We start from the raw sequence: 55,482 nt of genomic DNA, 5'->3' as shown, positions 1-55,482 counted from the left end.
CAGTAGATATCTAAAGATGTAAAGTGCTGGAGTAACTCGTCGGGTCAGACAGCATCAGTGGAGATCATGGAAGGTGATGTTTCAGGACGGAACCTTCTTCAGACACTGCAGTTCTCACTTTTCCCTGCAGTCGCTCAAACAAAGCAGACTCTGAAGACCAAAACGTCATTATATCCAGTAGAAGGCAGAAAGAAAAAACTGCAGATGTTGGTTTATACACAAGAAGATGCAAAGTGCAGCAGTAACTCAATAGGTCAGGCAGCTTCTCTGGAGGAGTTGGATAGGTGATGTTTTGGTCGAGACATTTTTTCAGACAGATTGTATTGGGGGAGAGAAGAGAGCTGAAAGGGGTGTGTGTGTGTGTGGGGGGGGGGGGGGGGGGGGGGGGGGGGGGGTGGTATGGGGTTGATCAGAGGTTAACTAAAATTGGAGAATTCAATATTCATACCATTTGATTGTAAACTACACCTATCCATGTTTGCCAGAGATGCTGCCTGATCCATTGAGATACTCCAGCACTTTGTGTCTATTTTAATAAAAAAAACAACATCTGGATATGGGCCAAATAAAGGCAAATGGGTTTAGTCCATTTGGCATGGACAAGGTGGACTGAAGGGCCTGTTTCTGTGCTGTCTCTATGAGATGCATAGTATATAGAGCACAGGAACAGGCTATTTGCCCCCAACTGTCCATGTTGATGTTAACACTCCTCAATCCTCCTCATATCTTTCTTCAGCTCATTTTGCCAACATAAACCTCTATTCTATTCTCTGTCACATGCTTTGACCAAGCTTCTGGTCTTCCATCAGATCAAAGCACATAAATGCTCATTAATCCTCTTTTACCTATACATGACGTTAGCAAGTCTGCACAATGTGGTGGAGGCAGGTACGATGGTGTCATTTCAGAGGCTTTTGGACTGTCTAGAGAAACATCAATGAACCAAATGGGTTTTACATCAAAGTGCTGGAGTAACTCAGTGTGTCAGGCAGCATCTCTGGAAAACAGGGATAGCAGATGTTTCAGATCGAAATGCTTCTTCAGACTGGGTTTTTCATCAATCTAGTTGATACATGATCACAAAGACTGAGACAAGCTTTTCAATTCCAGATTTGTTAATTCAATGAAAATTAAATTCTCTAGCTGCTGAGATGGGATTTGAACCGGTTCAGTAACATAACCCCCTTTCCTCGCTGAGTTTAATGTGTCATTAATATGCAAACTCAGCCACTTCAGTGCAATCACAGGGTGATTCGCGATGAGATGGTGCTCGGATTAAGCCAAAGCTGCAACATTGCGAACCTTCCAGGTGACTCCTGGAGTAACTCTTGTTCACTCCAAGTTACAGGAAGATTTGCAGGTTACGTGTGGGATGTCCTCGTGATTGAAGCACATTCAAAGACATAGAATATCAATAAGCTTTTTTTTTAAGTTGTTTGGAAATCCCTTGCATCCCCACACACAAAATAGTAAGTGCTGGAGGAACTCAGCGGGTCTATCTTACAGATTTCAGCCTTTGCAGTTCCTTGTATCTTCCCAATGTACAATGTTGCTTTGATATCTCATGACAGTTGTTGCATTAATTAAACATTAAACAAATCTTCTTGTAAAATATTCTTCCCCGCTGTTATCAGCTTCTTGAATGGACCTCTCATATGCTGGGGATGAATTCCCGATCTTCCAATGTTGATATCGTGTCTGCCTCAACTACCTGCTCTGATAGCTTGTTCCATATACCCTCAACCCTCTGTGTGAAAAAGTTGCCCCTCTGGTTGCTATTAAATCTCTCCCCTCTCACCTTAAAATGTATTCTCTGGTTCTCAATTGCTCTACTCTGGGTAAAATACTTAGTATATTTACATTATCTATTCCACTCATGATCATACACCCCTCATCCTCCTGCGCTCCAAGGAATATAATTCTAGCCTACCCCAACCTCTCCCTATAGATCAGCTCCTCAAGTCCTGGCAACATCCTTGTAAATCTTCTTTGCACTCGTTCCAGCTTAACAACATCTTTCCTATACCAGGGTGACCAAAATTGAACACAATACTCCAAATGTGGCCTCACTAACTTCTGTACTCAATAGCCTGACTGATCAAGGCCAATGTACCAACAGCCTTCTTGACTAGCTATGTACCTGCTCTCCTAGATCCCTCTGCTCTACAACAGTCCCCAGGGCCCTGCCATTCACTGTGAAGGCCCTGCCCTGGTTTGACTTCCTAAAATGCAACACCTTCCATTTATCTGCTTAAAACTCCATTAACCATTCATCAGCCCACATGCCCAACTGATCACGATCCTTCTGTAATTTTTGATGGCCACCTTCACTACTGGTTTTTAATCCGCTCTTTGTAGCTATGACATTGTATTCTGCACACTGTTTATTTTTGCATTTGCGCTATCTGTTGTACTCATGTATGGTATGACTGCAATCCTGGTATGGTATGATTTGCCGGGATAGGATTAGGTTGAGATTTATCATTGCCACGTGTATCAAGGTAGAGTTAAAAGCTTTGTTTTACAGCCTATCCAATTAAATCAGATAATACTGCATATAAATCCAATCAAGCCAAACGCAAGTACACAAAACAAAGCTTTTCACTCTATCTCGGTACAAGTGACAATATAAACCAATACCGTATCCAATTAGGGTACATAAGGAACTGCAGAAGCTGGAATCTTGAGCAAAACACAAAGTGTTGGAGGAACTCGGCAGGTCAGGCAGCATCTATGGAGAGAATAACAGACGCCGTTTCGGGTCTGGAACTTTCTTTAGCATGATGAAGGGCACTGACCACATCGGAAACTTTGCCTGCCCATTCCCTCCACAGACGCTACCTAATCTGCTGATTTCCTCCAGCACTTTGTATTTTGACCAATTCCAATTAGGCAGATTTTTACTGCTGCTTTCAAAACTACTTTGGTTTAATTTTTAACCAAAATTATTTCTGCTATGCTTCTAACCTTTTGAGTAAATGCCAGTGATTAGAAGCTGTGTTCTGTGACATCGCTGTAACTGATGGTACCCACGCAAGAATCAGCACTTACGTTTTGCACACAGGAGACCGCACTTCTCTGGAACCTTACTGCCCCACTTCACCATCTTGCCAATTAAAATCCTGTACATTTTTGATATGCTGCAATTATGACAAAATTCTCTTCACTCAATGCAGTAATAATTAGCATCCACAGTGCATCAGTTCACATTCAAAAACTTTTGGATGAGATTTTAAATGCCTGCTCTGTTCTCCCAGGTATTTATATGTAAAACGTCTCCTAGTCATTCTTATGTAGTCGTAGACCTATACAGCACAGAAACAGACCCTTCGGCCCAACTTGTCAATGCCAACCAAGTTGGCTAGTCCCATTTGTTTGCATTTGGCCAATATTCAAAAATGGGCCAGTGGCACAGCGGTAGAGTTGCTGCCTTACAGCGCCAGAGACCCGGGTTCGAGCGTGACAACAGGTGCTGTCTGTACAGAGTTTGTACGTTCTCCATGTGACTGCATGGGTTTTCTCTGGGTGCTCCGGTTTCCTCCCACACTCCAAAGATGCACAAGATTGCAGGTTGATTAGTTTTGGTAAAATTGCAAATTGTCCCTCGTGTGTAGGATAGAGCAGGTGTATGGGGTGATCGCTAGTCAGCACAGACTCGGCGGGCCTAAGGGCCAGATTCTGTTCTCTATCTCAAAAGTCAAAAGTCTAAATATCCCTCTAAACCCTTCCCATCCATATAGGTATCTTTTAAAAGTTGTAATTGTATCCAGTTCTATAGCTTTATCTGGCAGCTCATTCCATATACAGTGAATACATATGAGTGAAAAAGTTGCCCCTGAGCCCCTCCTCAATCTCTAAGCCTATGCCCTCTGGCTTTCGAATCTACCATGGAAACTACCCATCCTCTTGGCACCCACTGAAGAAGAGCTGTGTAGTTCTCCACCCAGTTTAGCTGATTATTATTCCCCAACCAACATTGCAAGGGAGCTGGAGGCACAAGAACCTGCAGATGCTGGAAACGTCAGCAAAAAAAGAAAATGCTGAAGGAACTCGATGGGACAGGCAGCATCTGTGGCAGAAATGAACTACAGATGCTGCCTGACCCATTTAGGTTTAGGTTTATTATTGTCATGTGTACCAAGGTACAGTGAAAAGCTTTGCTCTGCATGGTATTCAATCAAATCAGATAATACTATTCATAAATACAAGTCTGTCAAACTCAAGAATGATAGAACATAGTGGAAGGAGTGCAGAATACCATTCTCAGCATTGTAGACAGTATAGTTCCATAGACAAAGTTCAAAGTCCCCAATGGGGTGGCGGTGAGTTAGTTAGGACCCTTATTTAGTTTAGTTTGAAGATAGACATAAAGTGCTGGAGTGCGGGTCAGGCAGTATATCTGGAGAAAAAGGAGGACAAAGGACAAAGGACATTTATTGTCACATACACCAATTGGTGTAGTGAAATTTGAGTTGCCATTTGCAGCACACCAATAAAAATAAGACACAACATTAAAGAAGAATTTAACATTTAAACATAAAAACATCCCCAACAATGGTTCTCACTGTGAGGGAAGGCAGCAAAGTCCAGTCCTCTTCCTCTTGTTCACCCCGTGGTTGGGGCCTATTTGAGGCCTCCGTAGTCGCCGCAACGGCGGCCCGATGTTTCAAGCACTCTGTCGAGACCCTTCTTCAGACCCAACCTGAAATGTCACCCATCCTTTTTCCCCGGAGATGCTGCCTGACCGTCTGAGTTACTCCAGCACTTTGTTTCTATCTCTGGTGTAAACCAGCAGCTGCAGTTCCTTTCTACACCCTTCTTTACTTTAGTTTAATTTTGTTTATTGTCATGTGTACCGCGATACAATGAAAAGTTTTCTTGTTGCGTGCTAAACAGGCAGCAGAAACACTATATGCGATTCCAATCGAGTCATCCACCGTGTACAGATACAGGAGAGAAGGGAATAATGTATAGTGCAAGATAAAGTTCAGTAAAGTCCAATTAAAGGTAGTCTAAGGGTCTCCAATGAGGTAAATGGTAACTCAGGATCATTCTCTATTTGTTGATAGCATGGTTCAGTTGCCTGATGAAAATTGGGAAGAAACTTTAGACTCTTCTGTGGGATGCTGGATCCCGATGTGAAGCATCTTCTATGCATCTCCATCAACATATGCTGCCTGACCTGCTGAATTCCTCCAGTAGTTTGTTTTTTTAATTTGGCATTGTGTTGTCCAGTTTTATTTGAGAATAAGCATTCTTGTCTGTCTCCTAGGTAAAGACCGACTGTCCGAGTGCCTCCATGTGTCAACAAGCCAAGCCGGTCAGTTTATTGAAAGCTTCCTCCAGAAGTACAAGGAAGTGCGCACATTCACTCAGAGAACCATACAGCAGTGTCACCAACGAGGTGGGTTTTGATGAGTGGGGGGGGGGAATTTAGTGTAATATCTGCACCTTGATTCTGACTTTACTTGGGGCTCAGATAGGAACATAAACAAAATAAAACATCTCGTAGATCAGCGGTGAGTTTCTCAAATAAGTCGGTTTATTAAAGACCTTAACAGTGCACACTGGACAAAAAAACACTGAGAGAACCCAAAGTGCTTCAAAGATTCACAGTGTCTACAGCATTTTTACATTCTCACAACACAATAGTTACTTGTGGATTCTACATTTTTTAAATGTCATCATTGCTCAATGTCTCTGTAACCTTACATCTTTGTCTATCCCCAGAGGTATCTTTAACCTTATGCTACATGTTACTTAAAAAAAAACCTCTCACCCCATTTGTATAATAAGTGGCCCCATAAATGTCAGTACCCCTGATAAGGTTTATTACCCTCAGCTTAGCTTACAACTTCCAATGTTTATTTTAACTAAACTATCTGTGCTGTGGAACCTAAACACCATGATGAATCTATTTATAGTCTAACTAATATCCTTAGGTTCCCTATGTTGTCCATTTTTCCCATCATACTTCCCAAGTATGGGTTACACACATTATAAACTACTAATTTTCCTTGCAATTTGACAACAATAAACTTCTTGACACCAGATACAATAGTAATATTTACATGGGCATCACAGTGGCAGAGTTGCAGCCTTACAGCAGCAGAGACCAGGGTTCGATCCGGAATATGGGTGCTGTCTCTACAAAGTTTGTACGTTCTCCCTGTGACTGCAGGGGTTTTCTTCGGGTGGTCCAGTTTCCTCCCACACTCTAAAGACATGCAGGTTTGTAGGTTAATGGTTTCTGTAAAATTATAAATCATCCCCAGTGTGTAGGATAGCGCTAGTGTACAGGGTGATCGTTGGTCATTGCGGACTCGGTAGGCCAAAGGGCCTTTCTCCACACTGTATCTCTAAACTAAATTAAAAACTAAAAAAGGCTTTTAAATAGGCACAGGGATATGCAGGATATGGAGAGATATGGATCATGTTTAGACAGAGGAGATTAATTTAACTTAGCATCATGTTGGGCGTGGACATTGTGGGCTAAGTGGCCTGTTTCAGTGCTATACTGTTCTGTGTTCTATGTACTGCATTGAAGGTCAGTCATTTTGCTGTAGCGCTGGAGTCACAAAGGGACCAGAGCAGCTGAGATCTTTAGTCCTCCGCTCCCCTCTGGACATTGGTGAACCAAATGTTTTCAACAGTCTGGTACATTCACAGTCACATTTACCCACACAATTATTTTATGCTCAGGTTACTAGACCTTTCAGGATCTCATAATTTGTGCACAATTAAATCATTCAGTTGAACTGTAGTTGAACCATGTACATACTTCCAACAGCCATATACTGCAGCATCTCTGAGCTATCCTACACTTCTGGGCAATAGAATTCACACCTGCCTTACCAAGGCAACGTATATATATTTTTGTGCCAATATATTTTCTCCAACGTAGGATTTATTTGGATTTTAAAATTCATATATCACAAACATACTGCAATTCATTGTTTTGGCATTGATGTCTCCCATTAATATTGACTTTGGCTAAGTTTGATCCCTACTTATTTACAGCAATGTTTTAAAGATTCATTGAGTCATTGCACAGTTGTAGACCCTTCGGCCTGCTGAGTCTTCACCAACCATCAACCACCCTTTTACACTAATTCTACATTCATCCCATTTTTTTTTTGCCTTCTCACGACCCCATCAGCTCCCTCCAGATTGTACTATTCACATACACGCTAATGGCAATTCACAGCCGCCAATTCACTTACCAGCCTGCACGTCTTTGGGATGTGGGGGGAAACTAGGCACCCTGAGGAAACCCAAGCGGTCACAGGAAAAACATGCAAACTCCACACAGACAGTACCTGGGGTCAGGATTGGTTTCGGTGTAGGTTTATCTTGTCACGTGTACCGAGATACAGTGAAAAACCTGTTTGCGTGCTATCCAGTCTAATCATAGTACCCCTGAGTGTAATCAAGCCATGCACAAGTATAAGAGGTAGTGCAAAGAGAAAAATACCAGAGTGCAGAATATAGTGTTACTGTTACAGAGAAAGTGCAAAGTCTACAGTCAGGTAGATGGGGAGATCAGAACCACATCCTAGTTTACGGGAGGACTGTTCAGTAGTCTGATTACAACGGCAAAGAAGCTGATCAGGAATCTGGTGGTACGTGCTTTCAAGTTTTTGGATCTTCTGCCCAACAGGAGAGGGGAGAAGTGTTTCTGTCACTTTGCCAGGCACATGGATGGGAAAGGTTTAGAGGGACATGGATCAAAACGGAAACATTTTACTAGCTTAGAGGTGCATCTCGGTCAGCATGGAGAAGTTGGGCCAAAGGGCCTGTTTCCGTGCTGTATGAATCTATGAATATGACTGATCGGGTTGAAATTGATCCTTGATTATGTTGGTTGCAATTCCGAGGGGGTGTGAAATTGAATTGAACCCAAGTCTCTGGCACACTGAGACAGTAGCTCTGCACATTACACCACTCTGCTGCTAGATCTAAGAACCTTTTAGCCATGCATGGTTTTCCAAATCTGAAGTCTGAAGAAGGGTTCAGACTAAAAACGTCACCTATCCGTGTTCTCCAGGGATGCTGCCAAACCCACTGAGTTACTCCAACACTTGGAGTAACATTTTTTCAACAATATTTAATTTGGGACTAACACAATCTATAAAGCTGTAAATCTGATGGAAGGTGACCACATAGTTCTTTATTTTTAAACATTATCAGGCTACAAGGCAGAGCAAGTATTTATTACCAATCATTCATTGTATTTGAGAAAGGAGAGATGACATAAACTTCGGGCTACAGACAGACAGTGGCTTACTGGTCTAATGTAAAGTGAAGTCAAGAGTCATTGGTGTGGGTCTGATCCATGTAGGTCAGGCCGAGTGAGACAACAAGAATCCCTCCCTCGTAAGGTGGCTGCTTACAGCGCCAGAGATCTGAGTTCAATACTGACTGCGGGTGCTGTCTATACGGAGCTTTTACGTTCTCCCTGTGACCACGTGGCTTTTCTCCAGACGCTCCGGTTTCCTCCCAATTCGAAAGACGTTTGGGTTTGCAGGTTAATTGCCTTCTGTAAATTGTCCCTAGTGTGTAGGATAGAACTAGTACACGCGTGATCACTGGTCAGTGTGGACACGATGGGCTGAAGGGCCTGTTTCCATGCTGTATCTCTGAAACTAAAATGACACTAGTAAACCAATTGGATTTTCACAACAATCCGGCAGCTTCATTCTGATTTTGTAAAATCTATTTTTTTGTAGTTCATCTTATTTTCAATCTGAATTTCAATTGCCCAACTGCTGTGCCGGGCTTTGAATTGATTATCGCTTGGATTAGAGAGCTCACTGGTGTATCTCGAGCCTTTTGGTTGAAATCCCTGCAGTGGGATCTATTTCTGGATAATCCTCAGATCTCGCTTTCAGCTCCTGAGACTCTTAATGTCCCCCATAACATTATCAAAATTAAAGCTTTTTACATCTTGCAGCTTTCTGGTTGTCTGTCCAACTCGGGTGAATGAATGGTGTGATATCCTTACTCAATGTACCACACACCATAAGACACAAAGTGCTGGAGTAACTCAGCGGGTCAAGCGGCATCTCTGGAGAACAATGACTAGTGGCATTTCGGGTCGAGACCCTTCTTCATACTGATTACTTACCAACTCAGACAGATAAAATTATGATCGGGTAGACAGGGTATCCCAGGGTGGAAATGTCAAATACTAGAGGGCACAATTTTAAGGTGAGAGAGGGAATGTTTGAAGGGGATGTGTGGGGCGAGTTTTTTACACAGTTGGTGGTGGTTCATTTATTGTACTGATTATAGAGCCATTCAATACAGAAACAGGCCCTTCACACACATTGTCCATGCTAACCATCAAGTATACTAAGCAAAAAGCAAACTAAAGTTTAGAGGATTGGCGGGTAGCAAACGTAACCCCACTTTTTAAGAAGGGAGGGAGAGAGAAAACGGGGAATTACAGACCAGTTAGTCTAACATCGGTAGCGGGGAAACTGCTAGAGTCAGTTATTAAAGATGGGATAGCAGCACATTTGGAAAGTGGTGAAATCATTGGACAAAGTCAGCATGGATTTACGAAAGGTAAATCATGTCTGACGAACCTTATAGAATTTTTCGAGGATGTAACTAGTAGCGTGGATAGGGGAGAACCAGTGGATGTGGTGTATCTGGACTTCCAGAAGGCTTTCGACAAGGTCCCACATAAGAGATTAGTATACAAACTTAAAGCAAATGGCATTGGGGGTTCAGTATTGATGTGGATAGAGAACTGGCTGGCAAACAGGAAGCAAAGAGTAGGAGTAAACGGGTCCTTTTCACAATGGCAGGCAGTGACTAGTGGGGTACCGCAAGGCTCAGTACTGGGACCCCAGCTATTTACAATTTATATTAATGATCTGGATGAGGGAATTGAAGGCAATATCTCCAAGTTTGCGGATGACACTAAGCTGGGGGGGCAGTGTTAGCTGTGAGGAGGATGCTAGGAGACTGCAAGGTGACTTGGATAGGCTGGGTGAGTGGGCAAATGTTTGGCAGATGCAGTATAATGTGGATAAATGTGAGGTTATCCATTTTGGTGGCAAAAACGGGAAAGCAGATTATTATCTAAATGGTGGCCGATTGGGAAAGAGGGAGATGCAGCGAGACCTGGGTGTCATGGTACACCAGTCATTGAAGGTAGGCATGCAGGTGCAGCAGGCAGTAAAGAAAGCGAATGGTATGTTGGCTTTCATAGCAAGAGGATTTGAGTATAGGAGCAGGGAGGTTCTACTGCAGTTGTACAGGGTCTTGGTGAGACCACACCTGGAGTATTGCGTGCAGTTTTGGTCTCCAAATCTGAGGAAGAACATTATTGCCATAGAGGGAGTGCAGAGAAGGTTCACCAGACTGATTCATGGGATGTCAGGACTGTCTTATGAAGAAAAGACTGGATAGACTTGGTTTATACTCTCTAGAATTTAGGAGATTGAGAGGGGATATTTATAGAAACTTACAAAATTCTTAAGGGGTTGGACAGGCTAGATGCAGGAAGATTGTTCCCGATGTTGTGGAAGTCCAGGACAAGGGGTCACAGCTTAAGGATAAGGGGGAAATCCTTTAAAACCGAGATGAGGAGAACTTTTTTCACACAGAGAGTGGTGAATCTCTGGAACTCTCTGCCACAGAGGGTAGTTGAGGCCAGTTCATTGGCTATATTTAAGAGGGAGTTAGATGTGGCCCTTGTGGCCAAGGGGATCAGAGGGTATGGAGAGAAGGCAGGTACGGGATACTGAGTTGGATGATCAGCCATGATCATATTGAATGGCGGTGCAGGCTCAAAGGGCCGAATGGCCTACTCCTGCACCTAATTTCTATGTTTCTGTTTCTAAAGGCTGAAGTAACGCAGCGGCTCAGGCAGCATCTGTGGATAGGCGACATTTCGTGTTGGGACTCTTCTTCAGTCTGAGTCTCAAGAAAGGTCCTGACCTGAAATGTCATGAAGGATGAGGGGGGATCTTATAGAAACATAAACATTCTTAAGGAATTGGACAGGCTAGGTGCAGCAAAAATGTTCCAGATGTTGGGGGAGTCCAGAACCAGGGATCGCAGTTTAAAAATAAGGGGTAGGCCATTTAGGACTGAGACGAGGAAAAACCTTTTCACCTAGAGAGATGTGAATCTGTGGGAATCTCTGTCACAGAAGGCAGAGGAGGCCAATTCACTGGATGTCTTCAAGAGAGAGTTAGATATATCTCTTAGAACTAACAGAATCGAGGGATATGGAGAAAATGCAGGAACGGGGTACTGATTTTGGATGATCAGCCATGATCATATTGAATGGCGGTGCTGGCTCGAAGCGCTGAATGGCCTACTCCTGCACCTATTTTCTATGTTTCTATGTCATCTGTCCATTCCCTTCACAGATGCTGCCTGACCTGCTGTGTCCCTCCAGCATTTTGTGTTTTGCAGGAAATAATGTAGATGTTTGAACTGCGGTGGGGGCCATTGGTGTTGAATGTTAATGCGTTCTCTGCGTGTGTCGACGAGCCGTCCACTCAGCCATGGGATGCTGTGCCCTTTGCCTAATGTCACACTTCCCTGCAGCCAGTCTGAATAAACAGCAGATGATGGGAAGACTCTGACCTTCTGTAAGAGTATAATTAACTGCACAGTTCTCTCCATCCTTGAAAAACTGCTTCACTAGTGACCTTCCCCTGCTGAGAATATTCATTTCACCAAAGCAACTCCCTCCCCCCCCAGTGACTTTTATTTCTTCTGTGTAATTTCCTTAGAGCTTTCAGTCTCACTAATGCATTGGGTCGGATAGCTACTATGGAAAGTCCTCCATTAGTATCTGTTCCTTACCCTGTGAAGCACAGTTTTCTTTCCTCTCACTGAAACAGTTGCTGGTATTCGCAATCTCTCAAAGGTGTCGGCCTGATTTTACCCCCTGAACTCCTGGCCGGTTGTTGTGGACATTGTAACCCTCTGGAGGACAGAGGGTTGATAATTTTTTGCTTAATTCCAGGCCATTTTGATATCGTAAGATTGAAAGACCATAAGGCATAGGAGCAGAATTAGGCTATTCGGCCTATCAAGTCTACCCCACCATTTGATCATATCTGATCTATATTTCCCTCTCAGCCTCATTCTCCTGCCTTCTCTTCAAATCTGGAGACACCCTCAAAAAGGCTAGCAGTATCATCAAGGATCCACACCATCCTGGTCACACACTCATCTTCCTGCTACCTTCAGATAGAAGACACAGGAGCTTGAAGACGGCAACAACCAGGTTCAGGAATAGCTACTTCCCCGCAGCCATCAGGCTATTAAACTTGGCTCGGACAAAACTCTGAACATTAATAGCCCATTATCTATTATCTGTTATTTGCACTTTATCAGTTTATTTATTCATGGGTGTATATATTTATATAATGATAAATGGACACACTGATCTGTTTTGTAGTCAATGCCTACTATGTTCTGTTGTGCTGAAGCAAAGCAAGAATTTCATTGTCCTATCAGGGACACATGACAACAAACTCTCTTGAATCTTGAATCTCTTAATAAACTAGAACCTATCAATCTCTGCTTTAAAATATTGATGTAAATTGGACCTACCCTGCTTTCTTCCTGTCTTCCTGTCACCCTCTCTCTCTCTCTCTCTCTCTCTCTCTCTTCATTTCTGTTCTATTTCTACTTTCCTCTCTACTTGTTCAGAAATCAGAGTGTTTTACAGCAACAGGCCCTTTGGCCCATCGGGTCCGCACTGACCATCAAGCATCCCAGTTTACGCCAACCCTCCTCTAATCCCATTTTATTCTGCCCTGATTCTCCCTCTTATCTACACACGCAGGGTAATTTACAGAGGGCAATCAACTTACTACTGCAAAAAATCTTTGGGGTGTGGGAGGAAAGCTTAGTACCGGGGAAAACCCAAATGATCACAATGGGAACGTGCAAACACCACAGAGACAGTATCTGGGTACAAGATTGAATCCATGTTGCTGGACTTGAAGCCGCTCCACTTGCTGCATCACCGTGCAACCTGAAAACTTCTTCTGCATTCGTCAGTGTAAACCTAGATCTCCTCAATGATAGATGAGCATTGTACCAATGACAAACAGTGGCCCTGTTGAAACACGTTTTTTAAAGATGGTCCAGGGATTCCTAGGCTGAAGCACAGGAGGTGTAGTACGATACAACACAGAAACAGGGCCTTCAGCCCAGCCCAACCCATCCAATGCTGACCAAAGTGTCTACCTGAGATAGATACAAAATGCTGGAGTAACTCAGAGGGTGAGACAGCATCTCTGGTGAAAAAGGATGGGTGACATTTCGGAATGGAACGGAAAGGTCCCGACCCAAAATGTCACCCAGCCTTCTTCTCCAGAGATGCTGCCTGACCCTCTGATTTACTTCAGCACTTTATGTCTATCTTTGTTATAAATTAGCATCTGCATTTCTTTGGTTCTACATTTTGTCTACCTGAGCTAGTCCCATTTGTCTGTGTTTGGTCCATATCCCTCTAAACCTTTTCCTATCCTCATATCTGTCCATATGTTTATTAAATGTTGTAATTGTACCCATCCCTACTTATTTGTCATAGTGGTGCAGCGGTAGAGTTGCTGCCTCACATCGCCAGAGACCCGGGTTTGATCCTGACCTCGGATGTAGTCTGTACGGAGTTTGCACGTTCTCCCTGTGATCACATGGGTTTTCTCCAGGTGCTCTGGTTTCCTCCCACACTCCAAATACATACAGGTTTGTAGGTTAATTGGCTTTGGTAAAATTGTAATTTGTCCCTAGTGTGTAGGATAGTGCCAGCGTATTGGGATCGCCTGGTTCCATGTTGTATCTCTAAAGCCTTACAACACAAGCCTTCCTGACCTGACAATATCCTTGTGAATCTTCTCTGCATGTTTTCCAGCTTACTGACATCCTTCCTACAGCTGGACAACCAGAAATCCCAACAAGAATCCGAGTGCAGTCTTGCCAAACAGCCTGCCCAGTTGTAACATGATGCACCAACTCTTGTACATGAAGAAAAGCATACCAAATGCCTTCCTAACCAACCTGTCTCCCTGTGTTGCCACCTTCTGGAACTATGTACTCGTACCACTTGTTTTCTTTGTTCTACAACACTCTCTAGGACTCTGCCATTTACTGTGTATGTCCTGCCCTGGTTTAACTTCGCAAAATACACTTTGCATTGCTCTGAGTTAAATGCCATAACTTAACACATAGAAACATAGAAAATAGGTGCAGGAGTAGGCCATTCGGCCCTTCGAGCCTGCACCACCATTCAATATGATCATGCCTGATCATATTGAATGGCGTTATTGAATGGCATATTGAAACACATTTTATCAGTTGTTCAAGATCCTTTTGTAATCTTAGATAACCTTGTTTGCCAACCCCGACACTACCAATTTTGGTGTTGTCTGCAAACGTACTAACTTTGCCACCTCCATACTCATCAAAATTGTTGAATTGATGACAAACAAAGAGGACCCAGCACAAATTGCTGTGACACATCACCAGTCATATGCCTCCAATCTGTAAAACAACCCTCCATTACCAGCCTCTGACTCCTGACATCAAGTCAATTTTGTGTCCAATTGGCTAGCTGACCCCAGATTCCCATGTGATCTAACCTTCCAGCCCAGTTGACCACAAGAAGCCCTGTCAAAGTCCTTACTAAAGCCAACATAGACAACATATACCACCTTGCCCTCATCAAGCCTCTTGATCACCTCTTCAAACCACTCATCAATTTCATGATACCGGATTTCCCACACACAAAGCCATGCTGAGCGACTATCCTTGATCAGTCCGTGCCTTTCCAAATGCAGGTAGAACCTGTCTTGCAGAGTTGTAGCAGATTTTTTGAATATTTTTCAGTGAGTAGGGAGGAACCTTTGGTATTACTAGATTACTACCCTCCTCCTGATTGGATCTCCTTTAAAATTCATATTCGCTATGAGAGAGATCTTCACCTCTGTCTTTGCTTAAAATTCATTCAATCTTGGGAGCAGAACTAGAACTGTTGACCCATTATAGCAATGGACAGATACTCTCTTTCCTCATTATTCCAGCATCTGCAGTTCCTTGTGTCTCACAATTCCAACATCTGCAGTTTCTTGTCTCAAAATTCCAACATCTGTAATTCCTTGTGTCTTAAGATTCCAGCATCACCAGTTTCTTGTGTTCCAGGATACCAGCATCTGCAGTTTATTGCGTCTGTTCTCTCTTCTCCCCTGGTACCAGGACTGCATTGTGTAAACGGCAAACAAAAAAATCAAACAGGAAAGTTGGCAGCATCGTGTATCCAGGAGTATTTTGGCAAGAAAACTGTTGACCTTAGTTGCAACAGCACAATCAGGCTTGTGTTTCATGATGATTGTTATTCGAAACACATTCCAATTAAAGAACTTGTTCGGCAGCTCACAGGGCAAATGTTCTCAAATAGCTGCTGAGATACCTGCCTGCCTGAGAAAGAAGCAACTGAAGAGAATCATTGTTGGTCATGCAATAAAGGCCACTGGGTGCTCCAGAGGAGCTCAGTAACTTTAGATGTGCCTTTGAGCAAGTATGAATGAAAGACAGTTTGGAATGCTTGCAAGATCTGCCTGTCTTTGATGTAACCCGGTCATTCCATTACAAAACGGCTTAACTGCTGAGAACTCCAAGTTTCCAAAAGGTTACGTCTTTTGTAAAACAAAAGAGTTCATTCAACAAAAAAATTCAATTATGACCCGAGTCCTTCCTTAACAATTAAAGGAAAATGTCTTTTGGTGTTTGCCAAGCTTTTGGTAGTGAAGCTTTTTCCCACAGTAGATATCTAGAATTAGTGTCAATCATTGATGGTCACTGCTTAAAGGAAGTAGTTTTTCATAGAACCAGTTCCAACAAAACCCAGGGGTAACTGGCAGTACCAATATTCTGCTCCTAAGCAAACTACCATGGAATTTTTACTGACCATTCAAGAGAAGCTGGACAGTGTGAGTCTGTTCTTTGGAGTTTAGAAGAATGAGGAGTGTCCTTATCTAAACATGTAGATCCTAAGGGATAACCAAAGAACTGCAGATGATGGAATCTTGCGTGGACCATAAAGTGCTGAAGTAACTCATTGGGTCAGGCAGCATCTCTGGAGCACATGGATAGGCGACGTTCTGGGTTGGGATCATTTAAACTTTAGACTTTAAAGATACAGCGCGGAAACAGGCCCTTTGGCCCACTGAGTCCGAGCCGACCAGCGATCAACTCGTACACTAGCACTATCCTACATGCTAGGGACAATTTACAATTTTCCCCAAAGCCAATTAACCTACAAACCTGCACGTCTTTGGTGTGTGGGAGGAACCCGGAGGAAATTCACGAGTTCACAGCGAGAATATACAAACTCCGTACAGACAGCACCTGTAGTCAGGATCGACCCTGGGTCTCCAGTGCTGTAAGGCTGCAACTCTACTGCTGCGCCACTGTGTCGCCCTTTCTTCTGACCTCAGGTCCTAAGGGGCTTGACAGGGTAAACTGAAATGATTTCAATTGTGGGAGAGTCACAAACAAAGGGTCATAGCTACAAGCTGAGGGGTTGGTCAATTAAAACCTGTTGCGCAGAAATGTCTTCTGTCACAGGGTAGTAACTCTCTGGAATCCTCTGCCCCTGGGGGTCATGGAGTTCAGATCATTAGACTCTATACATTTATATATATGGATAGGAAGGGTTTTGAGGGATTTGGGCCAAATGGCTACAATGCCAAGTTCTTTGGCATGGACAAGGTGGGCCAAAGTGCCTGTTTCAATGGCTGTAAGATGTGTTTAGTTTTTGGTTTAGTTTTAGAGATACAGCATGGGAACAGGCCCTTCAGCCCTCCAAGTTCACACTGACCATCGATTACCCTTTCACACTGGTTCTCTGGTATCCCGGCTTGCATCCACTCCCTGCACAATTTATAGAGGCCATTTAACCTACCACCACCCACATCTTTGGCTTTAGGGCCCTGAACCTGCTCCAATTCTCTTGTGTTCTTGTGATTTCTAAACTCAGTTTATGGTTGTGGGTAACCCTCTCACTCTGATGAAGGATCTACTGGTATTATCTTCCTGAGACCTGAGTTCAAACAGTGGCTGGGTGAAAGTTTAGGTATTGCTTATTTATTGTCACGTGTACTGGGAGACAGTGAAACATTTTGTTCTGCCTGTCATCAGGAAGAAGGTATAGGAGTCTGAAAACTGTAATGTGTCCAGAACAGCTTCTTCCCAACATCTATCAGGCTTTTCAACACTTCGAACTGCAACAAAAGTTCATGTTATAGTAGTCCATCAAGTCTACTCCGCCATTCAATCATGGCTGATTATCTTTCCCACTCAACTCTATTCTCCTGCCTTCTCCCCATAACCGTTGACACACTTATTAATCAAGAATCTGTCAATCTCTGCCTTAAAAATATGCAATGACTTGGCCTCCACAGGATGTAGTGCAATGAATTCCACAGATTCACCACCCCCTGACTGAAGAAATTACTCCTCATCTCCTTTCTAAAGGCATGTCCTTTTATTACGAAGCTATGGCCTTTGGTCCTAGACTTTCCCCCTAGTGGAAACATCCTCTCCACATCTACTTTATCCAGGTCTTTCACCTAAACTCAGAAATACGCACTGCCTGGGTATACTGGGGAATTTGTTTTTTTGTTTTTGCACTATATTGGGTTTTTTATTTATCGTGCCGTACATGAGTGCAACAGATAATGGGTGGTGTGCATATGGAACGAGCTGCTGGAGGAGGTAGTTGAGGCAGATACTATAACAGTATTTAAAAGACACTTGGACAGGTACAAGGATAGGAAAGGTTTAGAGGGATATGGGCTAAATGCAGCCAAATGAAACTAGCTTAGATGGGGAATCTTGCTTGGCATGGACGAGTTGGGCTGAAGGGCCTGTTTCCGTGGTCTATGACTATAGCAATGATGAGTGCCTGGACCGCACTTCCAAGGGGGTGGCGGAAACAGGTATGGCAGTGACTTTTATGAGGTTTTTAGATAGGCACGTGGATATGCAGGGAACAGAGGGATATGGATCACGTGCAGGCAGACGGGATTAGTTTAACTTGGAATCATGTTCGGCATGGACATCGTGGCCCTTGATAAGTTTCAACACTGGACTCTGTCTAACGGAAGGGAGAGTGACTTGGATCACAGGCAGCAGGGGAGGAATTGGGGACCTGGTGGGAGAATGTGAGAATCATGCGAAGCTGAATAAAACGGTGTATTTGGTCATTTGAGTAACTCGATTCCAAGTGTTGTCAAAAATTCACATCATATCGGTATACATTCCCAAATTAAAAAAAACTTGCAGATCCATAAATCATAAGCTAGAAACTAGCAAACACAAGGTGAGATGATGGAATGGCAGGGTGTGAGAGGTTGACACAAGTAACTGCAGATGCTAGAATCTTCAGCAGAACACAAAGTGCAGGACTAACTCAGTGAGTCAAGGCAGCATCTGTGGAGGGAATGGATAGATGACATATTGTGTTGGGGCCCTTCTTCAGACCCAGATTTGGCTGCAAATTATGATCCTAATGCAAGCTTTGATATCAATGACAATGATCCAGATCCTCAACCAAGATACAACCATAATGACAATAATCGAAGAATCATTGAATCATTCTGAAGAAAGCCTCCAATCCGAAGAGCAGTTTGTCCATTCTCTCCACAGATGCTGCCTGACCTGCTGAGTTACTCCAGCACTTTGTGTTGTACTCCTTGATTATGTTGGCTGCTTTCTCGAGGCTGTGTGGTCTCCATTTAACTCCCTCTGCGGCCCCAGATTGTTTTTTTAGTTCTCAACTTCAGAGAGAAGTTGCTACTGTAAATTTATATTACAAATTCTCTCTGAAGTGAGCTAAATGATGTGAAAAGCATATTTCCTCCTCAGAGATCTGAGATGAATATTTCCCAAATTGTCAATAATTTGGTTCTTACTGGGAAATGCAAAGATAATCTTTTGTGAAGCTGGTCTCCAGTCTGTGAGAAAGCCTTTTTGTCGACTCGTTGCTAAGGAGCCAGTTCATCTGTAGCCTGCAGTTCAAGTGTTTCAACATTTTATATTGGAAGCATAGAAGAAGTACACCCAGAGGAGGTCAAACAACCTATTATGCCTATTGAAAAAGAGCTACCCAGTTTTAACTCCATCATCCCAGTCCAAACCGTGCCGTACTTCCTTAAGACATACAAGGATGCCTTTTCGGTGTGTCAAGTCTATGCTGGTCAAAAGGGCAATCCCATTTCCCACAAATTTTCCCTGTAATCTATTCTCCCCACATTCCCATGAACTTTCAGGGCATCAATATAGCTTCCTTCCTTGGAGACACAAGGAACTTGAATTTTGCATAGAACACAAAGCGTTGGAGTAGCTCAGGGGATCAGGTAACATCTCTTGAAGGGTCCTGACTCGAAAAGTCATGTATCTATGTCCCCTAAAGATGCTGCTCTCCTGACCCTCTGAATTACTCCAGCACTTTGTGTTCTACTGCTTCCTTCCTTTTCTTGCTATAATTCTCTTTCTCTCTCCTTTTCTCTCTCTCTCTGTTTCTCTCTCTCCCTCCTCATTTCTGTTCTCTTCCTACCTTGCTCTCTTCCTCTTTTCTTGTTCTGAGTCAGAGTGTCAGACACCACAGAAGCCGGCCCTTCGGCCCATCATCCAGCCATCCATTTTTACGCTCTAATCTCATTTTATTCTCCTCACATTCCCCTCAATACCCCCAGGATTCTCCCACTCACCCTCTTACAAGGGGTCAATTACAGCGGCCTATTAACCTACCAACTCTTACATCTTTGGGATATGGAAGAACACCGGAGCAGGTGGGAGAACGTGCAAACTCCATACAGTCAGCGGCAGAGGTCGGGATTGAACCCGGGTCTCAGGAGGCCGTGATGCAGCAGCTCCACTCGCTGTGCCACTCTGTCACCTATAGACCACAGCTCTTTGAGTAAGAATTTCATTGTTCCTTTTTGGGATATACGACAATAAAACACTCTGGACTCTGGAAATGCACCTGCAGGTACAGTTTCAGTGTAATGATGTCTGCTGCCTCTTAAGGCCCTCTGGCATTTGTTATCCTTAGAAACGTTCACAGAACTATTTAGATGTACATTAGAACACCAGGCCCATCATATCCCGGTGAGATTTCTTAAGGGCCAGCTGATTATCATAGACAGGGTCCGTGGAGAATTATTCATTTTAAAGATCTGCAGTGTAATGGAGATGACATGTGTCCTCCTGTTCTATTAGGTCACGTTGTTTCAATTATGGGGCGCAAGAGATCGTTCCTTCTCATCAACTCACAAGACTACAGTGCCCGAAATCAAGCAGAGAGACAGGCCGTCAACTTTGTAGTTCAAGGTAAGAAGAATAAATTCTGCTCGGTCTAGCAGTCTACCGACCTGGATTAGAAGGTATAAGCCATAAGGAGAGGTTAGACAAACTTGGATTGTTTTCTCTGCTCGTCAGAGGCTGAGGGGAGGGAGACCTGATAAAAGTATATATCATTATGAGAGGCACAGAAAGGGGAGATTGTCAGAACCTTTATTCCCCAGGGTGGAAATGTCAACGTAGATCCAAGTAAGGAACTCCAGCATTTTGTGTCTTTTTTTTGGAATGGGTACAGGAGCGCATTGCTTTAAAGGTGAGAAGGGCAAAGTATATAGGAGATGTGCAGGGGCAAGTTTTTTTACACAGAGAGTGGTGGGTCCCTGGAATACATTGCCAGGGGTGGAGGCAAATATGACAGTGGTGCTTAAGAGCTTTTAGATAGGCACATGGAAGTACAGGCAATGGAGAGAAATGGATCATGTGCAGGCTGATGAGATTAGTTTCACACGGCATCATGTACGGTACAGACATCGTGGGCCAAAAGGCCTGGTCCTGTGCTGTAGTTTTCTATATTCCGCATTCTATCTTGAGCTGTAATCATATAAGAAACCTTACAGCCTGGGAGTGTTGAGTAGTTTGTCCAACAGAGTCATGGAGTCATACAGCATATGAACCAGGAACCAGGCCCTTCAGCCCAACCCGTTCATACCAACCAAGAGGCACCATCTAAGCTGGTCCCATTTACCTAGATTGACCCATATCCGTCCATATCTTTCCCACCTACGTACCTGCCCAAATATCTTTTAAATGTTGTTATCGGCTCAACCACGACATCTGGCAGCTTGTTCCATAAACCCATGTAAGATAGACACAAAATACTGGAGTAATGGGCCTGTCCCACTTAGGCGATATTTTAGGCGACTACAGGCGACTTGGCTGTAGCCACATGTTCGCCGGTGATCGCCTGTATGGGTCGTGAGTAGTCCCCTCAGTCGTGCAAAGAGTTGTTGCATCTTTCTGGTCGCCGCAAAATTTTCAACATGTTGGAATTTTTTTGGCGACATTGGGTTTGGTGCATATGAGCGAATCTTGACTTCTCCTGATGTAGGTGCTATGGTAGGTTGTTGCCAGGATGACGTAGGTTGTCGCCGGTGCCGACTTCGGTGAATTCCATTGGCGACTACCTACGTCAACCTATGTCAACCAGCGACAGGTACCGGCAACTGAATTGTCTTACCTTGTCGTAGCTTGTCACGGGTGGGCGTAGATTGTCGTAGGTGGACGTCCGAATGGTCGCCAGTTGTCAGTAGCTTGCCATAGCTTGACATCGACTAGGAGGTAGGTGGTTGTAGACATTGTCGTACGGGGGGTCCAGTCGCCGGTTTTTCGGCGACCTGCGACGACTATGACAGTCGCCGAAAAAATCGCCTGTGGGACAAGCCCATAACTCAACAGGTCAGGCAGCACCTCTGGAGAAAATGGATTGGTGACGTTTCGGGTTAGGACTTTTCTTCAAAGGGTCCTAAACTGAAACATTACCTATATATTTTCTCCAAAGATTCTGCCTGACCCGCTGGTTATTAAAGGATTTTGTGTCTATCTTTCGTATAAAAAAACATCTGCAGTTCATTTTTATTACCATCTGTGTGTAAATGTTGTCCCTCAGGTTCCTCTCACCTTAAACCCATACCCTCTAGTTCTTGAATCCCTCCCCTGGGAAAAATTCTATGGGCAGTTGTGATTTGAACCTGTTATTCTGCAGTAGTGGCAATAACCTGGGACAGTATGATTGGCTGTGTGGTTGTGGATTTGTGCACTAATACTGTTTTCCATGTGTCGTTGCTTATGCAGGTTCTGCAGCTGATATTTGTAAGATGGCAATGATTAAGATTTTCATGAGCATTGCTTCCTCCTCCTCTCTCACAGCAAGGTAGGGAGCAACTACAAAGAACAACTAGAGACATAAGGTACTGGAGTAACTCAGCAAATGAGGCAGTTACTCTGCAAGACATAGATAGGCGACGTTTCGGGTCGGGATCTTCAGAGGGTTCTAATCCGAAACGTCGCCTATCCACATCTTCCAGAAATGCTGCCTGACCCGCTGAGTTACTCCAACACTCTGTATCTTTGTTTGTTAACCAGCATCTGCAGTTCCTTGTGTCTACACAGAACAACTGGGCTGTATCTGTGTATCTGCTTTATTCCCACTGTTGTAATGAAATTCAAAACATTGAAATTGGTTCATTATTGTTACATGTATCGAAATACGGTAAAAAAAACTACTCATGTGTGAGTCCAATTAAACCATACACAATGTAACAGGTAGTGCAAAGAGAGCAGGGTTACAGTGTTCGAACACTCCATTGAGGATAAATGGGGATCCTGTGGATAGGGTGAACTGTTTTAAATATCTGGGAGTCCACATCTCCGAGGATATGACATGGGCATCACACGCCTCAGCACTCGTGAGTAAGGCAAGGCAGCGCCTTTACCACCTCAGGCAATTGAGGAAATTCAGAGTGTCTCTGAGGATCCTCCAGTGCTTCTACGCAGCGGCGATGGAAAGCATCTTGTCCGGGAACATTACCATCTGGTTTGGGAATTGCTCTGCCAAGGACAAGAAGGCTCTGCAGAGAGTAGTGCGTTCGGCCGAACGCACTATGTGAACTTCACTCGCCCCCCTGCAGGAACTATACAACAGGAGGTGCAACTCCAGAGCAAATAAAATCATGGGAGACCCCTTCCACCCCTGCAACGGACTGTTCCAGCTGCTACGGTCAGGCAAACGCCTCCGTTGCCATGCGGTGAGAAAGGAGAGGTTGAGAAGGAGTTTCTTCCCAGAGGCAATTCGGACTGTAAACGCCTAACTCTACTGAACGTTTTTCCTTCCATTATTTATTATGTAAAAGAATATGTGTGTTATGATTGTGTTTATAATTTGTTTGGTTGTTTTGTTGTTTGTCTTTTGCACAAAAATCCGCGAGCATTGCCACTTTCATTTCACTGCACATCTCGTATGTGTATGTGACAAATAAACTTGACTTGACTTGACTTGACTTGACTTACAGTTACAGCAAAAGTGCAGATAAAATAAAGTGCAGGGTCTGCAATGAGGTAGGTTGGGAGATTGGCATTATATCCTTAGATAGACACAAAATGCTGGAGTGAATCAGTGGGACAGACAGGGAAGGAATGGGTGACGTTTTGGATCTAGACCCTTCTTCAGACATCCTTGCTGATAACAGCAGGGAAGACTCTTTTCCTGAATTGCATTTCTGACAATCCTCCCCCTATTACAATGTTATGATGTGCTACTTCATCCTTGAATATCACTCTAACTTCTCAACTAACGACCAAACACCTGATTATTATGTAATTGTTGTATATAACCACAGGAGCTTGCTGCGTCCAAATTAGATCTGCGTTTTCCACCATAATGAGTGCACTTTGGAAATACGTCATTGGCTGTTAAAACCCCGATCTCATGAAGCTGTAGAAATGCAAGTCTGATTTCTTTCTTTGAAAGGGAAAACCGCAGTGCGATTGCAGTAGGTTGCTCCATTTTTAATCCAAACAAAGCATTCGGGGAGTTGTAATTTAATTCCATCCCTGTTGTTGGCACCATCACTTGGTGTAAGACTGATGAAATTGTGCATCTAACGACCAGACTCAGCACTAACAGCAGAGGCAGTGAGAACGCTTTGAAATTTGTGACTAACCGGTCCTGCCTAATGCCAGATAATCTCCTCTCCTCGCCACTCTGTGCAGAGAGGGTGATGCCAGGTTGATCTGAAGCACCTCCAGCAGTGACCCGGCTGGGTGTGACCCAGAGATCTTGTCCGTGTGGTCACACGGTACACTTGTGCGGGCTGCCGTGAAGATGTGATGTTCCCACTACCTGCTGGAAGAAGGCAGTGGGAGTAGGTGGGAGATATTCCCAAGGATGGCTCACCACAGGACCTGCGCTAAAGGCTTCTGGTGATTTACAATCTGTCTCAAACGCACCAAGTCAGTGAAAGAAAAACACAGCCTCAGCCAGTATGAACTTATCAAGGCAGAGAATGGGCATTAGATCTTTATTTTTAATTGTGTAAGGAGAAAAATGAGATGGTGCCGCCAATGTTTGAATTGCATTGTTTTTTTATATCCTTATCTTCCAAATTTCCTTTCCCCCATTTTCCTTTTTATCTCCCCCTCCCAACTGTCTCCTTCCTCTCATAACCATGTCTCCACTCTTCCACTTCTCTCCTTATGCGACCACCCATTTGTCTCCTTTTCACCACCTGCCTTCGTCACTTAGTCTACCCACCTGCTAATCATCCCCCTCACCTGTATCCACCTATCACTTGCCAGGCTTTGTCCTGCCCCCACTTCACTGTTCCAACCTTCTCCCCCTGACGGCTCTCAGTTTGAAGATAACCCGAAAATCGTCTATCTGTTCCCTCCACAGATGCTGCCTGACCCGCTGAGCTTTCATCCAGCAGTTTGAGTTTTGCCCCTCATAGAACAGTACAGTATTGTACAGTACAGCACAGGAACAGGCGCATAAATTATATTGAGTACTGTAAAATAAACAGTGGGCAAGCAACAGCCACTGGCTCAGCTAATGTGCTGTGCAAAGGAAAACAGCAAGAATAGACAAAGTATAACATGTACTCATCTCATTTAATGGGCAGCAAAGATCATGATGCTGCTTCACTCCCATCTGAGCTGACAGCTTTGCTCTGCAACAGCACTGTATTTGGCTGAGGGGAAGATATTCACACTTGGAGAAGGGAGTGCAGGCGGAATCTCAGAGGCATTACAAGTCGTCTCGCAATCCACTGCATTCTCTCCTCTCTCATCCCTTCACACTACCAGAGAATTTGGTTGTAGTGACCACTGACATGCCGTGCCAGGCGTTGGTGCCTCAGGTAGCAGCACTGAAGTACTGTGGCCTCCACAACAGGCTCAAAGGGATATCAACGTTCCAGCCCAGGTCCGCAGAACCAGCAGGCACAGTAAACACAGTACCTGGAAACAAAGAGGAAGCCTCCATTGTGTCCGGAAGGGCAGAACTTCAGGTCAGAATGAAGCACAGGGGACTTCAGCCCCCTCTCCCTACTATCCTACCGGCCAACGTACAGTCCCTTGAAAATAAAGCGGAGGACTTAAGGGCAAGGCTGCTTTATCAAAGGGAGCTGAGGGAATGCTCTGTGTTCTGTTTCAGAGAGACATGGCTCACCCCCAGCTCCCCAGACTCAGCGGTCCAGCCTGAAGGGTTCTCCATCCACCATATGGACCGTACACTGGCATCTGGGAAAGGGAGAGGAGGGGCGTCTGCCTCATGGTCAACTCTGCGTGGTGCTCAGATGTGGCAGTCCTGTCCAACTCCTGCTCTCCACACCTCGAACACCTGGCGGTGAAGTGCCGTCCCTTCTACCTCTCAAGGGAATTCACCTGCGTTATCCTGAACGAGGTCTACATCCCACCCCAGGCAGACGTCCGTCTGGCACTGGAGGAGCTGCACGCCATGGTCAACAAACACCAGACGTCTTACCCCGAGGCATTTACCACCATTGCTGGGGACTTCAATAAGTCAAACCTAAAGAAATCACTCCCTAACTTCCACAAACATGTCTCCTGCTGCACCAGAGGACCTAACACCCTCGACCACTGCTACACCACCACTAAGAATGCCTATCGTTCTATCCCTCACCCTCACTTTGGTAAATCCGACCATACCACGGTGCTGCTTCTTCCTGCCTACAGGCAGCAATTGAAGAGCGCACCCCCAGAGATGAGGACTGTACAGAGCTGGTCGGGGGGGGGGGGGGGGGGGGGAGGCAGAAGAACAACTCCAGAACAGTTTGGAGTCTGTAGACTGGGCAAATGTTCAAGGACTCGGCAACGGACTTGAACGAATACGCCACAGTCGTTATAGACTTCGTAAAGAAATGTGTGGAGGACTGCATCCCTACAAAAACATTCCGAGTGTTTCCCAATCAGAAACCTTGGATGAACTTTGAGATCCACACTTCTGAAGTCCAGACACAGGGCATTCAATTCCGATGATACAGTGGCCTACATGAAGTCCAGATACGACCTTAGTAAGGCCATCAAAAAGGCCAAAAGGGACTTCTGCTCCAAACTGGAGGAAGAGACAGATGTTCGGCAGCTATTGCGGGGCCTGAATGTTATCACTTCCTACAAGGCGAAATCAGGAGGCAGCTCGAATGTCGGCGAAACATCACTCCCTGGCGAGCTCAAAGCGTTTTACGCACGCTTTGATATGGAGAATACTGATGTGCCTTCCCAATCCCCCATTCGCTGTAATGGCATTTCAGTCTCAGTCACAGAGGCCGACGTCAGGAAATCCTTCAGAGAGGTGAACCTCCGAAAAGCACCTGGACCTGATGGTATACCCGGTCGTGTTCTAAAAACCTGTGCGGACCAACTGGCTGGAGTTTTTACGGACATTTTCAATCTCTCACTTCTGAGGTCTGAGCTCCCCACCTGCTTTAAAAGGGCATCAATTATACCAGTGCCCAAGAAGAGTAAGGTGACGTGCCTCAATGACTATCGACCAGTGGCACTAACGCTGGTGGTGATGAAGTGCTTTGAGAGGTTGATCATGGAGCAAATAAACTCCTACCTCGACAAAAACCTGGACCCACTGCAGTTCGCTTACCGCCACAACAGATCAACAGTGGATACGATCTCGCTGGCCCTCCACTCTGCTCTGGACCACTTGGACAACAAAAACTCATATGTCAGGCTGTTATTCATCGATTACAACTTGGCATTTAACACAATCATCCCCTCCAAGCTGGTTACCAAACTCGCAGAACTAGGTCTCTGCGCATCCCTCTGCAATTGGATCCTCGACTTCCTCACTCACAGACCACAGTCTGTTCGTATTGGTGGAAATGTGTCAGCCTCGATAACAATCACAGGAGCACCACAAGGCTGCGTGCTCAGCCCCCTGCGTTACACACTTTATACTCATGACTGCATAGCCAGTCACAGTGTGAACTCCATCATCAAGTTCGCTGACGACACCACTGTTGTGGGACGTATCACTGATGGGGATGTCAGAGTATAGAAGAGAGATGGAGCAACTGTCCATATGGTGCCAGCGCAATAACCTGGCCCTCAACACCAGCAAAACCAAAGAACTGATTGTGGACTTTGGAAGGAGTAGGAGGGGAACCCACAGCCCCATTTAAATCAACGGGTCGATGGTTGAAAGGGACAAGAGCTTCAAATTCCTGGACGTGCACATCTCTGAAGATATTTCCTAGTCCGAGAACACTAATGCAATTATCAAGAAAGCTCATCAGCGCCTCTACTTCTTGAGAAGATTACGGAGAGTCAGTTTGTCAAGGAAGACTCTCTCTAACTTCTACAGGTGCACAGTAGAGAGCATGCTGACCGGTTGCATCGTGGCTTGGTTAGGCAATTTGAGCGCCCTGGAGAGGAAAAGACTACAAAAATTAGTAAACACTGCCCAGTCCACCATCGGCTCTGACCTTCCTTCCTTCAAGGAGATTTATCGCTGCTTCAAAAAGGCTAACAGTATCATCAAAGACCCACACCATCCTGGCCACACACTCATCTCCCTGCTACCTTCAGGTAGAAGGTACAGGAGCCTGAAGACGGCAACAACCAGGTTCAGGAATAGCTACTTCCCCACAGCCATCAGGCTATTAAACCTGGCTCGGACAAAATTCTGATTATTTTACTTCGGAGTCACGTAAGTGACTACGTGAAGACCCCGTCCAGCATGCATGCGCGACATAGCGTCTCACGCAGTGCACAGCGATGGACGGGAGTACGAGCTCTCCCACAACAATTTGAAAACGGACCTTCAGGTAAGCAAATCTTACTCTGTGGACATGGTGTTTTCAAAACCCTGTTCTGTTTTATTTTAAACAGGAAGGGAACAGGGAAAACACCAAGGAAGATCATTCCCGTCGGGCTGCAATGGACCAGGAGGGTTCCAGCGGTGGGGAGCGACTGGCGGCACCTGGACCGCACAACGCTGCGATCCACAGTCACCAACAGCATTCCGAGCCGAACCCAGCGCCGCTAGCATAGCTCAAAAGGGAACGTTGGCGACCAACCGCAGTGGGCTGGATGAAAGGCACAACGGAAGTCGGACCGGCCGGTTCACTTAGAAGAGCCCGGCACGGTAAACTCACCGCCCGAGAGCGGCTAAAGGTGACCGTTTCAAGCCTTATGGAAAGGTTCATGGAGCAAAAGCTCCAGCAAGACATGCTCCGGGAGATGGGGCAAGCTCGCCAAGGGAGCACAAACACTTCCGCTCCAGTGCACTAACAGCACTGGCCATCGCATCTCCCTCAACAGAGGGGAGTGTTGATGACCAGGACTGCGCTGGTCAAGAAGAGGGGTCACTGGCTGAAGAAAATCGGGAGTATGCTTGAGGTACAGGATCAGGAAGAGCTGCTGGGTGTGGTGAACCGCTACATGGCAACACCACGAACGGGACGGCCGTTACAGCCTAAACTGGCGGCCAGCTTACTACCTGTCCTTTAAACCTCTCCAAGACAGGTAGACTTTATCACGCCTCCCCAAAAATTGCATTTGCTCAATGTGCCTGCCATTACTGGGGGTACATTGAGCAGGGTATTTAAACCCAAAAACTTAAAATTGCAAAAATGTTGATATCCCTGACGTCGGCTATCACTTCATATGCTCATTCCATGGAAAGGGTTGACATGCCAAAACACCCTGGCTCTACTGTGCAACACAGTATGTGATTAACAACCTCCGGAAGGAGGTCATAGACCTGCCCTCAACCTCAAAGAATTCGCAGGACTGTGTAGAATGCCCGTCACAGAACCACAGATCCTCAGCACAAACCACAGCAAAGAATTACCAAATCAAGTCTAAAATCTGGACGAAGATTCCAAGGCATTTGGCCTCATGAGGGCAGGACCTGGAACGAGCAAACCACGCAAACCCAGACGGCAGTACCTCTACCCAACCACCAGTAAGCGTCTACTTCATGGTACTGGTGAAAGCTCGGGGCCCGCATACCATCCCCGCAAGTCTTTCGGGACAGGGCCCAGAGCGGGCCCCATGGAAAATGCGCCACCCCCCAACAACACCACCCCGACAGACAAGGAACAAGAAACCGAAGAAATGAACACACCACCAAACAACAATGGAGGTAGGTGGGTCTGGTTCCTACCATCACATAAAAGGTGGGGGAATTGTGCAAACAGGGGAGAAACTACACCTGGTTTTGGAAGCATGAAGAACTATCACACTTGGTAGTTATATACCAAAAAGTATTCAAGGATAAAAATTGAATTCAAGAAAAACTTGCCACCAGTTCAGCATGCACCCCAAAGGGGTTTACCCTCTGACTAAAAAGAAAACATGAGGGACAAGCTGAACTGGAGAAGTTACATACAAAGGTGTCATAGAGAAATCAAAATATGAACCTTTGGAATTCGTATCAAATTTACTATAACCAAAAAAGATGGTGAATGTCGCACCATCATTGACTAAACCACATTGAATACTTTTGTCAGGTATACACACTTTAATGGAAAACATTTGTAACTGCCAGACAATGGATTTTCTAAGGATACTTTATGGCAGGCTTCAACTTAAAAGATGCATACTATTCAGTACCCATTCATAAAGATCATTGGAGATACCTAAAAAATTACCTGGATGGGGTAACTATGGCAGTACAAAATATTGGCTAATAGGCTAAAATGAGCCAAAACTGTTTTCCAAGATATTCAAACCAGCGCTGACACTATTAAGGAAACATATTGTCATGGCATATCTCGATGATATTTAACAATAGACAAAACCATGGAATTAGCTAATTCAGCAGCATTAGCTACTAAAAACTTATTGAACCTTGGGCTTTGTCATCCATCCAGATAAATCTACGTTGACACCATCCACAACTATGAACTATCTGGAATTCAATTAACTCAGTCGACATGTCTATAACGTTGCCAAAAGAAAAGTCAGCAGAATTGGCACAAACCTGTAACAAATCAATGGTTAACTATCAACCAACCATTCGACAAAGTGGCAAGAGTAATTGGGAAATCAGTAGCAGCATTACCAGCTACTTAACTTAGACCTTTGCATTAGAGCAAAGGTGCTAGCGTTTTAAACAACATACAGGTCACTTTGACTGAACCAGGAAATTGCCTATTTTCAGGCCTATAATAATGGAAAGAGAACATTTGGAATAATTCCTGTCCCATCATTTATCAATAACCCATATCCAGAACAGGTGGTAGATGGACTAATCTAGAATCATCACTACTACAGACACTGGACATAAAACCTAGTTGGAAATGTTGGGTGCGCTCTATGTGTTAAAAGCATATTGTTCAAAAGTGCACCACTTTGCATGTTCGTTTACAATTTGACAATACCACAGTGGTGGCCTATACTAACCATATGGGCGGGATAAAATAAATATTATGTGACAATTTGATCAACACAATCTGGTAATGGTGTGTCGACACACATATTTGGCTATCAGCAACTTACCGAGCAGGTAAGCGAAATACTGTAGCAGGCATGTTAAACCCCAAAGTATTTGCTGAAATTACAAAGCAATATGGAACACCAGATATCGATTTCTTTGCATCCCGACTGAATCACCACGTACTGATGTATGTCGCTTGGGAACCAGACCTTGAGGCAGCGGCGATGGATACATTCTCGCTGAACTGGGGGGGAACTAATCTCTATGTTTTTTCCCCCTTTTCTGCCTCATCAGTCAGGTACTACGCAAAATACAGATGAACTTTGCTTCGGACTTTTTGATAGTACCCGACTGGCCTACCCAGTTCTCCTTGACAGGGTTATTGAAACCCATGACCATTCCCAGTGGACCAGATCTACTGATCCACCCTGTATCAGGCGAAAGTCACCCATGCCGTGGCAGAATAAGCCTACTGGGTTGCAGATTCCAAAATGACTTTTTGATGGACCTGGGATTGTCAAATAGGACCATAGATACAATGACAGCATCTCACCGACTTCCACCAAGAAACAATATCTCTCCAGTATAAGAAAATGGGAAACATACTGCTCGAGAACAGAGACTATCTACTAATCAACCACCATATCTATGTACCGGAGTTCCTGGCCAGCCTTCACCACGATGAAGGTCTGAACTATAGCACTATCAAATCAAAAGTGCACTGCCAGTCTTTCTAAGACAGGTACCAAGGGAAACAGGCCATAGGGTCTCATCCACTGGTGGCCAAATTAATGAGACGTACCTTCTATTCAAAAACCCCTAGACCTAGATATACCAAGATCTGGGATGTCAGCGTTGTCCTGACATACCTAAGGGATGGCCACCAGCCAGATCCCTTACACTGAAAACAGCTACCCTGTATACGGCCATGCTGATGCCTTAGTCTCAGCATAAGGGTCCAGTCCTTTTACCTATTCAGACTGGACAATATGGTCGTAACATCAGACCAAATACATTCACCATTCAGGAGCTGGTGAAACAGAGTAGACCAGGAACTTCAGGACTCATTATGGATTTCTGGGTATACCCACCTGACCACCGTTATATGTCATGACTCACCTTCTACAATATAGCAACACAACATAAAATTCCCGAGGGAGACAAAAAGCGACGATGGGTCAGTCACAAAAAAGCCACTGGGTCAGGGTACCGAGTCAAACCATCTCTAGATGGCACAAACAGGTATTGGGAGCTGCTGGAGTGGATACCGATACTTACACATCTCACTCCACCAGGGCAGCATCCACGTCGGCGGCTAACAGTATGGATGTGCCATTGGGCCTACCCTGGTAACAGCAGGGTGGTCCATGGAAAGAACTTTCAAACATTCTACAACAAGCCATTATAAAACCTGTTTCACTTGCAGAGAGAATTTTAGACGCTGCAAAAATATATAATTTAAGCCGGGGGAGCATTAATTTCTTTGTTATTATTTTTAAATAATACCATTATTGTTTTACAAACAGATTCATGTTTGATTACGATAACATACTTCCTCCCTTGGATGACTTCGGCAGCGAGTGAAGTATGGACTGTTACACGGTTTGAAATCACAGAGCTTTAAAATCTTCACGTAGTCACTCACGTGACTCCGAAGTAAAATAGTAAGATTAAACGAGAACTTACCATTTTGAAGTTTGATCTGTATTTTATGAGGAGTTACGATGAGGGATTACGTGCCCTCTGCTCCCACCCTCAATTATAGAGATCAACTGGTATCTTAGTTCTACTTATCTTTACTATGTTTATTTCAATTATTGTGTTTTTCTGTGATTCCACACCGCTGCTTTGAAGTATGTCGCGCATGTGTGCTGGACGGGGTCTTCACATAACCCCTCATCGTAACTCCTCATAAAATACAGATCAAACTTCAAACTGGTAAGTTCTCGTTTAATCTTACTATTATGAACCCATTTTCTGTTATTCTGCACTTTATCAGTTTATTTATTCATGTGTGTATATATTTATATTATGGTATATGGACACACTTATCTGTTTTGTAGTAAATGCCTTCTATGTTCTGTGTGCTTAAGCAAAGCAAGAATTTCATTGTTCTATACAGGGACACATGACAATAAAATCACTTGAACTTGAACTTGAACTTGAGCGTTTGACGGCAATGGGCCTTTACTCACTGGAGTTTAGAAGGATGAGGGAAGTTCCTCATTGAATCTTACAGAATTTGGAAAGGCTTGGAGAGAGTGGATGTGGAGAGGATGTTTCCACTAGTGGGATTGTTTATGACCAGAGGTCATGGCCCCATAAAAGGACGTTCCTTTAGGAAGGAGATGAGGAGGAAGTTCTTTAGTCAGAGGGTGGTGAATCTGTGAAATTCTTTGCCACAGTCGACTGAATGCCAAGTCAATGGATATTTTTAAGGCAGAGATAGATAGATTCTTGATTAGTATGGGTGGTCAGGGGTTATGGAGACAAGGCTGGAGAATGAGGGTGGGGGGGGGGGGGGGGGGGGGGGGGGGGGTTGGGGTGGCATGGTGGCGCAGCAGCAGTAGAGTTGTTGCTTTACAGTGCTTACAGCGCCAGAAACCCAGGTTCGATCCCGCCTATGGGTGCTGTCTGTACGGAATTTGTAAGTTCCCCCCGCGACCGCGTGGGTTTTTGCCGAAATCTTTGGTTTTCTCCCGCACTGCAAAGACGTACTGGTTTGTAGGTTAATTGGCTTGGTATCAATGTAAAATTGTCCCAGGTATATGTAGGATAGTGCTAATGGTTGGGGCACGCTGGTCGGTGCAGACCCGATAAACCGAAGAGCCTGTTTCTGCGCTGTATCTCTAAAACTAAAACTAAAACGAAATGGAGCTGAGAGGGAATCATAGGTCAGCCTTGATTGAATGGCGGAGTAAACTTGATGGGTCGAATGGCCAATTCTCATCCTGTCACTTATGAACTTATGAATTTATGACAAGAAGTGCTGGAGTAACTCAGTGGGAGGATACTGGACAGTAGCGCAGCTGGTAGAGCTGCTGCCTCACGGTGCCAGAGATCCAGATTCCATCTTGACCTCGTGTGGGGTTTTCACATTTCTCCCTGTGACTGTGTGGGTTTCCTCTGGGTGCTCTGGTTTCCTCCCACATCCCAAAGATATGCGAGTTTGTAGGTTAATTAGCTTCTGCCAGGGTGTGGGGAGTGGATGAGAAAGTGCAATAACATAGAATTAGTGTGAACGGCTGATCGATGGTCGGTGTGGACTCAGTGGGCTGAAGGGTTGCTGTATCTCTAAACTAAACCTACCCACATAGTCACAGGGAGAATATTCAAACTCCACCCTGACAGCAGCCAAAGTCAGGATCGGACCCGGGTCACTGGTGCTGTGATGCAGGGGCTCTATCAGCTGCTCTGATAAAGCTGTTCCTGAATCTGGTGGTATGTGCTTTCAAACCTTTGTATCTTTTGCCGGATGGGAGTGGGGAGAAGAGGGAATGACCGGGTGTGAGCGGTCCTTGATTATGTCGGCTTCTTATGTATTTATTCAGTGCCTGCCTCCCACTGATTGTTCCTTATCACAGTCTTAAGCGTCTTTAGTATTGACTGAGCCCTGGCGACCCTGTATCATATTCAAAACTGAATAAACATCAAGTGAAATTAAATAAATGACCATTCATCTCGATCTCTTCCCAGACTCTCGACAAGTGTTTTTTATTTTCAGAGGGCAAATTAATTTTTTCTTGAGTCTAGCCAGTAGCAAAGATGTGATGCACTCTGATTTAATAGAATTTGTTTATGGGACCAAAGGTGAACATATGAATGACTGAATGTTAATATTCCTGCAGGTAAGCTGGTATATTTTGAGCTGGAAATGTAATGATAATCACTTTAAGAAGTTCCTGTTGTCACAATTCAAAAACTCTCATCCGTATGTTTGTAGCTGGCTCTGGAAACAGCTCTCCCAGTCTTGTAGCATCCTTCAACCCTATCTCTGCCTGAATGAGATATCATATGTTACTGGACTAATGCCCATAAATCATTTTTTATCCAGACAAATGAATTCAAATCTCACCACTGACTGTGTAACAAGGACCTGCAGATGCTGGTTTAGGCCAAAGGTAGACACAAAATGCTGGAGTAACCCAGCGGGACAGGCAGCATCTCTGGAGAAAAGGAATATGTTTCAGGTCAAGACCCTGCTTCAGACTGAGTCAGGGGAGAGGGAAGCTAGAGAAATGAAAATATTCAGAACAAATCATAACCGGCACTGATGGTCAATGAACCCCCAGTGGTCCATTGTTGACTGTGGAGAAGGTGATAACAAAGGGAAACTGGCAGGGCGACTAGGGTTGGGGCTTATTTTGCTTCAAATATTCCAGCATTTTGTGTCAATCTCACCACTGACTGCTGGGAGAATTTAAACAAAATCCATTAAACAAATCTGGGATCAAAACAAAAGCCAGCTTCAGTTAACTGTTGTAAATCCAATCTGGATCAGGAAAGGACTCTCCATGCTTACCTACACGGAACTTGCATCTTGGCATCTTGGCTGGCATGGATGTGTTGGGCTGTACAACTCTCTACAAACTGTAGCCATGGATGTGTAGCAAACTCAGTGATGATGCACACCAGCATGTACAAGATGGGCAGAATGGCCTGCGCCAGGTTTGCTGTCAGAGTCATTCATGTTGGAGATAATTGTGGTGGAAGGATCCCGGATATCGTAGTGGTCAGGCAGTGCTAACTGGCAGCACCTGTGGCAGCAATGACAGACAGTGGCGACCAATAGCTTCACCAACAGTCAGCACTGACAGGCAGTCCTAACAGGCAGCGCTAATAGCTGTACCAACAAGTAACATGGTCAGGTAGTGGCAACAGGCAGCACCAATAGTTGAACCTACAGTCAGCATAAACAGGCAGTGCCATCAGGCAGGACTATGGGGAGAAGGCAGGAAGGAGGGAGAGACAGATCAGCCATAATTGAATGGCGGAGTAGACTTGATGAGCAAGATGGCCTAATTCTACTCCTATTCCTTATGACCTTATGACCAAAATCTGTACCAAGTACCAAAGATACTAGAGGAGCCAAGTATCATGGTCAGGCAGTGTCAACAGGCAGCACCTGTGTTTGAATGCCATCCAGTCAAATCAGATAATACTACAGGCACTCCTCGACTTACGTCATGGGAAACCTACGTAAACTAGCACTTACATAAGCAATTCTTTAAGCCCAGTGATGTCCACATGGTTTCCGCGTCGGAGTGCCCTCCATGTCTCCACCTCAGCGCTCCCACGTGGTCTCCACCTCATAGCTCCCACATAGCTCCGTGTTGGTGCTCCCCCCGTGACTCTGCGTCGGAGCTCTGCCGTGGTCTCCATCTCGGACCTCCCCTGTGGTCTGGGTTAGAACCACATTTGGCCCCATAGTGAGGAGTGTAAATGGAACATAGTGGGAACATAGAACGCATCCTTGCAGGGCACTGGTGTTGAGAACTATTGTGGAGAATGTGTAGTCTGTACCTCGGTGCATGTGACAATAATAAATCAATATCAATACAAAAATGTGTCAGTATCACTGGTATAATGAGCTGGTCATCCTCACAGTCCTCTTGTTAGATCTTGCTGTGCACAATGTAATTCTACATTGTAGCAGTGGCTGTTAAGTGCTTTGGATGACCCTGGTGCTATAGAAATGCATGTAGTACTTTGTAAGAGTGCAATAATTCCCTGACCCTTGTTGAGATTGTCCAAGTGTGCCTGCTCGCTTTATGATGCCTAGGTTTTTATGTAGACGTTTCTGCTTACCCCCTCCTTCAGCACTGAAGCAGTGCCTAATGCATAGATATTGATGAAGCTCATCCATCTGAATGCTGCCTGCCTTAGAGGGTGTAGTTATAAAGAGAGATTGGACAAACATGGATTGTTTTCTCTGGCGTGTTGGAGGCAGAGGAGTGAGCTGATAGCAGCATATACAATTAGGTGGAGTAACTTTTCTCCCAGGGTTGAGATTTTAAAGACTAGAGGGCACAGCTTTGAGGGGCAAAGTTTACAGAAGATGTGTGGTGGCGGTCCTATTTCACAGAGGGTGGTGAGTGCCTGGAACGTGCTGCCAGGGGTGGTATGTGAGGCAGATACAATGGTGGTATTTAAGAGGCTTTTATAAAGGAGCATGGATATGCAAGGAAACATAGAAAATAGGTGCAGGAGTTGCAATAGGTGCAAGGGCCATTCGGCCGTTCGAGCCAGCACCTCCATCCAATATGACCATGGTTGATCATCCAAAATCAGTACCCTGTTCCTGCTTTCTCCCATATCCCTTGATCCCATCAGTCCTAAGAGCTAAATCTAACTCTCTCTGGGAGGACACGGATTACGTGCAGGCTGAAGAGATTAGTTACTTTGGTACGATTCCATTTCCTGCGCTGTACTGTTCCATGTAGTATATTCGTCTGTACAGCATTGTAACTGTTTCTGCTAAATTCTGTTCCAGATTGGTGGCCCAGATTCACGACGAGCTGCTGTTTGAGGTGGAGGATGCTCAGATTCACGAAACGGCAGGTTTGTGTGTTTTAGAACTGTGGTACCAAGTATAGACTCATTTCCCCCACTGACCCCTGACTGGCATATATTGTGTATGAGTTTACTGTCACTCTACACCTCCATCCCCCACCACTAAGGTCTTAAAACCCTCCATTTCTTCCTCGACCGCAGAACCAGCCAATTTCCGTCCACAACTTTCTGCAATTTCTTCTAATTTATTTTCTTTTCAGTTGTGTGTAATTTGTGTAATTTATGTATAATTAATGTTTTTGGTCTGTGGATTTGTCAGGTTGGGTCAGTCTTTAATTGCCCATCTTAAACTCCATGCCCCTTAAGTTCTCGAACCCATCTAGACAACTTTAATCCTACCTCAGCAGTGCACATTGATAGACCATCTCTTGCATATCTTCTAATTGTGTTTTGCACTAATATCGTGTTTTTTTCTTTTCACCGTCTTGTAGAATTTATGTATAATTTACATTTTTTATTGTCTCAGTCTATGCGCCTGTACTGTTTCTGCAAACAAAACTTTTAATTGTGGGCATACTTCATCGTACTTGTGCATCTGGTAATCAACTCGACGACTTGATTAACCAGTACTTGCACAGGGCTAAAATTATCTGCAATGGCAAAGATGCGGAGAGAAAAAGAAGGGTTATTCTCGTAAACCTCCACTGAACACTCTCTAACTCCAGCATATCCTTCCTCTGGTATGGGGCCCAAAACTGCTCATAATATTCCATGGGGTGGTGGGCCTGTTTCCATGCTGTATCGTTCAATAGGAAGGTGTTCTATAAAAGCTAGATGGTATAATATAAATGTTAGTACAATTGGTATATCAGGTTGCAATGCATTGAACAAAGAATAATGTGAAAAGTGTTGCAGAAAACATGAGACGCATCCAACATGTATAAATCACTTTAGACTTTACTTTAGACTTTAGAGATACACAGATACATAGAACATAGGTGCGTGAGTAGGCCATTCAACCCTTCTGATTCAGCCCTGATCATCCAAAATCAGTATCCCATTCTGCCATCTCCCCATATCCCTTGATTCTGATAGCCCTAAGAGCTTTATCTAACTCCTGCATCGTCAATCAGCCCCCACTGCTTTCCGAGTCAGAGTTTTCCACAAATTCACAGCTCTCTGGGTGAAAAGGTTTTTCCTCATCTCAGCTCTAAATGGCCTACCCCTTATTCTTAAACTGTGACCCCTGGTTCTGGACTCCACAAACATCAGGAACAAGTTTCCTGCATCTAGCGTCTCCAATCCCTTAATAATTTTATACGTTTCTATAAGATATCCTCTCATCCTTCTAAATTCCAGTGAATAAAAGCCCAGTCATTCCATCCTTTCATCATATGACAGTCCTGCAATTTAGAAGGATGAGAGGGGATCTTATAGAAACATATAAAATTATTAAGGGATTGGACACGCTATCGAGTGAATTAACCTTGTGAACCTATGCTGCATTCCCTCAATACCAAGAATGTCCTTCCTCAAATTAGGAGATCAAAACTGCACACAATACTCCAGGTGTGGTCTCACCAAGGCCCTGTACAACTGCAGAAGGACCTCTTTGTCCTATACTCAAATTCTCTTGTTATGAAGGCCAACATGCCATTAGCTTTCTACACTGCCTGCTGTATCTGCATGCTTACTTTCAGTGACTGATGTACAAGGATGCTCAGATCTCATTGCACTTTCCCTTTTCCTAATCTGACACCATTCAGTTATTAACCTGCCTTCTTGTTCTTGTCACCAAAGTGGATGACCTCACATTTATCCACTTCATACTGCAGCTGCCATGCATCTGCACACTCACCCAACCTATCCAAGTCACCCTGCGTCCTCATAGCATCCTCATAGAATCCTCTTCACAGTTCACACTGCCACCCAGCTTTGTGTCATCTGCAAATTTGCTAATGTTACTTTTAATTCCTTCATCTAAATCATTTATATTGTAAATAACTGTGGTCCCAGCACCCCACTAGTCACCACATGCCATTCTGAAAGGGACCCGTTAATTCCTACTCTTTCTCTACTGTCTGCCAACCAATTTTCTATCCATGTCAATGTCTTACCCCCAATACCATGTGCTCTAATTCTGCCCACTAATCTCCTGTGTGGGACCTTAGCAAAGGCTTTCTGAAAGTCCAGATACACTACATCCACTGGCTCTCCCTTATCCATTTTACTTATTACATCCTCATAAAATTCCAGAAGATTACCCTTCGTAAATCCATGCTGATCCTGTTACTGCTATCCAAATGCGCCGCTATTGCATCTTTAATAATTGACTCCAGCATGTTACCCACCACCGATGGGCTAACTGGTCTATAATTCCCTACTTTCACTCTCCCTTCTTTCTTAAAAAGCAGGATAACATTAGCTACCCTCCAATCCACAGGAACTGACCTAGTATCTATAGAACATTGGAAAATGAATGAATGAATGAATGAATGACTGAATAAGTTTATTGGCCAAGTATTCACATCCAAGGAATTTGCCTTGGTGCTCCACCTGCAAGTGACAACATGACATACAGTGACAGTTAGGAATGACACATAAAACATTAAACATTAATAATAAAACATTATTGATTAAACATGTGAATTAAATAAAATACCAGAGCTTGGTGGCTGTGCCAAACCAGGCCATAGGAATAGGAATAGGAATACTTTATTGTCACATGTGACCAAGTACAGTGAGATTCTTTGCTTGCATACACAATGTATACAAATAACAGCCACTTGCGGCATGATGGAGAAGGTGAGGACAGACTCCACGATGTCCGTATAGAATCACCAATGCGTCCACGATTTCTAGAGCCACCTCCTTGAGTACCCTGGGATGCAGACCATCAGGCCCTGGGGATTTATCAGCCTTCAGTCCTATCAGTCTACCCAACACCATTTCCTGACTAATGTGAATTTCCTTCAGTTTCTCCATCACCCTAGATCCTCTGACCCCTAGTATATCTGGGCGATTGTTTGTCTTCCTTAGTGAAGACAGAACCAAAGTACCTGTTCAACTCATCTGCCATTTCCTTGTTCCCCATAATAATTTCACCTGTTTCTGTCTTCAAGGGACCCACATTTGTCTTCACTAATCGTTTCCATTTCACATACCTAAAGAAGCTTTAACTATCCTCCTTTATATTCTTGGCTAGGTACAGCGTGGAAACAGGCCCCTCGGCCTACCAAGACCGTGCTGACCAGCGATCATCCTGTATACTGACACTATCAATCAATGAATGCATTGTGGGATGTAAGAGATGGTGCATGAGAAGCTCAACTTAATTGTCCTGATTAATTCACAATATTTATTCCTGCGCTCTGGGATTGACCTGGATCCTCCCTGCTCTCCGCTGACCTGGGCTGCATTCCCTGGCAGTCTGCAGCTTTCTTGAGGCACTCAGACCTCCTTCCTATTCTATAGCTACTCCACCCTCAAGCCACAACCCTTTACTGAGTGAAGCGCTGCCCACCTGCCACCTACAGGTCCGCCGCTAATTTTCCGGCACCTTTGGTTCTTGAGCCTTGCCGTATTATCCGTTTTGCAGGAGCACCAGAAGTCATGTCCTCGGGCGGTGGGGGCATGATACTGGCCTGCAAAGTCTGCTACCGGAGCAGATCTGCCGGCTCCGACCAGGCCAGAGTTCCAGAGCCCCGGCCACTGGCGGAAAATTCGACCCGACAATCGGCACGGAAGTCCCGATGAGGATGAGATCGGCCACCTCACCCGACCTAAGCGCCACATTTTTAGGGGAGACTTCCGGGGGAATTCAAGAGCGGTCTCGTAATTTTGTCCAGATTAAAGTAGATGCTAAACCACCAAGTTGCCGGAAAATCGGCTGTGAACCTGTCTCAGCAAAATATACCTAGACAGAGAGATGCCCTTGTCGGACATCCGACAGGTTCACATTTAGGAATGCCGAGCAAAGCACAAAGTGCTGCAAGAGCTCTGTGGGTCAGGCAGCATCTGTGGAGGGAATGGACAGATGACAATTCAGGTCGGTCCCCTTGTTCAGATTCCTCTCTCTAACGGAAGTTCTGTGAAACCCTCGCCCCCTTTTGATGTTGTGACCCAGTCACTCCCAGCATCTACAACTGCTTGTGTCTCCATTTTAGTTTAGTTTAGAGATACAGCATGGAAACAGGCCTTTCGGCCCATCGATCACCTGTTCACACTGGCTCTGTGTTATCCCACGTTCACATCCACTCCCAACACACTAGGGGCAATTTACAGAGAGCCAATTAACCTATAAACCCGCACGTTTTGGGGATATGGGAGGAAACCGTTGCACCCGGAGGAAACCCACGCGATCATGGAGAATGTGCAAGCTCCACACAGACAGCACCCGAGGACAGGATCGAACCTGGGTCTCAGGTGCTGTGAGGCAGCTGGTTTACCAACTGCACCACTATGTCTTTCTTCAACTGCTTGACTTCTGAGGGCAGGTTACATCTGTCTATCTCAGTGGAGACACTGAGATAGATTATTCTCATTGGAGCCACTCAGACTATCTTTGTTCAGACTTTACTGGCTTTACCTTGCACTAAATGTTCGTCCCTGATCATGTACAATATGAATAGCTCGATTGTAATCATGTATTGTCTTTCCGCTGACTGGTTAGCACGCAACAAAAGCTATTCACTGTGCCCGGGTCATGTGACAATAAACAAAACTAAACTAAACTGAACTATCCCTCCCCCATTCAGACCCTCAGTCCGAAGAAGGGTCTCGACCCGAAATGTCGCCCATTCCTACTCGTCAGAGATGCTGCCTCACCCACTGAATTACTCCAGCAATTTGTGTCTACCTCCCCCATTCACTATCTACTCCACTCTGTTTCACGGGGGGGAGAACTCTTTTCATGTCACCATGCGCTGTAACCTCTGCGTAATGCAATGGACTACTTGCTAAGTTTCAACTTGTCTGATAACTCACCATGCTTTCTCCATCTGCAGAGCTTGTAAAAAGCACCATGGAATCACTGCAGTCCATGGAGGCTGTTGGGGTGCATCTGAAGGTAAGACGTACAAGGACTTAAGCCCATTTCAGCCACAGGTTGTCATGGTGTGGAGGCCAAGTGAATGGATATTTTTAAGGCAGAGATGGATAGATTCTTGATTAGTACGGGTGTCAGAGGTTATGGCGAGAAGGAGAATGAGAGAGAGATAGATCAGCCATGATTGAATGGCGTAGAAGACTTGATGGGCCGAATGACCTAATTCTGCTCCTATCACATGACCTTATGACCATGCTTTGCCAAAGGACTATGTAACGATTATCAAAGAAAGGGTTTAACTATTTTAACGGGGCTAAACACCGGAGAATGACTTTGTAGGAAGATCGGGGAATGCCGGATGAGACAAGTGCAAGGGACTAACTTGGGGTTGGATGAGGTAGCAGCATAGAATCAAACTGGGTCAAGGAAACTGGACAGGTGGGATAGTGTACAGGATAGTGTTTTGCTGTGGGTCAAAGGGGCGGTTTCTGTGATGTACTGCACTAAAAAGATGGGTTAGATAACATTTTTCTGAAGAAGGGTCTCAACCCATTCCTTCTCTCCAGAGATGCTGCCTGTCCTGCTGAGTTACTCCAGCATTTTGTGTCTATCTTCAGTGTAAACCTGCATCTGCAGTTCCTTCCTAAATACGAGAGTGTTTAGTTTAGTTTAGAGATTCAGCATGGAAATGGGCTATTTGTCCCACCGAGTCCACGCCAACCATTGATCAGCCATTTACACGCTAGTTCTACACATTCCCTGTATACTAGGGGTAATTCACAGGGGTAATTAACCTACAAATCCGCACGTCTTTGGGAGGAATCCAGAGCACCCGGAGGAAACCCACAAGGTCACAGGGAGAACGTGCAGACTCCACACAGATGGATCGAACTCGGGTTCTCTGGCACTGTGAGGCGGCAGCTCTACCAGCTATGCCACTGGACCACTCATTAAGCTGAGCGGGGGAAATGTAAAGGAGATTTACAAGGTAAATTCTTTACACAGCGTGGTGGATGCCAGGTAATGCTGCCAGTGGTGAAAGCAGATACAAAAGCAACATTTAAGAGGCTTTTACAGAGACACTTGAACAGTCAAAGGCATGGAGGGATACAGGCCATGTGCAGTCAGGGACAGTTAGTTTGGATTGGCATCTTGTTCGGCACAGCCATCTATGGCCAAAGGACCTGTTCCTGTGCTGTACTGTTCGTTATTCTAGGGCATGAAAGTATAAGTTTACATTGAGTAGGATGGGGGAGAAATAATTTAGGGCTGAATTGGGTTGGATTGGTAAAGAAAAGATTAAGGTAAGAGGAATGGGAGTGGGTAGCATGGGATAAGGTATTGTTGGCTGGCTGGCTACTGTCATATAAAAACTAGATGGTATATAAATGTTCATGCATTTGGTATATCAGTTTACAGTGCATTAAACAACAAATAAATTGGAAAGTGTTACAGAAAACATGTGATGCTGCCAACATGTATAAATTACTTTAGACTTATCTTTATCTTAGACTTTGGCGATACAGCGCGGAAACAGGCCCATCGGCCCACCAAGTCTGCTCTGACCAGCGATCACCGTGTATACTAACACTATCCTACACATTAGGGACAATTTACAATTTTACCAAAGCCAATTAACCCACAAACCTGTACGTCCTTGAAGTGTGGGAGGAAACCGGAGCACCCGAAGAAAACCACGTGGTCACGGGGAGAACGTGCTAACTCCGTACCGACAGCACCTGTAGTCAGGATCAAACCCGGGTGTCTGGCACTGTAAGGCAACTCTACTGCTGTGCCACTGTGCCACCTGTACACTGTACTGCTAGGTTGTTATTTTTAGACTTATTTTCTGTTCTCTGCAGGTCCCTTTAAAAGTGTCTCTCCGCACTGGGAAGTCGTGGGGCTCAATGAAGGAGCTGTAAGAGGTGGGGAGTTGTCACACGATGCTTTGGCAAGCTGTCGGACTGCCCTTGTTTTCCCCCGATGCTGCCTCTCAAGTAACTTTCCTCTCGTTGCCTTTGACGCTCGGGGCAATACTAAGAGCACCAAGCTGGTTTTTACCGGATTATATGATTGACATAATTAACAAGTTGTTTCTAAGTAAGTTATGTTGAGCTGCATGTTTTAGTATCTTGTTTCCGTCTACTTGGTTTGAAAACAATGTTTATCGCTGTTTCTGGATAATAATTTACTCTTGTTTGCTGCTATATAATAGTCGTTTGACGTGCTTGTCGAGACACAGAAGGTGGCCATTTGACCCATTGCATCCATGCTGGCCACTGACAAAGCAACCCCATTCCCTTTGACATTCATCTCTAACCACTTCCCTCTCGTATGTTTGATCATTCCTCAGTTTAAACCTCCTTCACCCACTTTGTAGGCAAGGGCCACCATAACACAGCCAGCTATGCAAAGATGTGTCCAACTCTCCAGTTGGGCTTCCTGTGAAAAAGTTGTAGCTTAATCAAATTAGACATGGTTTTAAATAATGGAGCGGAGAACAGATTCTTGTTAACTTCACAGTCAAATAAATAAGAGTCAATGACTTTACTGCTTTTCCTCCATCTTCTCTACATTTGAATTAGCACTCCAGCCCACCACGTAATTGTAGAAATAATTTCTTGCAGTTGGTGCCATATGTTGGTTGGAGATCTGTGGCCAAACAAAAAAGTCAATGGGGATTTCTCACCAAGTAATCAGCCAGTACAAGCCTCCCCGCTGGCTGTGAGATCTCTACAATCTTCCTCACACTCAATGTATTGGTGCCCCAGTGACCTTTGTATGTGGAGTGCACAGGGATTCAGTGCAGGTGGCTAATGCACAATGTCTTTGCTTCACCAAGGCCTCAAGAGGATGGAATAGTTACACAGTGAAGAAAAGTGTTACACTTAAAAAAAAAAAGAATCCACATTATACTGTTGATTATAAAAATATAAGAAATGGCTGGTAGAGTCCGGTGGGATAGTGGGATCGAGTCGAGGTTACTGAGACGGATCAAGGAGCTTACTGACTGTTTATGTCATAGGAGCAGTATTAGGCCATTCGGCCTATCGAGTCTTCTCCGACATTCAATCATGGCTGAACCATCTCTCCCTCACGACCCTGTTCTCCTCCCCCCCCCCCCCCCCCCCCCCCCCCCCCTGTTTATTCATGTGTTTGGGAACAAGCTGCAGTTCTCAGTCCTCCACCTAGCAGAGAGTGCCTCTCCATGCCCAATCTGCCATTGCCTCTTGAGTGTCACCTGCGTTAACATCTCCTGTCCTAGATGTGGCCCTTCAACCGAATGAGTTCCCAGCGAACTAATCCCACTGGTCCAGTCTGCGGGGCTAAAGCTGAGGCATTTGTTTTTTAGCTGTTTGGCTCTCATGCTATTGTGCATTTGGCTCTTTGTTTATTGTGTATTTCAGAAGTTGCCTTAATTAAATATGTTCAGCAGTTAATTTCCACATTGTGATTTCTTGGTCTCCCACTGCTGACGTCTGCTCTCTTGGGATTTAGACTTGAGTAGAACAGTGAACATGGGCGGCACAAGGAAAACATCATCTGTGTGAAATTCTACAAATCCCAAGTAACCTGAAGCCGTAACGGCAAACAAAAACCCTGACGGGAAGGTTCCAAGCCAACTTGTGTTATAGTTTATTATTGTGTGTTATACAGCATTATAGACCACTGTTTCACCTGTCAGACTAGGCCACTGTTTCACCGAGGTCCGCCAAGGCCTGCTGGATCCCCCAATTGCTCAGCATTTTAACTTTCCTTCCCATTCCCATACTGACCTTTCTGGCCTGGGCCTCCTCCATTGCCAAGGTGAGGCCACATGCAAACTGGAGAAACAGCATCTCATAGTCCCGCTTGGCTAGCTTACAAACCTACCAGGTGAACATTGATTATCCAACTTCAAGTGAAGCTCCCGACCCTCCCCTTCCACTGGGTGCACACACCTCCCACCACCTTGTCCCTTTCCCACTCGTTTCCCACACTTTCATGTCCCCCATTTCCCTTTATCCCTCCTCTTTCTCGACCCCATCCATGTACCCATAATCCCGCTTTACACTTCATTCCTCCTCTCCTCTCCTTTTCTGATCTTTTCACGTCTAGTCTCTGTCACCAATGTGCCAATCAACTCACCTCCCCCATCTTTCATGTCCACATATTACTTGCCAGACTTTGTCCCATCCCCCAATTCTGTTTCAGCTTTCACCCCCCTATAATAATAATAAAACTGAAGGGTCGCAACCCGAAACATTGTCAGTCCATTTCCTCCACAGATGCTGCCTGAGCCGCTGAGTTCCTCCAGCACTTTGGCTTTTGCTCAAAGTTCCAGCATTTGCAGCTTCTTATGTTTCCAGGATTCCTCTATTCTTCAGTCTAGATCCTACAGTACCTTGGCATTACAGACCAATTGCATTGCATTGTGTATGTTTTCACACAGTCTTGTGTCTGACAGTGGTTCAAACCTTTGCCTATAATCTCGGCTTCAATTGTCCCATCCTCAGTGTAATTCATATACTTTGCTCTCGGTTGTATTTGACAGTGAGGGAGACCATGGGGAGTGTTTATTACCCCTGAGTCTCAATTCTTGGAGACAGTCTGTGAGGCAGAGTCTCCTGTATGCCCCCCTAAGGTATCTTGCAACCATTATTCCACTGAATCAGAAATTATTATAATTCAAATTTTTGCAATTTCTTCACTTGAACAATTCCTCTGCTCTTATGTTTAACTGGGGAGACCAGACAGCTTGCTTGGCAGAAACTGACTCAGCCGCTGTTCCAATTATACAGGGGCTGGAACAGTTCCATTGAATCCACTTGCTACTCAAACTCGCTGCCTCTGCCAACCATCAAGGCGATCAAGACAATGCTCCCGTCCTTGGTCTTTTTCACAAACGGCCAGATTTCAGGCCACTGATTCAGGGCAGGCACATAGATCATGCAAATCTGGTCTGGATTTGCATAAATACTGCAACCACTGAGATAGAACATGAGGAAGAGTTGCCAACAGGGCCCCAAATCTGAGGAAGGAGGTGCTGACTCTGGAGAGGGTCCAGAGGAGGTTTATAAAAATGATCCCAGGATTGAGTGGGTCAACATATGATGAGAGTTTGATGGCATTGGCCCTGAACTCGCTGGAGTTTAGAAGGATGAGGGGACACCTCAATGAATCTTACAGAATAGTGAAAGAGTGGATGTGGAGAAGATGTTTCCACTAGTGGGAGAGTCTAGGGCTAGAAGTCATACCCTCAGAATTAAAGGATGTTCCTTTAGGAAGGAGATAAGTAGGAATTTCTTTAGTCAGAGGGTGGTGAATCTGTGGAATTATTTTCCACAGAAGGCTGTGGAGGCCAAGTCAATCGATATTTTTAAGGCAGAGATAGATAGATTCTTGATTAGTATGGGTGTCAAGGGTTATGGGGAGAAGGCAGAGGAATGGGTTTAGGAGGGAGAGATTGATGGCGTGGTGGAGTAGACTTGATGGGCCGAATGGCCTAATTCTTCTCCTATCACTTATGACCTTATGACCAGCACAAATCTACCCAGAATCATAGAACATAGACGCTTTGTGAATTGGGAGCACAGAAGCCCATCATTGAATGAATGAAAGAACAGAACACCTTACAAACCACCCGCCCAGCCTGACAGACACTCCCTGCCCCAGGATGGTCTAATCCACTGAGTTCCACTTGTATTTTGCTGAAGGTTCCAGCATCCACAGTTCCTTGTTGGCAACGGTGTGTGGTGTTCGGTACAATCTTGGTGGAGATGGTGAAAATGTGAGGAGAATTTTTTTTTTTAATGGATTAATGTAGGATTGGACAGGTACCTAGATAGGAAGAGATTAAGGGGATATGGAATAAATACAGGCAAATGGGACTAGCCCAGTCTGCCAATTTAGTCAGCATGGACAATATGGGCCGAGGAGCCTGTTTCCGTGCTGTCCGTGTTCCACTTTCATTTCACTGCACATCTTGTATGTGTATGTGACAAATAAAGTTGACTTGACTTGACTTGACTTGACTTGACTTGACTTGCAGGCCTATGACTTGGTGACGCTCTGATATTGATGGCTTTGGATTACATTCTTCCTCGTGAGGCAAGATTTTCTCGGCAGCCGTGCTATCATTATCATTCATAATTTTATCAAACCCACAGGAGAAACTCAAGCCTGACCATCCGTTCCTGATGCGGATGTCCACCAATCTGCTATCGTCCTCGTAAACCTTTCCACACCCTCCCTGGTGCCTCCACATCCTTTCCAAAATATGCTCCTGCCTACAAGCTAACATTGAAATTAAAATGAATGAGTCATAGAGTCATACAGCACGGAAACAGGCCCTTCGGCCCAACACATCCATGCCAAGATACCCCAGCTGAGCTAGTCCCATTTGCCCTAATTTGGCCCATATCCCTCTAAACCTTATCTACCTATGTACCTGTACAAAGGATCTTTTAAATGCTGTTATAGTATCTGCCTCAACGACCTCCTCTGGCTTACACCCACCACTCTCAGAGTGAAAGTATTGGCCCTCAGGCTCAAGTTAAATCTTTCCCTTCTCACCTAAATCTAAAGTATGTCTTTTGGTTCTTGATTCCCTAAAGGGCCTGTCCCACTTTCCCGAGTTACTTACGAATTCTCCCAAGTTTTCCCCTTGATTCAAACTCAGAGAATTACGGTATTAGCCAGCCGTAGGTACTCGGGGCTATTTTTTTTACTCTGACATTTTTTAACATGCTGAAAAAATGTCCCGACTTACCTGATGCCCCGAGTACCTACGGCTGGCATTATGAGCCGCTACGAAATATCTACGGACTCCTATGGCCTCCTACGAACTCGCTACGGATATTCTTCCAGTTTGAATCAAGGGGAAAAGTCGGGAGAATTCGTGAGTAACTCAGGAAAGTGGGACAGGCCCTTAACACTGCATAAAAACCTCTTTGCATCTACCCTATATATTTCCCTCATGATTTTATGCACCTCTATACGATCACCCCTCAGCCTCTTGCACTCCAAGGAATTAAGTCCGTTCCTGCCCAACCTCTCCCTATAGCTCAGGCCCTCAGACCCTGGCAAGATCCTTGTAAATCTTCTCTGCACCATTTCCAGCTTAAAGAATTTTAAGATTGACGAATGGATCTTAAGTTGTTAGTAGGACATTGATGGTGGGAGGTTAGTGTTAAGGCAACCGGAAGCCAATTAGCAAGCGACAGTTTTTGCACCAGATATGATGCTTGCGTGTGCTCATTGAGGTGAAGGACGATAATTAGATTAGACAACTGGCTCCAGTCAAATTATCAGTGTGACCTGCCAGCCCCGGCCAACTTGCCATGCTATCTGTTCCACGTTGTAGGCCGGATCTGTCTTTCATACCCTGCTCTGCTCCCAGTGTTGCTCTCACCCAGGGTGACTCCACGGGGCGGTGAAGGTAACACCGTGGAGCTGCAGCCTCCCAGACAGATGGCCAAGTGCTCGGGTTGCCAGGGCTGCCCATTGCTCAGCTCCATCTGCTACCGACGGCCGTGAGGCTCCCCGCAGGCTTGCTGCATCCCTCAATATCCTGCCCCTGCGCTGGTAATTACATACCGCAGTGGCTCGGATGTAGGTGTGGAGGCAACTGCAGAGGATATGCCTCTTTGAACATCGGATAGAGCACCACAGGTACTGGCCCATCGGCAAACAATGTCTGTAATTCTACGTTAAACTAATCTCTGTCTGCACGTGATTCCCATCACTCCATTCCCTGCATATCTAAAAGCCTGTTAAACATCACTATCGTATCTACCTCCACCATCACCCCAGGCAGCGTGTACCAGGCACCCACCACTCTCTGCATAAAATAAACTTGCCCTGCATATCTCCTTTAAACTTTGCCCCTGTCACCTTAAAGCTATGCTCTCTAGTCTTTGACATTTACACCCTGGGAAAAAGGTTCTGACTGTCTACCCTATCTATGCCTCTCATAATTTTATATATTTTTATCATGTCTCCCCTCAACCTCTGGCCTACATTTACCAAGCCAATTAATCTAAGTGCATGTACGTTTTAGGAGTGTGGGAGGAAACCAAAGATCTCTGAGAAAACACACACAGGTCCCGGGGAGAACATACACACTCTATACAGACAGCACCTGTAGTTGGGATCGAACCCGGGTCTCCAGCGCTGTAAGGCAGCAACTCTACCACTGTGCCACCATGCCACCCGTCTAGTTAAGATGAGGGGTGCTAGAGTCTGCTGTTAGTAAACCGCTGTCATGGACTGAGCAGCTACTGGGTTAATAGTGACTCATCCTTAAGAACGGCAGAAATTGGAAGACATATTCTGCTGACTATGATTCTTGTTGGGACATTGACAGAAGATATTCTTGGGAGTGTGCTGCAGAATACTAAGTGGAGAAAGACTACTTTATATGAAATTTAAAAGAAAAAAAAACTGCAGATGCTGGAAATCGAAAATTAAAATGGAGATACTCTGCAAGTCATGCAGCATCTATGTAAAGAGATGGGGAGAGAGAGAGAGTGTTACAGCTTCAGATCAAGGCCATTCTCTCTCCACAGATGCTGATTGATCTGCTTTTCCAGCATTTTCTGTTATAATTTCTGTTTCAGTGAAAGCTTTCTCGGAGTCTTTCATGGAAACAAGCCCTTTGGCGTGTAACGGCCAAGACATCAAATCAAAGCTATGGGTAATCACATTTGCCTGCAGTTGGCCTATATCCCTCTAAACTTTTCCTACCCACATACCTGTCCAAATGTCTATCAGAGCTTGGAGTCACAAGGAATTGCAGGTGCGGATCTCGCGAGCAAAGCCCAATGTGTTGGAGGAATTCACCTGGTCAGACAGCATCTGTGGAGAATAACGGATGGCCAATGGTTTATGTCAGGATCATTCTTGTTCTTCAGTCTGTAGAAGGGTCCCGGCCCGAAATGCGTCTGTCCATTCCCTTTACGATGCTGCTTGACCCGCTGAATTATTCCAGCACTTTGTTTTTGTCAATCAGAGCTTGAAAGCTGAGTATTTCTAGTCCGGCCACATGAGGGAAGGATGGGAATTTATGCTCATCCATCTTGATTTGAAAAAGAACTCAAATAGAATAAAGAAATTGGAAGACATATTTCATTGGGGAGTTTATAACCACAAACATTGAATTTCAATGCTCCCTGGGTTCATAAATCATAAATACCAGGAACTCCATTTAACATTAAATGTGTTATATTTGCAAAGATAATGGAGAAACCTATGCAAATTGAAGTGTAAGATGTTTAAAAATGCTCCTTCACCGCTGAACAAATAGCATCTCTAACCTTAGCAGGCCTTAACAAGACCTGAAGGAAATGGCTGCTACCAGGAGCAATGCAAATGGTGAATAATGTGTAGGAAAGAACTGCAGATGCTGGTTTAAATCGAAGGTAAATCTGAAGAATGGTCTCGACCCGAAATGTGTCCCATTCCTTCTCTCCAGAGATGCTGCCTGTCCCGCTGAGTTACTCCAACATTTTGTGATTGGCAATAATGTCATACAACAGAGGCATCTACAAAGCAGCCATTTGGGAAATGGAAGCTTTGAAACACCGTTTAATATGGTCTGGGAATCATAAGTGCTGAGATTAGCTAATTATTTAATACTGAACCAGGTACGTTCAAAAAAAATGGTGAACAGAATAGCTTAATTAGTCTGAAGAAAGGTCCCAACCCAAAATATCACCTGTCCATTCCCTCCACAGATGCTGCTTGATGCTGAGTTACTCCTGCACTATGTGCTTAGTTTCATTCAATTAATTGATTTGTTGATTGAAAGATATATCATGGAGCAGCCTCTTCAGCCCAAGAATCCATGCCGACCATCGATCACCTGTTCACAGCATTTCCATTTTATCCCACTTTCTCATCCACTCCCTGCACACTAGGGACAATTTTATAACGACCAGCTAATCTGCAAAAGCACACGTCTTTGGGATGTGGGAGGAAACCGGAGCACACAGAGGAAACCCAAGCGGTCACAGGGAGAATGTGCAAACTCCACACAGACAGCGCCCAAGGTCAGGATCGAACTATGGTCCCCTGGTGCTGTGAGGCAGCAGCTCTACCATCTGCGCCACTGTGCTGCTCCTTACTTACCCTTCATTCGCAGCACAATAGCATTTGCCTGGAACCTTAATTCTTCACATGGTGTTGTGCAACATTTGTTGCATTTACTTCAGTTTCAATAACACACTACAGAACACTGACCCTTAACTACATTGCATGTCTCTGAGCTGAATGTTATATTTTCCCATATTTCTTTGCCACAGAGACCATTTGCCCCATCATGTCAATGCCAGTACACAGGGCATCTCAACACTTAGTTTCTAGTGATGGACACGCTTTTACGTGCTTGTTGTTCCCTGCCGAGTCTCCCATCACTCAGCTACCTCGGCATTAATTAATACCCCTGCTGGCGTCTTCAGGATGGAGGGCTACAAATTAAGGATGAAATCCGTGGGATTTATCCTGATCGCAGGGGCTGATTTAAACTGCAGAGTCTAACAGTTATTCATAGTCATACAGCACGGGAACTGGCCCTTCAACTCAACTCATCCATGCCGATCAAATTGCCCACCCAAGCTCATTTTAAGGGGGATTAAGAAAGACAAATGAACCATAAGGAATGGAGGGATATAGACCATGCATAGGCTGATGGGAGTAACGTACACTGCCATCACACTTACAACAGATATTGTCTTATTTGTCCGAATCCCATTTGCCTACATTTGGCCCATATCCCTCTAAACCCTTTCCTATCCATGTACCTGCCCTGATAACTTTTAAATATTGTAATTGTACCTGCCTCAACTACTTCCTTTGGCAGCTTGTTCCGTGTACTCCCACCATCTGTATGAAAAACCTTTGCTTCGGATCCCAGGTTATATCTTTCCCTTACTTTCCCTTCCCTTACAGCGAATGCAGCACTGGAGACCCGGGTTCGATCCAGACTATAGGTGCTGTCTGTACGGAGTTTGTACGTTCTCCCCGTGATCTACGTGTGCTTTCTCAGAGATCTTCGGTTTCCTCCCACACTCCAAAGATGTACAGGTCTGTAGGTTAATTGGCTTGGTAAATGTAAAAATTGTCCCTAGTGGGTGTAGGATAGTGTTAATGTGCGGGGATCGCTGGTCGGCGTGGACCCGATGGACTGAAGGGCCTGTTTCTGTGTTGTATCTCTAAACTAAACTTAAACCTGTCCCTTTAGTTTTGGCCTCCCTCCATTGGGAATAAAGACTGACCACTTGGCAATCTATGCCTCTTGTACAGTAACTTTATAAACCTCTGTAAGGGTCACCACTCGGCCACATTCGCTCCAGTCTATCCAGCCATAATCTGCGGCAACACTGAGTATTGTACAGGTGGTGTGCTCAGGTAGACAACAGACCAAACACAAAGTACAGGAGGAACTCAGCAGGTCAGGCAGCATTTATGGAGGAAATGCACAGATGACATTTTGAATCAGGAGACTTCTTTAGACAACCAGAAGTGACCAACCCATGACAGTTTTACACCTAACCTGAACATCATACAGGACAGCACAGTGGTGCATCTGCTGGAGCTGCTACCTCATAGAGATAGAGACCCGGGTACAATCCTGACCACTGGTTGCTGGATGTGTGGAGTTTGCATGTTCTTGTGACTGCGTGGGTCTCCTCCAGATGCTCCGGTTTTCTCCCACATCCCAAAGACATGCAGGATTTGTAGGTTAATTGTCCCCCTGTAAATTGTCCCCTGTGTGTGAGGGAGTGGATGAGAAAGTGGGCTACCATAGAATGAGTGCAAAAGGTTGGCATGGACTCAGTGGGCTGAAGGGCCTGTTTCCATGCTGCATCTCTAAGAGCTAAACCTCTGGTAAAACTGGGCACTGGTCAATCAGCAGGACTGAATTTTAGAAGGATAGAATGATACAGGTCTGTCGTACTACCCCATTGCTTCTAAAACAAAAAAAAATATCCAATTACCCCCATTGCACGATCCCTTTGCCAGGCATTCTCACTCTATCCTGCTCGACTGGTCCCCTTTTGAAAGTGAAAATCGCTTCTGCTTCCGGCTCCCTCATAGAAGGAGGTTGATGGTGATGCAAGCCCTACCACACACTCATGTGCTCTCAGCTTCCCTTGTAGTTTCTATTGAACAGGGAGCCCTTCGTAGCAAGTTGGTGGAATCAGAGATCGCTGCCCTAGTTTCGTCTGTAAGATGATCTCCCAGGGCTGCCTGAAATCAAAAACAGTAAGAGATCCAGGGCGCTTCAGGGCAGTCAGCATCTGAAAGAGAAAAACAGATTCATATTTTACGTAGAACCAAGGAACTGCAGAGATGGTGGTTTACAGAGGAAGACAGCATCTCAGGGGAACATGGATAGGTGGTGTTTCGGGTCGGGATCCTTCTTCAGACTGGTGACTGGAGCCTGAAGAAGGGTGCTGACCCCAAACGTCACTTATCCATGTTCTCCTGAGACACTGTCTGACCCGCTGAGCTACTCCAGCACTCTATGCCATCTTCTCTAATATTTTGAGTGTGGCTGATGTAAAATTACCAGCCTTAAGCGTTTTGCTTGTACGTTGTGGATATTTGAAATATTGATTGATGAGTCAAAAATTGCAACAGTACAATATATCAGAGTGTGCAAGATTATTGTATTCTGGTGAGTTTGCAATAGCACATTGAAGCACTGCCAAAAACAGCACAATAGATATCTGCAACATCAGTCTGACTGAATTGCAAAGTCATAAATTACTGGTCAAAGGATCACGGGAAGGCTACATGTATGGAGGGATAGGGTGAATGCAGTCTTTTACCCAGTTTAGGCAAATCAAAAACCAGAGGACATCGTTTTAAAGTGAGGCAGGCAGGATTTAGTAGGAACCTGAGGGGCAACCTTTTCACTCACAGGGAGGTGGATAAATGGAACGAGGTGCCAGAGAAGATAGTTGAGGCAAATATTATAAGCAAAAACACTTGGAGAGGTACTTGGATAGGAAAGGTTTAGAGGGATATGCGCCAAAAACGAGATGAGGCATCTTGGTCGCCATGGACGAGTTGAACTGAAGGGCCTGTTGCTGTACTGTAAGACTCTTGAGGAGGACAT

General features: G+C 44.9%; 2 protein-coding genes across 2 annotated transcripts in view; both read left to right on the top strand.

The window, feature by feature from the left end:
• poln (polymerase (DNA directed) nu) overlaps positions 1-7,056 on the top strand; it is a 98,301-nt gene extending 91,245 nt beyond the window's left edge. The window contains exon 7 of the mRNA XM_055630559.1: positions 5,273-7,056. Coding sequence (XP_055486534.1) covers positions 5,273-5,415 — 143 coding nt within the window. The 3' untranslated portion in view covers positions 5,416-7,056. The remainder of the gene's footprint in view (positions 1-5,272) is intronic.
• An 8,326-nt stretch (positions 7,057-15,382) lies between these two features.
• LOC129695369 (DNA polymerase nu-like) lies at positions 15,383-44,879 on the top strand. The gene is made up of 5 exons (XM_055632258.1): positions 15,383-20,376; positions 22,198-22,276; positions 37,311-37,378; positions 42,337-42,398; positions 44,240-44,879. The coding sequence occupies exons 1-5, from the start codon at positions 20,244-20,246 to the stop codon at positions 44,297-44,299; spliced, it is 402 nt and encodes a 133-aa protein (XP_055488233.1). The 5' UTR covers positions 15,383-20,243; the 3' UTR covers positions 44,300-44,879.
• Positions 44,880-55,482: the final 10,603 nt, after the last annotated feature.

This window comes from Leucoraja erinacea, chromosome 3, assembly GCF_028641065.1.
Source record: "Leucoraja erinacea ecotype New England chromosome 3, Leri_hhj_1, whole genome shotgun sequence".
Lineage (NCBI taxonomy): Eukaryota > Metazoa > Chordata > Chondrichthyes > Rajiformes > Rajidae > Leucoraja > Leucoraja erinaceus.
The sequence above is the reverse complement of the archived record's forward strand: the minus strand, read 5'-3'. Positions and strand labels throughout refer to the sequence as shown.

Bases quoted from the DNA above. Each gene is read 5' to 3' on its own strand.
- LOC129695369 (XM_055632258.1), top strand. From the start codon at position 20,244: ATGTGTCCTCCTGTTCTATTAGGTCACGTTGTTTCAATTATGGGGCGC. The intron at 20,377-22,197 runs GTAAGAAGAATA...TTGCTTATGCAG, and splicing joins CGTCAACTTTGTAGTTCAAG to GTTCTGCAGCTGATATTTGT. The intron at 22,277-37,310 runs GTAGGGAGCAAC...ATTCTGTTCCAG, and splicing joins TCCTCCTCTCTCACAGCAAG to ATTGGTGGCCCAGATTCACG.